General features: G+C 40.1%; 2 protein-coding genes across 3 annotated transcripts; one reads left to right on the top strand and one right to left on the bottom strand.

Moving 5' to 3' along the window:
- The first annotated feature begins 6,899 nt into the window (after positions 1 to 6,899).
- WASF3 (WASP family member 3) lies at positions 6,900 to 21,849 on the top strand. 2 transcript variants are annotated; one of them, XM_070943891.1, is made up of 8 exons: positions 6,900 to 7,032; positions 7,661 to 7,795; positions 9,006 to 9,159; positions 10,010 to 10,127; positions 15,285 to 15,451; positions 16,083 to 16,349; positions 18,179 to 18,546; positions 21,658 to 21,849. In XM_070943891.1, the coding sequence occupies exons 1-8, from the start codon at positions 6,900 to 6,902 to the stop codon at positions 21,813 to 21,815; spliced, it is 1,500 nt and encodes a 499-aa protein (XP_070799992.1). In that variant the 3' UTR covers positions 21,816 to 21,849. The 2 variants fall into 2 exon arrangements, with proteins under 2 accessions (XP_070799992.1, XP_070799991.1); XM_070943890.1 differs by lacking the exon at positions 15,285 to 15,451 and adding an exon at positions 13,630 to 13,805.
- Positions 21,850 to 45,164: 23,315 nt separating this feature from the next.
- On the bottom strand, positions 45,165 to 46,172 carry GPR12 (G protein-coupled receptor 12). The gene has a single exon (XM_070943889.1). It carries the CDS (start codon positions 46,170 to 46,172, stop codon positions 45,165 to 45,167), a length of 1,008 nt encoding a protein of 335 aa, XP_070799990.1.
- Positions 46,173 to 67,148: the final 20,976 nt, after the last annotated feature.

Here is a 67,148-nt window from a genome sequence, read left to right as displayed (position 1 = left end):
TACTGGAAGAGATTTTTTTTTATTATTGTTATTATTACAATTTATTTTTTGCCCATCTCATTTCAAAGCGACTCTGGATGGCTTACAACATAAAAACATTAAAATCATCAAATATAAATAAATACACACCCAATAAAGGAGAATATTCGTAGCTCGGGGTTGAAATGAGGGGTCCTTGCAGATGTTTTATCAACATCTAGCACTGATGATATTACCTAATTTGGTAAATGAAGTGTCTGCTAGGAAACAACCAAGCTCAGAGAGCACCAAGGACCCCTCACACCCAATAAAACCACAATATAAACAGAACAAAATCATTGACCCAAGATGGAGAAAGAGCAGGAATCCAGATACTATTCTATCCAATCCCATTTGGAGAGCTTTAGCTTGGCTTGATATCATGCCCCCATTCAGGTTCTGAAAAATTCCCCACCTCAAATAATGCCATCCCTATAGGGATGCAGTTGAGGTCATTGACATGATCTCTTGTATTGCCCCTTTCTATGGAGAAATCTGGATTATTCCCATGGCTTCAATTCAAACAAAGATCTAGAGAACATGAAAAAGCTGCTTGTACTTTTTTTTTGGTCTCGTATAAATGACAGACTTGCTACTTCTGTTATCCTTCAAAAGTGCATGTTTTCGATGCCCGCTCTTATGTACCATGTGAATGGGTGATAGGTAGTTTGTTGCTTGCTTTGTTTTTAATTGTAGTCTTTCTCTTCCATCTCCGTAATGTTTTAATGTGCTGGGTTGTTTTTTTCTCCCCCATTAACTACAATAAAAGTAGAGAGTCAGATCTCATCAAATTTCTCTATTCTGATATGAAATATCATGCAACTTGAGTCCCCACCCCCTTTTTAAATAAACATGGTGCAATGTTTATGGAGATCAGGGGTGAAATGTAAAATTTGTTACCACCGGTTCTGTGGGCGTGGCTTGGGAGGGGTAATGTGACTGGGTGGGCGTGGCCAATTTTTTTTTTTAAAATTTTAACTTTTCAAAGCATTTTTTCTGCAAATGCAAAAAAATGCTTTGAAAAGCCTCTGCCCATCAGGAACACAGCTGGGATCGTCAGAGCCTTTTCAAAGCATTTTTAAAACCATCTCTTCCACTGAAGAGGTTGCAGAAAAAAATGCTTTAAAAGTCTCTCTGATGATCCCAGCTGAGTTGCCTGATCGTTTTAAAAAATGCTTTGAAAAAGTCTCTCTGACGATCAGGCAACTCAGCTGGGATCGTCAGAGAGACTTTTAAAGCATTTTTTTCTCCGGGGAAGAGGTGGTTAAAAAAATGCTTTGAAAAGGCTCTGACGATCCCAGCTGTGTTGTCTGATGGTCAGAACCTTTTCAAAGCATTTTTTAAACCACCTCTTCCCCGAAAGAGGGGAAAAAAATGCTTTGAAAAGCCTCTGAGATCCCAGCTGAGCCGTGCGATCATCAGAGGTTTTTTTTACTTTTAAAAGCATTTTTCGGTGGAAGAAGTAGAAAAAATGCTTTTAAAAGTAAAAAAAGAGAGAAGCCTCTGATGATCGTGCGGCTCAGCTGGGCATGGTGGGGGGGGCAGGGATTTTTGCTACTGGTTCTCGGAACCACCCGCGACCATCGCTACGGGATCGGGTGAACCTGTCCGAGCCGGGAGCATTTCACCCATGACCTGGATGATTAAGAATCTCCATCAGGCATTTCACCCCTGATGGAGATTCTTAATCATCCAGGTCATGGGTGTCCCAAAGGTACTTTTTCCAAAACGCAATTTGGGATTTTTTCTTTTGATAACATTTTGCTTCTCATCCAGGAAGCTTGTTCAGTTCAAACTGAATTACAAAACAATTGTGTAATAGTGCTTGCTACCTAATATGCTTACCTGCAAGGCAGGGGCGGGTTTCAAAAACCCGTCGCTACTAGTTTGCTCGTGGGTGTGCGCGCGATGCTTCTGCACATGTGCAGAAGTGTCTGGGTGGGTGGGTGGAGCCTCCCGCCGCCACTACCGGTTCGCCCAATCTGGGGCCACCACTGCTGCAAGGCTGTGACAGATTTACATAGAATATCAGCTAGGTTATGAGAAGGAAAGCTAAAATCTTCTTAACCATTGTTGTGAAAGGACAATATACTTTTCTAGTCTCTCACCTAATGGCTAACTCCTATCTATAGGAGCAATAAAATTATAACAATTGAAAGACAATCATACAAAGGAAAGCATTAACAGATTAACAGAGTTGGAAGGGACCTTACAGCTCATCTAGTCCAACCCCCTGCCCAAGCAGGAGATCCTACATCTGCATCTACCTAGGATCGAACTCATGACCTTCTGATTGTGAGGCAAGAACTCTACCTCTAGGCCACCGCAGATCATGGGAGACCTGCATCAGCATGCTTCATTTTTGCTCACTTTGTGACCTGGCTGTTCCAACAGAATGACCACACTGGCATCCAGAGCTTGAATTATACCCGGTTTTGTGTGGGGGTGCAAGGACCAAGTCCTTGATCACAGTCCTAACTATCTTCCCATATACCCAAATTTCTGGCCTTAGGAGAATTGAATTCAGAATATCAGTTGTGATGACTGCACTTTTTGTTTTTTTTACAGAACTCTTGGAATTATGAATTGGAGCAATGTTTCCCACTCATTTCCAAATGTTTTTAGAATGCTTTTAGAATTATTAGCAGGGGAAATGCCTGTTTTCAAAGGAGCTGATTACTTTGATTTTGGAGCATTATGTCATCAGGCACTACTTCTGATAGGAAGGAGACATACTGATAGCAGTCATTCATACAAGAAGCAGCAGGGAGCATCCTCTCAAGAGTTTGTAATTGCGCTACATCTTTCATTACTCATTATGGTACAAACTATTACAGTTATGCTAATGACTAAGAAGTAGCAGAATTACTTGCCATATTATCAGTCCCTGGTGCGTAAGAAGTAATTTTGCTGCAAGGTCAATGCTGTGATTTATTTTTTCCCCATCAGGTGAATAGTATTTTGAGGTATCACTCATAAGGATCTCAACATTAAAAGCCAACACTTGAAATCTTAAAAAGCAGAGGGGAATGATAGAGCCTTGATAGTACAGTGGTTTAGTGCACCCTGTCATTAACACAGCTGCCTGCAATTTCTGCTGGTTCGAATCTCTCCAAGGCTCAAGGTTGACTCAGCCTTCCATCCTTTCTAAGGTAGGTGAAATGAGGACCCAGTTTCTGGGGGCAATAAGCTGACTTTGTATAAATATACAAAAGAATGAAGGCTATTGCTTAACGCATTGTAAGCCGCCCTGAGTCTCTGGAGAAGGGCGGCATATAAATCAAATTAAAAAAAAAAATACACAAAGAACGAATATAATCAGCAAAACCTTGCTACATTTGGCAATTAAGATAATGCATAAAATCCCTAAGGGAAAAAATCTTGTTAGTTAAGGAATTAAGAGAAATATAGAAATTTGCTTTGCATATAGCTGAGTTGAGTATCTGGGTACTTTAAATAAGTGTATGAAGATAAGCCAGTATTTGGGCTAATAAATTCTAACTTTACATTTATGGTTTTATTTATTTATTTATTTATTTATTTATTTATTTATTTATTTATTTATTTGATTTATTTGATTTATTTGATTTATATACCGCCCTACTCCCGAAGGACTCAGGACGGTGAACAGCCAATAATAAAATACATATATACAAAATTTAAAAAGCAGAGATAAAATCGAATTAATGGTTAATAAGTATTCACTATAGATGCCTCTTACTTTTGTTTCTGGTGCTCAGTGTTGTGCTGAAAGGAGAGGTTTTGTGAGAACAGCAGCTAGAAATCCTTAGCTGGACAGTATACAGGTAATCCTTGACTTACTACAACCATTCATTTGAAGTTAGAATGGCACTGAAAAAAGTGACTTATGGCAGTTTTTCACACTTACAACCTTTGCAGTATGCCCATGGTCATATGATCAAAATTTGGATGCTTGGAAACTGGTTCATATTTATTTGAGCAGTTGCAGAGTCCTGGGGTCATGTGATGACCTTTTGCAACCTCTGATAAGCCAAGTCAGTGGGGAAACCAAATTCATTTTAACTGTGTTACTAACAAGAAGTAATGTTGTAAAATGTGGCAAAACTCATTTACTTAGCAACTGAAATTTTGGACTCAATTGTAGTCATAAGCCGTGGACTAACTATATTCTCCATGGTGCTTGAAAGCAGGAAATTAAGTCATAAATTAAGGATTACCTGTAATATGTCAGGAGACAACTTATTTATTTATTTATTTATTTATTTAGTTTGTCAAACATGTAAAAGATAACAGGTATAAGTATAAGCATAGATATGAACATAATAAATGGGTATGAATAAATGGAGACAGTAGGACAGGGACGGTAGGCACGCTGGTGCGCTTATGTACGCCCCTTACAGACCTCTAAGGAATGGGGTGAGGTCAACAGTAGACAGTTAAAGTTATGGGGGTTTGGGGATGTAACAACAGGGTCAGGTAGTGCATTCCAGACACTGAAGTCATATTTTCTGCAATCGAGTTTACCTTGAGTGATTTACCTTGAGTTTGTGTCTATTATTTGCTTGTGTATTATTGTGGTTGAAGCTGAATTAGTCATTGACAGGTAGGACGTTGTAGCAGATAATTTTGTGTACTACGCTTAGGTCAGACTGTAGGCGGCGTAGTTCTAGGTTGTCCAAGCCCAAAATTTCAAGCCTGGTGGCATAAGGTATTCTGTTGTGAGTAGAGGAGTGGAGAACTCTTCTCGTGAAATACCTCTGGACCCGCTCAATTGTATTAATCTCTGATATGCAGTGTGAATTCCAGGCAGACTCTAGCAAAGACTGGAGAACTTATCAGAATTATTTTTTTATTGTGGAAACGTTCTGGAATAGTCATTTACTACTACATTCCAAAGATTGTGGTCACTACTGAACTGAAATTAGAGTAGAATAATATAAAAGTATAGTATAGTTTGTATACATGTATGTATGTTATTTCTGGTACCGATTTCTGTAGCTAAGAATCAAAACATGACAATTATTACTACATATGCTTCCTTTTTGCTTCATCACCTCCCTTCCTCCAGGCTCATTTTGAAACAAAGGTATTTGTATGTAAAAATCCTGTGAGACGTAAAAATCCCACATAGGAATTTTCTGTTGGTGAGGTATGGGGATGATAAAATACCTTGGAGACATTAACTTAGGAACAGAGGTATTACAACCCCTTTCCCTCTTACCCTTCTTTGTTCAAAATTTCCAAGTGATTGCGCTCATGGGAGCTGTTTCTTGAAGAATTTCAAGGTTAACATCTGACTTGTAGCATCCAAATCAAAACCAATGATAACATGAAGATGTTTTATCTTAGAGGGGATTATGTATGTTGAGCCTATAATTATGCAACCATTTATATTAGCATTATATTTATATCAGAAAATCCAAAGTTAAGAATCTTGTGATAAACATGCTGAGATTAAGTTTTGCTTGCTACAAAACAAAAAGTTTCTAAATGATGCAGAAATTTGTGGAAACACAATAAGAGCTAAATGTTTCTGAGAACATAAACTTATACTGTAGGACTAGAAGGAACTTTAGAGAACTTCTAGGCCAAAATTCTGCCCAGGACAGGAATAGTCAGAGCAACCCAAACAAATGATTGTCCGGCCTTTATTTGAAACCTCCAGTAATGGTAATTCATGTTTCCAAGAAAGAGGTTGGCTGTTCCATTGCTTAGGAGCTCACAGTGTCAGAAATTCCTCCTTGCTTCAAATTTAGAGCTCTCTCTAAAGCTTCCACCATTGGTTCTTGTTCTGCTTTCAGGTACCATGGAGAATAAATCTACAGGTAGTCCTTGGTTAATGATCACTTGTTCAGAGGCTGAAGTTACAGGGGCTGAATGAGTGATGGTTATGATCAGTTCTCAAAGTTCTGACCATCCCAGAACTTCTGGTGATCATGATTTGGGTGTTTGGTAACTGTGACCTCAGGATGACAGTTGCATCATCCTGAGGTCACATGATCATCATTTGAACCTTTCCTGCTGGCTTCCCATAAGGAAAATTAATGGGGTAGCAGGCAGGGAAGTTTGCAAGTAGCTCCTGTTAAGTCATTCCCACTCCCTTTGCTTTTTTTCATGAGGAGCCCCGCTGCCAAGTACAAGTTCCTAAGGAGTCATTTCCTGTTCAGCACCAAATGTCATCTGCTTCTTGTCTTCTTGCTATTTACACTTTTTTCTTAATACAGATGTTGGAAAATTAGGAGCAGGTTCGGCCCTAGTTTTCTAAACCCCTTAAGTTATTTGCTTACAATGTGGCCTGATCTAAAATGTAGAGCCAGAGATACATTAGGAAGTTTTAATGTTTTTGATGAACACATTTATTCAGCTCTCTTTTGAAAGGCTTCCTATAAAATGTTTTGTTCCAGGATATAATATTGACTTGCAAATTCACAAATGATCAAAGAAAGAATATAGTTACCTCCTCTTCAATAATATATAGAAAGCTACATAGCAAATTCGATAAGATTTGTTTAATTAAATATACCTATAGGTTTTCCTGCCATGCAGTGCACAGTATTAAAAGTACACTTGAATACAATAAATCATAACAGTGGTGATGAATCTGCCAGCAATATTTGGGATCTCAAGTGGTAAAGAAGAATAGGAATATTTTTAGGAGATGTCTGAACTAGAGCAAGGTCACTATGATTATTTGGAGAGAGAAGACTTTGCAATAAATGGGTGCCACAACAACAACAACAAAAAATGATTTTCCTGGATGATCTTCCTGAGGTAATTAACCAAAACATTCTCTGTAAGACATGGGCCCATTTCTCCCTTTACACTATACTAACTTTTGCTTTTATGTTGAAGGAGGATGAAAATAATGTTTTGTTCTTTATTTTTACAGACATTGAAACATGCCATTAATCAAAAGAAACATTGAACCTCGGCACCTATGCCAAGGAGCTTTACCTGAAGGAATTACTAGCGAATTGGAATGTGTAACCAATAGTACTCTTGCTGCTATCATACGTCAGCTAAGCAGCTTAAGTAAGTTCCCCGAGTTGTTTTTAATGCTATTCTTTATTTTTTCTTCCTATTTTATATGGAAAATTGAAGAACATGAGGCATCTTTCAGGTTTATCTTGAATTTTGGGAGGGGAGCACATCAAGCACATGTGCTGTGAAAAGGGACAAAGGAAGTGAGGTGGATTCTAATCTGCCTAAACTTCATGTATTGGGGTACTGTACCCTATAATTCCATATTTTAAATTTCTAGTTTTTATAGATGAAGTTAGGAACACCAGGAAAAATATAAGGATTTTTGCTTGGGTATATCTATTCTGGCTTTATAGCTGTTTGCTTCTTCATGTCATTCTGTGGACTTTTAGCTGTCTTGGCCATTCAGAGAGGTTATAAATTACTATGTTATTTTGGAAGTTCAACTGTATTTTTAAGCAGTAGTCATTAGTCGAAGGATAATTGATTATTAGCATTGCTTATAAAAAGCCATCAGGATTACAGTAAAAACATCTTGAAGAATTCTGATAATATTCTTAAAAAATGTCAGAATGCCACAGGGTTGTGTAAATTAGCATTATAAAATATTTGTCAGTAAATAATAAATAAAAACATTTATTTCTAAGCTGGGGAATATGATCCTGTCTTTTCTCTATAGGCAAACATGCTGAAGACATATTTGGTGAGTTGTTTAACGAAGCCAACAACTTTTACATCAGGGCAAATTCTCTTCAAGATAGGATTGACCGTCTATCTGTCAAGGTTACTCAACTGGATTCAACTGTAGAAGAAGGTAGGCAGTTTCATGCAAGTATTATGTCAAAAGTGATATTGGCAAAAAGACATAGTTACCTATACAGTGGGGACACAGTGGCTCAGTGGCTAAGATGCTGAGCTTGTCAATCAGAAAGGTCGGCAGTTCAGCTGTTCGAATCCCTAGGACCGTGTAATGGAGTGAGCTCCCATTACTTGCCCCAGCTTCTGCCAACCTAGCAGTTCGAAAGCATGTAAAAATGCAAGTAGAAAAATAGGGATCACCTTGGTGGGAAGGTAACAGCGTTCTGTGTGCCTTCGGCATTTGGTCATGTCAAAATCAGTGGAGCCAATAAAATTATTATATTGCCTTTTTTTTTCTTTTCTTTTGCTTTTACAAGAATTGTCAAAGAGAAAGAAAAAGATAATAATGATAGGAATATATCAGGGGTGAATTGCTCCCGGTTCGGACTGGATCGCCCAATCTGGTAGCCCGATCCGGTAGCGGAGCGGGTGGTTCGGAGAACCAGTAGCAAAAATCCCTGCCCCCCCCCCCCATTGCCCAGCTGTGCAATCATCAGAGGCTTTTTTTTTATTTTTAAAAGCATTTTTTCTACAACCTCTTTGGCTGAAAAAATGCTTTTAAAAGTAAAAAAAAAAGCCTCTGATGATCGTGCGGCTCAGCTGGGATCATCAGAGGCTTTTAAAAGTATTTTTCCTACAACCTCTTTGGCCGAAGAGGTTATAGAAAAAATGTTTTTAAAAGGAAAAAAAGCCTCTGCTGACCAGGCAAGTCAGCTGGGATCGTCAGAGGCTTTAAAAACATTTTTTTTACAATCTCTTCAGCCGAAGAGGTTGTAGAAAAAATGGTTTTAAAAGTTTAAAAAAAAAAAGTTGGCCACGTCCACTCAGTCATATTACCACCACCCCAAGCCACGGCCATAGAACTGGTAGTACAAATTTTACATTTCACCACTGGAATATACATAAAAGAATATGGAATGTAAACAGTGTAAGCAATAAATAAAGAATGATAAACCACAGATCTGAATAACTTTGTATTTTAGTCTTAATTAGAACAGATTGTATTTGTTCACAATCTTGTCTCAGATGTGCAACACACAATTCATGTTGTACATACAAAATGAGATGTAGTCATTCCTTTATTTGCTTTTGTTCAGTCATTTCATTTGCATATTGTAAGCTACTCTCAGTCTCTTATGTGACTATTTCTCCTTTCTTTTCAACAGTTTCATTGCAAGATATTAATATGAAGAAAGCATTCAAAAGTTCTACAGTACAGGATCAACAGGTTGTTTCAAAGAGCAGCATTCCCAATCCTATAGCTGATATTTACAATCAGAGTGACAAACCACCTCCACTGAATATTCTTACATCATACAGGTATTGTAATTTGAAATGGATAAATCTGATACAATTGGATATGAAGTTTTCCTTCTTATTTTCATGTATTGTATTTTTGCAGGAGAAAAAAATGTTCTCATATACCGTGCAAATACATGTAGTACATCAATATTTGTACTGAATAATAAACATCAACATAATGGAACTTCATATACTCAGATAAAGAAATACTCGAAATCTGCTTAAGTTTCCCTGATGAGTAACAGAAAACCTTTCGGCTCTTATTAACCACATACAGCAGGGGTCTCAAACTCAAGGCCCGTGGGGTGCTTAGATCCGACCTGTGGAGCCACTCTGGAAACACTGAAGGATCAGCCCGCGGTGCCTCTGCCAGTGAAAATGGAGCTCAGGGTGTGTGTGCGCGTGCGACCCTCTCAAGCTCCATTTTCACTGGCAGAGTGCTGCAGGAGGCTGTCGCAGCCGAAAATGGATGTCGAGCTGACCCTGCCCACACTGGCCATGCCTCCCCGTCCCCCTGAGATCAAACAACCTGATGCAACCCTCAATGAAATCGAGATTTGACACCCCTGACCTAAAGGGACTTTCTCTAGAATCATCTGTCCACACCCTGGTCCTTCAGACCTCCCAAGGGTGTGCCTTTTGCCATAGTTATGGAGTCTCTTCAACTTTCTAGAGTTGTCATCTTCTCTTTCCTTCCATTTTTCCCAGCATTATGGACTTCTAAAAGGAGCTGGGTCTTCCACCTAGTACTCATTTGTACTTCAGGTGAAAAGCTGATCGATTTGTTCTATGACTGATTTATTTTATTGACTATTAGAGCATGAGCAGTGGCCATTTTAAAACAATGTTTTGTTCCACTTTTTTACAGAGATGATAAAAAAGATGGCTTAAAATTTTATACTGATCCTTCTTACTTCTTTGACCTCTGGAAAGAAAAAATGTTACAAGATACAGAGCATAAGAGAAAAGAGAAGAGACGACAGAAGGTAAATCGAAAGAGTTTTAAAAAATAATAATAATTTACCAATCATGTTTTAGGATAAATAGCTTATACTGTATTTTAACAATGTTCCTGACATAGGAATGGTTGTAAAAACAAAAGCTGTCCTGTATTTCAAACTATTCCTTTACCTTTCATCTTAAAAGTGTGCTTTCTTCAGTGGTGGGATTCAAATTTTTTTACTACCGGTTCTGTGGGTGTGGCTTGGTAGGCGTGGCATAGCATGGCATGGCATGGCTTGGTGGGTGTGGCAGGGGAAGGATACTATAAAATCTCCATTCCCTCCCCACTCCAGGGGAAGGTTACTGCAAAACCCCCATTTCTTCCTGATCAGCTGGGATTCGGGAGGCAGAGAATAGATGGGGGCGGGGCCAGTCAGAGGTGGTATTTGCCGGTTCTCCGAACTACTCAAAATTTCTGTTACCAGTTCTCTAGAACTGGTCAGAACCTGCTGAAACCTACCTCTGGCTTTCTTACCTGTATTTTGAAAATATACAGGTAAGAAAGCCAAAAGTCTTCTGGAGATTTGTTAATGGAGTGTTTAAAGAAACTCCCAGTTAGTTTTATAATATAACTACATTTTGGAAGATATTTTGAATTATTACAGACATTTCATAAAATCTTTCAGTTCAGAAGTTTCTGTATCATGGAAATTGAAATTCCATTATTTTAAGCTCCAAGTTTGAAAGATTAGTATAGTTTGTTTGTTTGTTTGTTTGTTTGTTTATTTATTTATTTATTTATTTATTTATTTATTTATTTATTTATTTATTTGTTCAATTTATTTATTTATTTATTTATTTATTTATTTATTTAATTCGATTTCTATACCGCCCTACTCCCGAAGGACTCAGGGCGATGCACAGCCTAACAATAAAACACATCCATACAAAATTTAAAAGTAGAATAAAATCAAATTAAATAATTTTGGCTCCGACAAATTTAAAACCCTGAACTATTTAAAACCAATTTTAAAATTGAATGTATAAAATACTAAAAGATATTTAAAAATTAAAAATCTTTTATGAAAGAGGGAGAAAATTAGGCCAGGCCTGTTCTGTTATAGCTGTGCAGAAATAATGGACTAGATTGCGGAATGAAGTTTACTGCTTTGAAATGTGAATGCATATAAATGAGATCATGAAGGAATGTTGCCTGAATTCTCCATTTTCAGATCATAGCTGTAATAAAATTCAGGAATTTGATAGACATTTTTGAAATGAGTGTGTATATGTGCTATGTGAGCAATCCCTGGAGCTCTGAAACTAATTAAGTGGCTGAAGCTCCTAGGTAATACATAGAAAGAACAGAATTAAAAGAGTAAGCTGCCTTTTCTGTGTGTGTATGTGTGTGTTTCATAACTATGCCACAAAAGACAGGTTAATGGACCTAGAGGCTCTGCAGAAAAAGGAATATCACATTAGAGTGATTGGGTGACCTGCTACTGTTTTTCCTCTATGAGGGACTTACATGTTGTCAGTGTGGTGACACAAACAATAAGCACATAGTAAAGGAGATGTAATAAACTGTGGGAAACAGGGAGTTGGTAGGACATTATGGAGAAATGAGGGTTGAAAAACAAATATAACAGGTCTGCTAATAGCATTTCTATGGTATTCATTTTGCGAACTATGAACTACTGAACTGAGATTTTCCCCCTCTTAACTACATTTACTAAAAATCCTTGATTTGCAACTGGTTGCTTAATACCCATCCAGAATTACAGTGGACCCAGAATCAGTGCTTTTTGGCCCATAAGGCATTTTTGGCCACCATAAAATTTGTCACACTCACCCCTACAGTCATGTGACAGAATTTTAGGTGCTTGGCAACTGACTCACCTTTACGACTAGTTGCAGAATCCTGTGGTCCCATGACTGCAATTTGCAATGTTACCATGTTGCCAATTTCTGGCAAAAAAAAAAGCCTATTTGAAAAAATGGTTTTGTATTTACAGCTGTGAATTTGCTAAACAACTGTGGTGATTCCCTGAAAATCCGCCGCAGAAAATCTCATAAAATGGAGTCTGGTTATGTAGGGCCCTCAATTTACAACCATAACAATTTAGGATAAAAAATCCAGTCCCAATTCGGATTGTAAGATAAGGACCCCCTTTATTAAGAACTAACAAATTTCTCTTGGAGCCAATTGTTTTATCACGGTGATCCATATGATTAAGAACCTGTCCTCAGCCCCTCATGCAGCCCCTCATGGATTCACCTGATTCCGTGTCTGTCTACCTACTATGACAGTAATAAGCAGGAAGTAAGCACTTATCGGCAGTTCAGCGGTTCGAATCCCTAGTGCCGCATAACGGGGTGAGTTCCCGTTACTTGTCCCAGCTTTTGCCAACCTAGCAGTTCGAAAGCACGTAAAAAATGCAAGTAGAAAAATAGGGACCACATTTGGTGGGAAGGTAACAGCGTTTCGTGCGCCTTTGGCGTTTAGTCATGCCGGCCACATGACCACGGAGACGTCTTTGGACAGCGCTGACTCTTTGGCTTTGAAACGGAGATGAGCACCGCCCCCTAGAGTCAGGAACGACTAGCACATATGTGCGAGGGGAACCTTTACCTTTACCTTTACCTTTAAGTACTTATTGAAAAGAATCCATACCCTGTAAATCTGAAAAAGTAGGTCTCATTTGGTGACCATTCAGAGTTACCACAGTAGTGAAAAAGTAACTTTATAAGTTCCCACATTTATGACCTTCTCAGGTCTGTAAAGCAAATGAAAGCTGCAGTAAGATTGTAAAGCACAGTCTTGGTATTACTTAGTGACTGCTTTGATTAATAATTAAGTTACCAGTTCTAAACATGGTCTCTAAACATAGACAGCTTATATTGTAAGAAGCTATTGGAAAGTTATATGTATCCAAACTTTGAAAACACTCATTTGATTTGGCTTACACCACCCAAATCCCTAAACTATTGAACAAATATCTAATCAGTTAACATGAGAAAAACAAGACCAAACTGCCTGGCTCAGTCTTAGGAAAAGTGGAAATCAGCTTGCTTCAGAATAAATACATGCTTCATTTGAGGAACAAAATTAAAAGTTGAATAAGCTTAATTTGCAGCTGGAAAACGACCAAACAAAAGGCTATTTGTAGGTACATTTGTACTGACTCACAGCATGTAATGAGAAAATATTTTCAAGCTACTTAATGTGATGTATTGAAAAACTATTGATTTGTTAGTTAGTTAGATTGCTTTGACTAGATCATATAAAGGAAGTTTTGCAAACTATAACATTAAAATCTTTTCATTGGAGGGGAAAAAAATGAATATGGGACCATGAGATGTCCATATCCTATAAATATTGAAACGTAGCTGAAAGTTTATATAAATAACCAATGGAATCTAATATATGCTTTGATTATGCTTGGCTCACCTGCACATCTTATTTCCATATTCTTAACAGCATTAAACTTGCTCTTTCCTTGTTTCTCTCTTTTGCATGCTTCATCACTTTTTATATTATATCAGGATCAAAAACGTATAGATGGCACAACTCGTGAGGTGAAAAAGGTTAGAAAAGCAAGGAACAGGCGCCAAGAGTGGAATATGATGGCCTATGACAAAGAACTTAGACCAGACAACAGGTTGTCTCAGAATATTTACCCTGGAGCATCTTCTGAAGGGTCTCTGTCCCCTGAAACTAGGTCTGTTGTTAATAAGATTTATATATTCAGAGGTGCTTAGTATCCTTCATCTGCTGCAGATTTATAACTTCCACTTGTACAGGTAGACCTCGACTTACAACTCTTCGTTTGCTGATCGTTCAAACTTACAATGGCAGCGAAAAAAGTGACTGATGACCATTTTTCACACTTATGATGGTTGTAGCATCCCTATGGTCACGTGATTTACATTCGAATGCTTGACAACTGGTTCATATTTATGACGGTTGTAGTGTCCCGGGGTTAGATGACTATCTTTCGCGACCTTCTGACGAGCAAAGTCAATGGGGAAGCTAGATTCACTAACAACCGTGTTACTAATTGAACAACTGCTGTGATTCACTTAACAAATGTGGCAAGTAAAGTCATAAAGTGGGACAAAACTCATTTAACAATTTTTTTTCACTTAGTAACATAAATTCTGGGCTCAATTGTTGTCGTAAGTCGAGGACTACCTGTATAAGAGAGGTATATCTTTCTTTTTCAGTTTGGATGATTTCGGCGTCTGCGTTTTCCTGAATTAGATTAACCGTGAAGACATATTTTTAAAAGATTTTTTGCAGCCTATTGCAACAAAAAGAAACATGGAAAACTGGGGACAGGAAATGGCCCTTTTTGTGTCGGGCACTGTGTGCTTAAAGCCAAGGTGTTAAAAAACTCATGATATATCAAATCTCTGTATCTGTTGCCTTTGAGCTAAACCAGAGGCCTTGAACATGTTCAAGTACAGTGTTTAAATTAGATTGATCAGGCATTATTTCATTTTTGTTCTGCTACTTAGTTTGAAGAAAGGAACAAATATAACAAATAGTGCAGCCCACAAATTTCATTGTTCCATTAACATCTGTTGTGGCTTGCTTATGTCATGTTGTAGTCATTTTAAAACTTGGGCATATAAAGGCAGAGATTTTTGTAACTATTGCATAATCAACTTTTAAAACAAATGGTGTTTTTTTTTAATATTTCCAGAATTTCTAGCCAGTATGTTGTTTTGTCTGCATTAAGAAGACATTTTTCAGTTGATAATATTTTGTGAGATATTCTGATAACAAGTTCTGAATACGCTTCTAAAAGCGACTCTTTCTCCGTCTGAAAGAGTCCCCTTTTTCTACCTTTCTTTTATAATCCTACTGATTCTCTTATCTTAGCCAATTCATATCTTTTCAAGCCTTTTTGGTCCAATGTCTTTTTCTGGCCTGTCTTTATTTGTTGCTTGACAAAATGAAAACTTTGCCTTGCTTTGTTGTAAACAGATTGTTGTAAGCAACAGTTCCATTAAAAGAAGCACACCTAGGTTCAAACAGCTTTAAAAAAAAAAAAACTTGCATGGAAAACAAATGTAACATTGTTCTATGTAACATATGCCCGTCTAATGTAACTCTCGGCATATGAAATTCTCATGTTTCCATCCTGTATGTAATCCTTTTTGTTATGATTTATATTGTGCCCATTATGATTCAGAGAGAGAGGCACAAGCTGAATCCAAGCCGGCATCATCACGTTAATGTGAGAAAAGTAAGGGCCAGGAAAGAAGAGTGGGAGAGAAAGAAAATGGGCATTGAGTTCATAAGTGACATACAGAAACAAGAGCAGGCAGGAGGCACAAAAGAGACCCAGATGCCCAAAGGGTTTGTCTTTTTTTGTTTTATTGAAAGCGCTTTGTTAACTCCCTGGCTTTCCATCTGAATAAAATGATGAACATCTGTTTCCCTTTTTTTTTTAACAACATGGCATAATTTGTTTTACTAATTTATCTTCTCTGCAGCCTAGGGATGCAAGGACAATGTTGCTTGGTCTTAACTGCTATGTACTAAAAGGTTTGCTGTTTTCCAAGCTTTGTGACCAGCTAACAGTTCTCTCTCGCTCTCTCTTTCATCAGATAAAGTTACTTTTATGCAAAAAAAAAAAAAATCCCAGGAAAAAAATCCATATTAAAAAAAATGTTAAAACTTTGGATTGGATTGGATTTTGATAAAATGCAATAATCTGCCTTGATTTATTTTCATCTTTTGATTTTTCTTGGTAATGTCGCTTGTCTGTCTTTTTTGATATGTGTTGGAATATATATCCTATACTTTGAAAATTAGAGAAAAGTTGTTTTTGTGAATGTGGCTTACATTTAATATTGCATTAACATTTAATGTTGCATTAATCTCATCTACTAACAATCTGTAAAATGTTAAATAGACAATCTTTTAAATTGAGTGAGCTTAACTGTATTTTGTTCATGGCTCCCCTTATTCTTCTTTCTAATTTCAGATCCCATGCTTCGGATATTACCAGTTATTCATATCCTGCTACTCCAAATCATTCACTCCATCATCAACTTTGCTATGTGCCTTCATGTGGAACAGGAGATGGATCTCAGTTTATGCTTGCAAAACAGGGCCTTGAACATGAATATAGGTTATCTTCTACCACAGTGCAACATGCTACTTTGAATAGGCCTCAAGAACCACCTCCACCCCCACCCCAAATCTTAGATGGTCCTCTGGGTACTGTTGCATTGATACCAGCAGATTATGGGTAAATAGCTGGTTTTGTCCTCATATTAGACCAGGGCCCCAATCTTTCTGGCTTTGCAAACTGGTGGAGGAGAGGGAGAGAGAGGGATGGTTCTGCATGAGCAGTGGCCAAGTACACGTGCCGTGCATGCGCAGCTCCATTTGTGCAAGTGGCAGGCACATGTGCCTGCTACTCACACAAATGGAGTGCATGTGCTCACCCACTGCTTGCAGAAGTGGGATGCTCACAGCCCAATAGTAGGCCACTACCGGGAGTTGGGGACCCCTGTGTTATACAATGATCAGCAAACATATATATATGCTAAACATATGATTGCAACTAGATGATTGACTAGAAAATTTTCTCTGTTAAGTTTGGAAGGAATAGAACAGGAAGACAATCAGATGGTTAAATGGGATCAAATCAGTGATGGGATTCAGCCAGTTCGCACATATTTGGGAGAACCGGTTGTTGGAAGAAATCTTATTTTGTTTTTTTCCCCACTTTACAGGGCTAATCCTGTAAGGAAGGCAGGAAGAAAACATTCTGGTGTTGTTTCCAGCCTAATCTTTATTGCCCTGCTTACAGAAACTGTCTCTCTGCTTAACCCTTATTACATTGTAACAGCTAAGGCAAAACACCCATTGACGTGAGTGATGTTGAGTTGGACCCACCCACACGGTCACATGACCATTGAGCCACGCCTACCCAGCTGGTCATTAGGGCAGAGAATTGGTTGTTAAATTATTTTGAATCCCACCACTGGATCAAATATATTACTGCAATAGTTTTGGAATGGCTGTGTTTAATACCTAGAGGGCAGGCTGAGATGGCAAGCATCTGTCCAATCATAAGTTGCTGACTTGATGGAACCTAACTATTTAAAACATTTTTCTCCTGCTCTTCAAGAGTTCCATAGAAACAGCTTCCGGATGATGAAGAGCAAACAAGATAGTCTCAGAGAGGGACAAGGTTTGCTCATGATGAATAGCAATAGCACTTAGACTTATATATCACTTTACAGTGCTTTGCAGCCCTCTCTAAGCGGTTTGCAGAGTCAGCACATTGTCCTCAACAATCTGGGTCCTCATTTTACTGCCTCGGAAGGATGGAAGGCTGAGTCAACTTTGAGCCTGTGAGAATTGAACTGCTGAACTTCTGGCAGCCAGCAGTCAGCAGAAGTAGCCTGCAGTACTGCATTCTAACCACTGCGCCGCCACCACAGTGCTATGCTCAAAATATCAGTGTTGTGTGGATTGTATGCTGAACTGCATGTTGTTAAGCATACTCAAAGGTTCTTATTCTTAAATAAACTAAGCAAAATAGGAAAGTTACTACTTCCTGGTGATACTGTTAAGCTGTAGAAATAAAGATTAATATGGGGAAAATTATGTTGAAACTGGAAAATAGTGTGTAATTTGTTCTAAATCATTTGTGCCTTAGAAATTGTAGAGAATATTCGTAGCTCGGGTTGCAGATTCAGGCAGAGATTTGTCCTCCAAGCCTCATACTTGTCTCCCCGACGTTTCATTACCAAACTTGGTAACAATTTCAACAGCGTCTGGGGTGAAGTGCCTTGTTCATTTATAGTTTGGTAACCAAACATTTGGGAGTCAAGTAGCAAGCTTGGAGGATAAACCTCTGTCTGAATCATTTATGCCTTCCTGATTAAATAAGAGCCAACTTGGAAAATATTGGTGCTGTAAATAAATGTTCTAGTATAAAAAAAGGTAATGAGAAAGTAAAGCACTAATATTTTTAAAGTTCAAATCAAGTAGAACATTGATTGTTACATTGCATACTTAATTGATACTTCAACTAACAAGTATTTTGTTCTGTTTTATGTATAGGATGATTGCAGCTCAGATGGTGGATTATTACAATTCTTCAGGAGGCCCAGCCCCTGCATCACCGCTTATGATTCCTTCTGCGCAGACTGCTTTTGTTAGTCCTCTCCAAATCCCTGTGCTACCTACCCATTCTGGACTAATGGCTGGTACACTGTATTCTGGTACTCTTCATCTTCCTCCTTCTGGGCATATTGTTACAGCTCCTGCTCCTCCTGGCCCGCCTCCTCTTCCTCCAGGCCCTCCTGCAGGATCTTCTCTCTCATCGTCTCCATTGCACACTCCTGCAGTAGCTGAGCTTAAAATGCAGGAGTCTATCCAGTCACCCATCAGTGGTGCTCGAAGTGATCTTCTTGCTGCTATTCGGATGGGTAAGTCTTCTAAAACCTGACCTGTGATTTTAAATATCACAGGCTTTGGGTCTTCAGTGCTTGCATGATGTAAGACCTCCGTTCCAGGGGTGGGTTCTACTTACCTTTACTACCGGTTTGCAACGGGGCCGCGTGCGCGCTCTTCTGCACATGCGCAGAAGCATTTTGATGATGTCGGGATTGATGGGCAGAGCCCCCCCGCCGGTTTTATTACCGGTTCTATACAACCGGTGCAAACTGGGAGCAACCCACCACTGCTCTGTTCCACATGTGTTCTAGGCTGAAAGCTGTATCTCAGCTTTCTTGTTTTCGGTTGCATTTATAGTTTTCTTTTGATGAACAATCATCATCCACAGAGGTACGCTGCAGTTGTTCTTGAACTGCTTTTAAATGCTTGACCAATCTTTCTCAACATGGTATCTTCCAGATGTATTGAATTTGTCCCTTGTGGACCGTACCATTTGGACAGCCTGACTGGTAAATGATGAATGTTTAGGTCAACATATTATGTAGGAACAGCTTAGGAGGCTCATGGGGTGGGGGAGTGGCAGCAATCATTAGAGAAAGTCTTTGCCCGAGGGAGGCCACTGTTCCTCAGATAGCCGGATGTGAGTCCCTCCTTGTGAAGTGGGGTCGGGGGATTCAGATGGGCCTACTGATTGCGTACCTGGCTCCCTGCCACGTAACAGCGGTCCTGCCTGAGCTGCTTGACATTATAGCCGGGGTGGCGGTGGAAACCCCCAGACTTATTGTTATGGGGGATTTTAACCTGCCATCTGCTGGTGAGATGTAGGAGACAGCTCGGGAGTTCATGGCTTCCATGACGGCCATGGACCTGACCCAGGTAGTTCAAGGCCCCACCCACTTGGGGAATCACACTCTGGACTTGATTTTTGTCTCTGATCAGTGGCTGAATGATCTAAGAATAGGGGATATAGACATCAAGCCCTTGTCATGGTCTGATCATTCTCTCCTTCACATGGACTTTCAAGTCACTTCCACCCACCGCAGGGAGACGGAACCAACCAAATGGTTCCGTCCCAGGCGCCTGATGGACCCCGAAAGGTTCCTGATGGAGCTTGGGCCATTTCCTGAGACTCTGGCTCACGACTCGACTGAGGACCTGGTGGTCGCCTGGGACAGGGCGGCTACTGGGGCCTTGGACCGCGTCGTGCCTTTGCGGCCTCTGACCCGATGCCGATCTCATCTAGCTCCTTGGTTTTCTGAGGAGCTTAGGGAGATGAAGCGTCGGAAAAGACGCCTGGAGAGCGATTGGAGGACAAGCCGATCTGAATCTGACCGAACACAGGTGAGATCTTATATTAAGACCTACCTAGTGGCGATAAGAGCGGCGAAGTCTAGCTACTTCTCCGCTCTTATTGCATCTGCAGAGAACCGCCCAGCTGCGCTGTTTAGGGTGACCCGCTCCCTACTTCAGGTGGGGGTACGGGAAGATCCCTTAAAGGGTCGAGCTGAGGATTTTGTACAATTCCTGCATGATAAAGTCACTCAGATTCGGGAAGGCCTGGACTGGATTGGGTAGATCCAGGGGAGGAGACGGGGGCAGGTCTTGAGAGCGTTATCTGGGAAGAGTTTGACTCTGTGGCTCCTGAGGACGTGGACAGGATTCTGGGCAAGCTTAACGCTGCCACATGTTTATTGGACCCGTGTCCCTCCTGGTTGGTACTGGCCTCCTGGGAGGTTACACGAGGCTGGCTCCAGGGGATTATAAATACTTCTCTGAGTGAGGGTGTCTTTCCCGCCACCTTGAAAGAGGTGAAGCCCCTCCTCAAGAAGCCTTCCCTGGACCCGGCTATATTATCAAATTATCGTCCAGTCTCCAATCTTCGCTTTGTTGCGAAGGTTGTTGAGAGTGTGGTGGCGCGACAACTACCCCGATACCTGGATGAAGTTGTCTATCTGGATCCGTTCCAGTCGGGCTTCAGGTCACGATACAGCACAGAAACGGCATTGGTCGCATTGGTGGATGATCTCTGGAGGGCTCGGGACAGAGGTTGCTCCTCTATCCTGGTCCTATTAGAGGAGTTGTCCCCACAGCCTATACATAAATAAGGTCCCTGAGATTTAGGAGAGCCGAGGGAGGCACATAATACATGGTGGGTATAAGTGAAGGGGACACGGTGGCTCAGTGGCTAAGACGCTGAGCTTGTCGATCGAAAGGTTAAATAAATAATAAAATAAATAATTTTATTTCTATACTGCCCTTCTCCCGAAGGACTCAGGGCAGTGTACAGTTGGCAGTTGGCAGTTCAGCGGTTCGAATCCCTAGTGCTGCGTAATGGGGTGAGCTCCTGTTACTTGTCCCAGCTTCTGCCAACCTAGCAGTTTGAAAGCACGTAAAAAATGCAAGTAGAAAAATAGGGACCACCTTTCGTGGGAAGGTAACAGCGTTCCGTGCGCCTTTGGCATTTAGTCATGCCAGCCACATGACCACGGAGACATCTTCGGACAGCGCTGGCTCTTCGGCTTTGAAACGGAGATGAGCACACCGCCACCTAGAGTCGGGAATGACTAGCACATATGTGTGAGGGGTACCTTTACCTTTACCTATAAGTGAAGGAAGTTGTTGGCTGTATGCACATCCATGGGGACTATAACCTTTCTTGGATAGATCATCTTCTGAGCGTGTAATTATGCATTTAACTACATCTGAAAGTATCAAAAAGCATATAAACAATATAGATTTTTATGTAAATAGATATAAGTATTTTAAGTCCTAAGTTATTACTATTGTTAACTTGAATAGATAATTACCCTATCCACATGGAATAATATTCCGATGAATGATGAGTTGTTTATACCACACATGCTTATACAGTAGGAAAAATTCTCTCTAAAATATAGACGTTGCCCTTGTTGAAGCTTTTATTATACTAAATAAGTCATTGGCTATAAATAAGCAAGTCATCAATAGGGACATTTGATTGTGGTTTTTTAAAAATAATTTTCATGCTTGGAAACACTATGTGTAAATGTTTACTAATTATGTTAATTCTGGTACATTTTCATGAACGCTTCAGTCCTGTGTATTTGTAAGCTTTTTAAAAAGAAAAATGAGCACAAAAAGTCACATTTCTTTGCTTGTCTCAGGAATCCAGCTGAAAAAAGTACAAGAGCAGCGTGAACAGGAGGCCAAGCATGAGCCGGTTGGAAATGATGTGGCCACAATTCTTTCTCGACGGATTGCAGTGGAATACAGCGATTCGGATGATGAGTCAGAATGTGATGAAAATGACTGGTCAGACTGAAAATGGGTGTGCGGCACCAAAGTTTTCCAGTAAACTGACCTAGAAAATCATTTATATAGCCTACCCTGGCAGTACTGGTATATAATGGACCAAGTAGGCTTACTTGGTGATGTTCAGATTGATCTAATTTAGTTACTTTAGATCAGTGTTTCTCAACTTTGTGAATTTAAGATGTCTGGACTTCAATGCCCAGAATTCCCCAGACAGTGTGCTAGCTGGGATATTCTGGGAATTGAAGTCCTGACATTTTAAAAGTTGCCAAGGTTAAGAAACACTGTTTTAGATCACAGTGTTTCTGCAGATGAAAAAATGAACTTTTATTTTCAGTTTTTGCTGCATTAATTGCAGCAAAGCAGTTTTCCTTTACCATAAATATATATAATTATTTTTACTATTTGAATATTATAAGCAGTTCCTTTACTATGGCAAAGCAATATCTTTCAGCAATGAAATGTCATTGATTCTTCCACTTTGACTCACCTTCATTAACATGCAAAAATTGCTAGCAGCTAGTTCTTCTTTATTAAAAAATAACCTCAACAACTATGTTACTACCAGAATCTATTGAATGAGTTTCTGTTCACCATAATTATGTTTCCAAATACTCTGGATTTGGATCTATTCAAATAGCATATATGGAGAAGTATAGGTTGACATCAGCATAAAAACTACGGTCATGCAAAACCAACTGGAAGAGTGATACAGAATGAATCTGAATGATTTTGCACAATACTGTGGAATGCCAAATGCCTTCCCTCCTTGCTAATTTTATTCAGCTTTCATAATCTGTTTTTTAAATTCACCCAGTTCACACTGAGCACATTGACCTTATGGTTCAATGAATAATGTAATTGAATTTATAGATATATTTATGAATAGTTGGGCTCCAAAAATAAAATCGATTAACTACCCAGGCTCCTCTTGCCCCCTTATTATATGTTAATGGCCTCATTTATGATTGGTTTCCTCATCCAAATACATCCTTAATTATTGAAATGTATGTTCCAAATTGATTAATATAATTTTCTTACTTCTCATGTATTATTTAAAGGGCTGCATATATTACATATAAGGTAGACTCATAATGCCTTTGGCAGCCTATAAAAGTGAACTGGAGTCAGCATTTTAAAAATGGCAGTTTCTATTTACATTTTATGTCTACCTTAATTTACTTTATACTTTTCAATTACTTTGAAATTATTCAGGGTTGAAAACAGATTGGAATTTACCTTTTATGTCTATGGCAGGATAAAATTCACAATTTTATTGTTGCTTTCAAATTTCTAATTCTATGAAACAGTGTTATTATTTTTTGAGGGAATGGGAGTTAGCAGTGCCCAGAAAATGCCCTTTCCTCATTGAGTGCCACTTTCCCTATAGTTTTATTATAGTGGGCAGAACAAAGGAACGTCCGCCCCCTAAAACTTGCAAGATAGAACAAGCTGCGAAACTTCTTTTGTAATAGGTAAACTGCCACCAATTTTCAGTTACTAAATCTCAGGCTTGAACATGTAACAATCCAGAGTAAAGGGACTGAACATCAAAAGAACGACTGGTCTATCTTGGTTTATTTTTTTAGAGTTGTTAATTCCCTTGCTTCTATCATTACTTACTTGCCTATAGAAAACAAGACACAGTATATATGGAAAGCATTATATGCCAGATCAGTTAATAATGAGGCTCCCTTTATTTATGGCCTCATTGGAGAAGAGCAGGCTGACTTGGTATTCATTATCAAAACCTGGCTGACTCCCGAAAGGGGAGTTTCCCTCTTGGAGATATGTTCAGCTGGATTTAGGGTTTTTCATAAGTCAAGACCCCAGGGTAGATGAGGTGGAGTGGCAATAGTCCTCTGAGAATATCTTTTGGCCTTTAGGGGCCCTGTTCCACAAGTTTCTAGATGTAAGACCCTGTCTTGAAACTGGGATCATGGGTTGGGTTCATGGAATTGTTGCTCCTGTACCAATCTTCCTGCTGCATAATGACCTCCCTGCGTCTGCTGTTGGAGGCCATCTCAATGGCACGGTATTGTGTTAGTTTAACTCCCCTTCTCCAAGGTCAACCTCAATCAATATTGCTAGGGAGTGAGAAGTCCAGCTCACTTCTCTTCCTTTGTGGAGTTGCTCAGGGCTTGGCACTCTGTTGTATACCAGTTGTGTCCTTTCCTGGATTATGAAGCCCTGTGCTGTGCCTTGCATTACTGCAATGTGCTCTATATGGGGCTACCCATATATTTGGAAGCTTCAGCTGGCACAAAATGCAGCAGCACAAACAGTTTTAGGGGCCCTACAGGAGCTCATGTAACAACTCTGTTGCACAAGCTGCACTGGTTGCTGGTTTGCTTCCAGATTTATTTATTTATTTAAGAAATTTTTATTTAAGAAATGTACTTGGCATCTCTGTTTCCGTTTGCCCTCTTGTCTTTATCCCCCCCTTCCCCCCCAAAAAAATATGTCTTTAAATAGGAGATGTTATGACATTAATGCTTTCAACATTGTGTGTTTGGTAGATCTCATTAGTGAGATGCAATTCACTTTTCATTTTACCCATTGTTTTGTCAGTAAGTGCAGAAACAACTTGACCAAATACAGATAGTTCTTCACTTACCAATTGCTCATTCAGTGGCTGTTCAGAATTACAGTTGTGCTGAAAAAGGAGAATTACAACTGGTCCTCAAAATTCTGGCTCTCACAACATCGTTGCGATTATGTGATTGCGATTTGGGTTCATGTCAACTTTATCATAGTTGCAGTCAGGTGATTGCTATTTGTGGTCTTTACAGCTGTTTTCTGACAAGCAAAGTCAGTGTGGAAGCTGGCAAGAAGTTGCAAGTTGTAGTCATGTGACATTGCATTTAACAACTATGGGCGATTTGCTAATGATTTCAGCTGGAACTGTCATTGTGCAATGGGCACAATCACGTTATTTTCATTTTTATCTATTTATTAATTACAGTTATGTGGCTGCCTACCTCACAAGAAGCAACTCGATTTTTCACTTTGTAATTGTATGAGCAAAGATACAGTCACTTTAAAAAAAGATCTTGAATTTGCTCATAACTTAGATCTTTAATGAAGATTTAGGTTTGAAATATGGAAATAATCAGCTCTTATCCTTGCATGTGGAAATAAACTATACAAAAAGGATGTGAACATCGTTGATCTTGAAGATAGTCTTATCTGGTAGTGAATTCTTTGGTCTCCCAGAAATCCAAACTCCTGAATTCTGGAAAGCAGAGGTGTGTGTTTTCATCTATGAATATAATTAACATGTTCTCTGCTTCTACATAATATGCTGACTCCTGAGACATAATTTTGGTTTGCTAGTGGTGACTATTGTTTCCTATAATTTGGCACTCTGATATTTAGAATAATGATGGATTTATTGCCTATGCATTTATTAGATCCTGATGTATCTGATACAATACATCATATATATTCTGTATCACACAATGTTAGTAATGGACAGGAGAAAACATGTTCCTTTAGTTGAAGAAATGTAGGGATGCAGGATAAGCCTGGAACTGTTTTTCCTTTGTTATTGTCAAGTAATGAAATTGTTAAAGAAAATGATTCTGGTACTAAAGTTTCTTCTATTATAGATTTATTACAGTATATTTTAGAAGCAAAATAGTTGTATTTTGAATTATTTCTAAACTGTTGAGTAATTCTTTCTAAATTATTTCTAAACTACTAAGTAAGTTATTTGTAGTTAAAAATACTACATATTTAGGTGATTCACTTGTTTGCTTTCTAAACTGAAAATCTTTTTTAATCTCTTTTTAATATTTGATCAATAAAATGTAAATTAACATGAGTGATCTAAGTTTACAATTTAGATATTGTGTCTTCTTTGTATATCTGTCTTGGGTTATATAAAAGTATTAACTTAATAAAGCTTACATTTAATATTTTCTTTTTAAATTCTAGAAGGTACTTAAAATTCCATTTGATTTCACCTAATAGAATTATGGTGTAGGAGCTGTTACGTAGTAATTAATTTCTTGTTAATATTAGTTAATGTTGCTCTTCATTTTTTAAAGATAGAAATCCTAAATTGTAATATTCATTAAACTATTTTAACCACCTAATTATGCACTTCAAGATGTGTAAATCCAAAGCCCAAAATACAATCATACTAAAACATTCTTTCTATTACAATATTTCAGTGGGAGTTAGACATATGCCTCATTCTCCTGAAGAAATGAATGAATCATGCCTATTTAATTAAATTGAACTTTAATCCTATCTAGGCAAGAATGTTCCAATTGGGGAATTGCAATACATGCAATACAAAAAAATGATCATAAATTAATGTATTGTAAGATCTAAATCATCCCCCCAAAAAATGCATACTTATTAATTAATGTAATAGCATTTAGACTTCTATACCACTTCACAGTGTTTTACAGCCCTCTCTAAGTGGTTTACAGAGTCAACATGTTGTTGCCCCCAACAATCTGGGTCCTCGTTTTACTGATCTTGGAAAGATGGAAGGCTAAGTCAACGTTGAGCCGGTAAGGATTGAACTCCTGGCAGTGGGCAGAGTTATCTTGAAATACTGCATTCTAACCACTGTGCCACCATGGCTCATAATGTAAGCTAAGCATTCTTTGCTAATCTTAGTTTTGTGATCAAGTAGTGCTCATTTTGCTTGGTCATATTTTGACTTTGGTTAGTACTACTACAGAGACTGTTTGGTGTAGTGGTTAAAGGCATGGAATTTTAATTCAATCTTCAACCAAAGGCATAAAGCCTACTGGGTGAGCCAGTTGCTCCCTCCTAGCCCTGGGAAGAAGGAGTAGGAGCAGCAAAATACTCCTGAAAATAATGCCAAGAAACTGCAAGGATCTGTCTATAATATGGTTGCTAGGTGTCAAAACTGACTCAAAGGCATAAAGAAAACATTAAACATGATTCAACTATCCAAAATACTGGCTTGAGGACTCCAGTATTTTAAAAGGGCTAAATAATTTACATTGTTACCCACTTTTCTATGGAAAGATATTGACCTCTGGTGGCCAGATGTTACAATTATCACTTAGAAGTGTTTAAAGTGGGGCAGGCAAATTTCTCAGGCACTGGAGTCCATTCATAACACTGGGTGAGCATTCAAAGACTACACAGAACAGAAAGATGATGCAGAATGACATGAAGACATGATGGAGATTGGTGCTTGCAACAGTTAAAGGTTTTTTAAATCTTTTGAACAACTATTTGTGTCCAGCTTATTCAAGTAATTGGTCACAGGTTATTTATTATAGGAGCCTCAACTATTGAACCATTCAGTCTCTCACTTATGATGCATGTAAAGAAAAGGCTTAAGCAGTGTTTATGTCACAGTGGAAGTGTGTGTGTGTGTGTGTGTGTGTGTCTGACTGTCTGTCTCCTTCCCTGCCTCCCTTCTCACCTTTATAGGTGATATGCAGTGGTGAAATCCAAAATTTTAAATTACTGGTTCTGTGGACATGGCTTGGTGGGCATGGTGTGGCTTGGTGGGCGAGGCTTGGTGGGCATGGCAGGGGAAGGATACTGCAAAATCTCCATTCCCACCCCACTCTGGGGCCAGCCTGAGGTGGCATTTGCTGGTTCTCTGAACTACTCAACATTTCCGCTACTGGTTCTCCGAACTACTCAAAATTTCCACTACCGGTTCTCCAGAACCTGTCAGAACCTGCTGGATTTCATCCCTGGTGATATGTGTCTTCCTCAAGCTCAGGTCCTCTACCAGAAGCATGGGAGTTTGAAGGTTTGGTGCAGTATCTTAGCTGTTCCTAGCACTGCATTCTTCTGAACAAAGAGCTCTGGTGTTATTCCTTGGATCTGTTGAAGCCACTCTACCAGGTTAGGAGTCATAGCCTTGAGTGCTCCCACCACTACTAAGACTATTTTGGCCTCTACTTTCCACATCTTTTCTAGTTCCTCCTTCAGGCCCTGGTACTTCTCCAGCTTACTCCTCTCTGGTGTCACTTGGCATTACTACATCTATCATCACTGCTGTCTTCTGGTCCTTGTCTACTACTACTACAATGCCTGGTTGATTGACCAATACCTGCCTATCCATCTGGGTCTGGAAATCCACAGATTCTCCATGACCTTCTCTGGAATCTCCCATCTGGACTTGAGAGGGTCTAGCTCATATTCTGTGTATATGTTCCTGTACACAATGCCAATTACCTCGTTATGCCATTCAGTGTATGTGTGTGTATGTACACAGAAGCACATAGCTTTAATATTTTAACAAATTTGGATTGCCCCATGACTTTCCTCTCTTCCTGAAATGGGGGATAGCATTGCCATTGCCTGAGGCAAGAGAATATTATGCTGTTTTCATCTCTTGTGTTCTGCTGTGAAACAGAGTCTTTTTTTTCTGCTTGCCCACCTGCTGACACTTAAAAAGAAAGTGCTTTTAGCTGAGAATGAAAGAAGTTGTTCTCTCATTTCAGCCAGCTGGTGTGGAAAAGGATGTATCGGCTTTGCAGATTCATTTAAAAATGTGCTTTGAGGTTTCCTTTTTTGCTTTTTATTCTAATTAGATCTTCTAATTAGATGTGATCTTGGTTTTTCCTGATTTTACCTTACGGTTCCTAACTCCTAAACATTGGTTGTGCTGGATGGAGCTAATACAGTCACACAAAACATCTGAAGATGATCAGGTTGAGGAAGGTTTGAATCATCAAGAGGCTGGACTAGAAGACCTCTAAGGTCTTCTAACTCTACGATCCTGTGAAGTAGAGAGAGGTCCAGTGCCTAGCTCAAAAATGTGCTTTCAAGGCACAAATTATACCATGTTTTCCCAAAAATAAGACCCCATCTTATATTTTTTTGAACCCCAAAATAAGCATTTGGCCTTATTTTCGGGGAGGTATTATTATTTTGGGGCACATGGAGCAAGACGGGGCTCCTCTTGCCATCTTACCTGATTTCCAGCTCTATCTCCCTAATCCTAACCAGAGGAAATGGCGGGGACTGGCTGCGCGTGCGGTTAAATATTTTTGGGGAGGATTTATTTTCGGGGAGGGATTATTTTCAGGGTGGTTTATTTTAGCACATACACTCAAAAGCCCGATTGGGCTTATTATCGGGGGATGTCTTATTTTCAAGGAAACAGGGTAGCTATTTCATTTCTGTGCAGTGCTTGAAAAAATTATGTATTCCCTCTATTAATATGCTTTCTGAATATTTCAGTTGCTCATCTAAAATGGAAAAAAAAAAAAGGATTTCTCCCCAAAAGGGACATTGCTAGACAAGAGGAAGAACTTTCCTACATAAATCTGTTCTTGTTCAGACTTATTCATGGTCATCTGAGAAGCAAAAGGGCAACATAATGGCTCTGGATTTTGGGTTCTTTGGTCCATGGACAATTGCCATACCTGGTTTTTGATGGGAAGGCACTGTCCCAGATAGACCCAGTGCATCATCTGGGAATTCTCCTGGACTCATAATTGCTGCTCGAGGGGTAGGAAGCAGCATGGTCAGGACAGCCTTTGCAACAACTGTGGTTTGTGTGCCACTTACTCTCTTTCCTGGAGCAACAATTCCTGGTCCCAAGTCACCCATTTTCCAGTCACTTCCTGTCTTGACTATTACAGCACACTGTACATGAGGCTGCCCTTGAAAACTATGTCAAAACGTCAATTGATTCAAAATGTGGCCTGCATGGTTTGTGACTGTTGCCTTATTTCAAAGTTTTAACTTTGAAATCAGGTCATAAGTAGCCCATTTGCCAACTTCCGGTGGGACCGGAAGGCCCATTGCTGTGCCCAGCCTCCAGAGCCTCTCTAGGAGTCTGGGGAGGGCAAAAACAGCCTTCCTCATTTCTGGCCTCTGGAGGACCTCCGGGGGGGGGGTTGGTGGGGAAGGCCGTTTTTGCCCTCCCCAGACTCCTAGAAAGGCTCTGGAGCCAGGCGAGAGAGAAAAACGGGCTTTCCCCCCCCCCCAGGCCCTCCGGAGGCAGGAAACAATCTGTTTCCCTACTCCTGGTCTTATTATTTTGGGGCGCATGGAGCAAGATGGGGCTCCTCTTGGCGTCTTATCTGATTTCCAGCTCTGTCTCCCTAACCCTAACCAAAGGAAATGGCGGGGACTGGCTGTGCATATGTTTAAATATTTTCAGGGAAGGCTTATTTCGGTGAGGGCTTATTTTAGCGCATGCGCTCAAAAGCATGATTGGGCTTATTATCCAGGGAGGTCTTATTTTCGGGGAAACCTTGTAGTTAATTGATAAAATTTCCATCTGCTATTTTCATTAGGTCACATTGCTTCGATTAAACATATACTATCCAGATACATTACCACAGAAACCTGATATGTATGAAGTCAACAGCAGCTTCAGAACTGGTAGCTGTGATTTCCCATTTTTGTCTATATACAGTAATAATAATGGTCTATATTTTGGGGGTGGCGAATGGAAAGATATATGTGACAGTTCTTTGGAGAAAAAGGAATTTCTTTGATACTGCAACATAACAGCTTTATTCCCAGAAGACAGGAAAATAGGTTACATGCAACCGTGAACACATTTGCTAAACTATAGGAGCATTATGTTCAATATACAGTAGCAGTTTTGCATGTGAATAGTTTCTCACTCCCTGCTGGAGTGTCCCCATTTAGAGTCATAGTTATGTGTGGAGGTTTTTTTCTGATTCATTAATAAGTGTGCAACTGAAGGCTTATATGCCATCAATGGGGTTCATTGCATCTATTCTTGCTGAAAATTTCAGTACGAACTCTCTACTTTCTTTTCCAGATGTCTTTTTATAGCAGTTTGCTTTGGTACAGGGGTGGAGGTATAGAGATGGTTCTTGCTGAAATAAAACACTTCCATCATGTAAGCATAGCCTTCCAAAAACCTGTCACAACACAAAACACAGTTAAAACGGAACATCCACCCACAGAATTCATTTGAACTTCACCATGATTCACGACTAAAAGAATAGATATTATTCTTTTAGGAGGCTGCGTTGGATTATTGAACGCAGTTGTATTTGCTAACATTAAAGATGAAGGGCCATAGTGGAAGAACGTAGGTATGAAAGAATTTTTAAGGCTATAAGGCCGTGATGGCAAACCTATGGCACGCTTGCCACAGGTGGCACGCGGAGTCATATCTGGGCACACGAGTGTTGCCTTAGCTCAGCTCCAGCGTGCATGCGTGTGCTGGCCAGCTGGTTTTCTGGCCTTCTGGGCCCACTGGAAGTCGGGAAACAGGCTGTTTCTGGCCTCCAGAGGGCCTCCAGGGGGGATAAGGAAGGCCGTTTTCACCCTCCCGTGGCTCCAAGAAAGCTTGTTTGTTTTAAAACTTTTTCAATAAAAAAAAAAGAAGAGATTGGAAGAAAAATATAGACACACAAACATCATAAAATTGCTAATTAAAATTATTACTTAGTTTGGTCAATTAAATAAAACCCAGAATTAGATAACATTTTTTTAAAAAAATCATTCACATGTTCGTATGTTTAGCACTGCCTGTTGGAACATCAGGGTCTTGAGGGCACGGCGGAAAGCACGGAGATCAGGGATATTCCGTATCTCCGGGGGCAGTTCATTCCAAAGGGTCGGAGCCCTCACAGAGAAGGCCCTCCCCCTGGGAGTCGCCAGTCGGCATAATTTGACTGACGGTACTCTGAGTAGTCCCTCCCTGTGAGAACGAACTGGTCGGTGGGAGGCTATTGGTGGCAAAAGACGGTCTCGTAGGTATGGGTGTGGGCACGCACGCACTTGACCCCCCCCCCACATGCTCCCCCTGCTTTTGGCACGTGATGGCAAAAAGGTTAGCCATCACTGCTATAAGGAAATTACAAAAAATAGATGTGGGTAGCAGTTCTGAAACTATGGGAGGAAACTACTGTTTCTACCCCTTTAACTTTAAAAAAAACCAAGCCTCTGTCCACTCTGCAATTCAAATAGATGTGGGAAGGCCGTTCTTTGTATTCCTGTTGATGTCATGAGCACCATGTAATGCTGTTCAATCTGCTTTTTTTCCAATGTGGAAGCACTAATGTGTTTAACCAGGCATGGGATGGTTTCCTTGGGGGTGGTGATGATGGGGGAGACAGATTGTAATTTCTCAAGAAACAAGATACTGTATTTTTCGGAGTATAAGACGCACTGGAGTATAAGATTCAGCTTAGTTTATGGGGAGGAAAAGAGGGGAAAAAATCTGCCTACCAGGTATTCATCTGGCTAGCATCCTTAGTCTGGTCAGCTTCAGCACATTCATTTGCTGGTTTTTATCCCTTGCTTAGGGATAAAAAACAGCTTCTAAAGCACAACTGATCTTTGGAGAGAGAAGCAATGAGAAAAACAGGCAAACCACGGAGATCGCTTCACTCTCTAGCACCTTGTTAGGGCTGGAAAAAAGCTGCGAAAAAGCTACATTCGGAGTATAAGACGCACCCAAATTTTCAGCCTCTTTTAGGAGGGAAAAAAGTGTGTTTTATACTCCAAAAAATATAGTAATTAGATTTGAATGCATAATTCCTCCTCCCCTGATAAATGCTGTATCAAGGAAAGGATTTTCCTCCCCAACTGCTAGTTTAAATGAACATTTTTATTTTTCATGCTGTAACCAGGTATATGTTTATCAATTACTATGCAAATGAAATTATATAGGTCTTTCCTTTGTCTGTTAATTTAAAAAACATCTCATTATTGAACCCAATGCTCTAACATTACTATATTTGGGTTTGTTGCCATGATGAAAATAGGAAACAACTCAACATATTTGTTCAGCAAGTTCTTCTAACGTACTACTATATCTCGAGAGTGATCCTACTGTAGTTGACAGAAAAGAGGCTTGAATGAATTCATACTGGAATCCTATCAAGACTGATCTTAAAGGTAAAGGTTCCCCTTGCACATATGTGCTAGTCGTTCCTGACTCTAGGGGGTGGTGCTCATCTCCATTTCAAAGCCGAGGAGCCAGTGCTGTCCAAAGACGTCTCCATGGTCATGTGACCAGCATAACTAAATGCCAAAGGCGCACGGAACGCTGTTACTTTCCCATCAAAGGTGGTCCTTAGTTTTCTACTTGCATTTTTTTACATGCTTTCAAACTGCTTGGTTGGCAGAAGCTGGGACAAGTAACCGGAACTCACCCTGTTATGTGGCACTAGGGATTTGAACCACTGAACTGCTGACCTTTCGATCGACAAGCTCAGCGTCTTAGGCACTGAGCCACCGTATCCCTTTTATACTAATAAATGCATAGGATAATAAAGGAAGCCTTTATTATCCCATGCATGGCTCTTTTTTGCAGATTTTTTAAAAATAATCAATTGCTTCTTTCAAATAGCAAAAATCAGTAAAAGTGTTTGCTAAATTTAAACATTATAGGGTGGCCTCAGGGGTATCCATAGGGTCTGCTCAAAGAAGTCAAGACAGAGCCCATGGTAGTACGAATGAATTCCACCTATTTTTATATGCATCTATTGCATCACTGTGATTGCCATTATGATTTTTTTTTAACCACACTCTGAAGACACTTTTGAATGGGATCCTTCCTTTTTTTTGGTTCTCTGCATAATAACGAAAGCAGAACTGGAAAAGTTAAGAATTAGGCAATGGTATCCAGTCCTCTGTTGAGTGCAGGAATTTAAACTGAAGCACATAGTAATTACCAAACCATCTATCTCAGAAGTCTTCAAACTTGGCAGCTTTAAGACTTGTGGACTTCAACTCCCAGAATTCTCCAGCCAGCTATGCTCAAAACAACCTCTTTGGCTGAAAAAATGCTTTTAAAAGTAAAAAACAAAAGCCTCTGATGATCACGCGGCTCAGAGGTTGTAGAAAAAAATGCTTTTAAAAGCCTCTGATGATCCCAGCTGAGTTGCTTGATCGGCAGAGGCTTTTTTTAAAAAATGCCTCTGCCGATCAGGCAACTCAGCTGGGATCATCAGAGCTTTTTGAAAGCATTTTTTACAACTTCTTCGCCGAAGAGGTTGTAGAAAAAATGGTTTTAAAAGTAAAAAACAAAAAAACAAAAATTGGCCACACCTACCCAGTCACATTATCCACCACCACCAAGCCATGCCCACTGAACCGGTAGTAACAAATTTTAGATTTCAGCACTGGTGAGGACCAATTGTAAGTCAGTTTTTTTTCAATGATATAACTTTTGATAAATGAAGGGTTGTAAGTTGAGGGCTACCTGTACTTAACTGACCTGGCCTAACTCTCCTCTTTTAAATTTTTAATTCGTTTGATTTTATAAATTGGGTGTTTTAATCTGTGTTTCGGCCAAAATATTTAATAATTTTAAGGGACTTTTAATATTTGTATTATCTGTATTTTATCTTGGCTGTTCACCGCCCTGAGTCCTTTGGGAGTAGGGCGGTATAGAAATTTGATTAATAAATAAATAAATAAATAAATTGTCCATGCTACCTTTCTTTGCAGCTGTTCCACTTGATTTAAGCCCTATTTTTAAGGGTGTCACCAAAACCTGGACAAATAATTCAAGCTGTGGTCTGACTGTTGTAGAAGAGGGCAGCTATTATTTCTCTCAGTTTGGAAACTATCCTAGGAAGAAGTTTAGATATTTTTCCGATGTGGATGAGACTATCTGAGTTGGATTGTCCTCTGTAATAGTGGGCCACTCTCTTCTGGGCAGGGGAGGGAGATGAAAAATTCTATGGTTGGTGGGACTCCATGCTGAGGTCCATACAGTTACTGAGCCCGTATCCTTTTTAAACTGCCTAGGATAGCCTCCTCCACTGGTGGGCTGCTGCCTGTTCGGACCGGTTCAGACGAACCGGTAGTTCCAACGATCAGCTGAATTTCTGGCTCAGCTGATTCACGTGGCACAGCTGATTTCCACACCTCTGCAGTTCTACTTACAGGGGCTGCCTTAGAAGGTAAGCAGCTGAGCTTCAAATTGCTGTATTTTGAACGCTGCATGCGAGCACGTTAGGCGCATGCGCACCAGTGGTGGGCTTCAAAAATTTTTACTACCGGTTCTGTAGGTGTGGCTTGGTGAGCGTGGCATTGCTTGGTGGGCATGGCTTGGTGGGCATAGCAGGGGAAGGTTACTGCAAAATCCCCATTTCCTCCCGATCAGCTGGGACTTGGGAGGCAGAGAATAGGTGGGGGCAGGGCCAGTCAGACTTTTTACTACCGGTTCTCCGAACTACTCAAAATTTCTGCTACTGGTTCTCCAGAACTGGTTAGAACCTGCTGAAACCCACCTCTGATGCGCACGCAAAGTGCGCTCTCACAGAATCAGTTGTTAAACCAGTTTCAGCCCACCACGGGCCTCCTCTAGCTTACTACAAATTATTGAATATTGGCAGTGCCGTTTTACATCATGCTGAAGCAGGAAACGTGAAATTTTTTTGTTTCAGACCTAAAATTAGTACAGGTTTTAAAAATAAAGAAAACCTCTCAATTTTTTCTCCTTTCACACACAAAAAAAGGACTTCGTGACTTTGACTATTTCTGTGACAAGCTCCCCGTTTTGCAATGCTGCTCTGTTTACTGGAGCCTTTAACTCCACAATTTGTTATGCCCCCCCCAGTCACCAAAAGCAATCCACTCCCCAATCTATTTTATTATAATAGTGTGAATTGCTGTATGTTCCGAATGTTTGCTCTATGTATTTTTAATGGCTAAGACAAATAAAACTAATGGTTTTCTTGACAGGAAAGAAACTATACAACATCACGATCATTTAAGTTGAGTGGGAAGCAATGAAGCATTTCCAGTAATGTGTGTGACAAAAACAGCAGTGGCAATTACACACGAAGGCTTAGCAAACTGAGCTTTGGTAGATTATGTTTATATCTCCAGCACAGCTCGCAGGAGAGTGATCTGGCAGCAAAACATGAAGATTGTAGAAATAAGCAAAGGGCCTTTATGACTTCTAGTAAAATTGTATGGACAAGTAGATTTCTAAATTGCTTGATGTTCTGAACGATCTCCAGCTTCTGCATTCTTTATTACTGTGTTGCTGATCATCTATTTATTCAATAAACCTGACCTGCCCTTTGCTCAGTCCTGGAGCAATGCTTGGACACTAATATTCCCAAGTCAAACCAGTTTCAAGAGTACCGAGCTAGGAGAACAGAACACGGATATTTTCTGTTTTGATCTGCTTCCTGTCCATGCATTAGAGAAAAGCATAGCCAAATCCTGTTAGCTTACCTCTGCTTTACCAAGTGAAATCATTACAGAAGTCTTTCTGCTGGATATGGCATATGTGTGTCAACAATGTTCTTTTTTTTTTTTAAAGAGTTCTCTTTGCGGCAAAAAGAAACATTTTATGTAAAACCATGTTGATATTTGAAGAATCTCAGCATTGCACCTAATGCTCTGTTTTGCCATCGGAGGCTTCTGCTGACACATCACCTCGAAATCTAGCTCACTGAATGTCAACTAGTGTGACTCACAAAAAGTGGGATTCAGCAGAACACCACAATCTGTATTTTACATATCAAGGAAGTAGTATTTTCACTCTTTATTCAGACCGCCAGGTGAAGTTACTCTCATTCTTAGTGTTGTGTCCTTACACCAAGAGCCTGTTCTGATCTTATCTAAGTCTTCTCTAGCCTGATGTTTCCAGATGTCTTGCATTATCACCTTATCACTAATTGGCATTTCCAATTGGTACCCTCTATTGTACATCAATGCAGTTGCAGAAAACGAAGTAAAGAAAGCAGAGTTCGTGCATGGGAACCACTAGATTTGCATTTGTAACATTCATCTAGGTGTAGTTCCTAATAGCAATTGTTCTCGGTCTTAACAGCAACCCAGATCCTCCTCGAAGGGAATGACATTGATTGGAATTGGTTTTGGATTTTCAATGTTCAAAGCAGGAAGAGACACAAGAATATCACTCTCAGGAAGTTTTAAAATTATATATTTGATATCCAACATACTTATATGGTTCTTTTAATGATAGAGATCAGCTAAAGATGAGTATTTCTGTTGCTAAGCAAGGCAGCTGTTAAGTGTGTCCATCCCAATTTTATTACTTCTTTTGCCACAGTTGCTAAGCAAAGCACTGCAGTTGTTAAATGAATCATGTGATTATTAAGCAAATCCAGCTTCCCCCAAAATCAGTTTGCTTGTTGGAAGCCATGGCAATCGCATGACCAAAGGATGCTTCAACAGTTGTAAATATATGCTGGTTGCCAAATACCCAAATTTTCATCACATGACCCTGGGAATGTTATATTTGTAAGGGCAGGACCAGTCATAAGCAGGGGTGCTATTCAGCAGGTTCTGACAGGTTCTGGAGAACTAGTAGGGGAAATTTTGAGTAGTTCAGAGAACTGGCAAATATCACCTCTGGCTGGCCCCAGAGTGGTGTGGGAATGGAGATTTTGCAATATTCTTCCCCCAGGAGTGGGGAGGGAATGGGGATTTTGCAGTATCCTTCTGCTGCCACATCCACCAAGCCACACCACGGCCACCAAACCACGCCCACAGAACCGGTAGTAAAAAAATTTGAATCCCACCACTGGTCAAAAGCCATTTTTTTCAGTAGCACTGTTACCTTGAACAGTCACAAAATAAGTGGTTGCAACTTGAGGACTACCTGCACCTAAGCTTGATTAAAAACCTCCTGTAAAATAGGCATCCAAGATTTTCTATTTCCTCCGGTGTGCATGATCCCTTTAGTAATCTTCCTTAACATTTATCTTAAATTGGTTTTTCCCACCATTTTAATCCCTTGTGTTGAATCCTATGCCTGGAAGCAGCAGAACTTAAATCTGTTCCATCATCCTTGTGACAGCCTTTCGAATAATTAAAGATAGCGTCAGCAGCTCTAACTGGAAAATACAATGTTTTTAGAATAGAATAGAATAGAATGGAATGGAATGGAATGGAACGGAACGGAACGGAACGGAACGGAACAGAACAGAACAGAACAAACAGAGTTGGAAGGAACCTTGGAGGTCTTCTAGTCCAACCTCCTGCTTAGGCAGGAAACCCTTTAACATTTCAGACAAATGGTTATCCAATCTCTTCTTAAAAACTTCATGTTGGAGCATTCACAACTTCTGGAGGCATGTTGTTCCACTGATTAATTGTTCTGTCAGGAAATTTCTTCTTAGTTCTAGGTTGTCTCTCTCCTTGATTAGTTTCCATTCATTGCAAACATAAAAGTTATAGCCCATTTATTTTAGGATAAAATACACCATGAGAACCTACAATAAATACATATGTCTGATTCAACAAGTATTTGCAATGTGCTTCTATGCAGATTCTTACCCCCTGGGCTGGTATAACTTTCTTCAAACAATTTCACCTGAATTCTGGAAGACAATGGTGCAAGATGTTCTCTGTTTACAATGCCTAGCTTCTTACTTATTGGGTTTTGGATGCCAGCCAAAGCATCTTTTTTCAGAATCCTTTGGATTACCTAGTTAGGTCCCACTCATTCCAGGTGGCTCTGTTGCTTAGATATTCTTATATTTTATGATGTAATATTGATCTGACTGCAGCTCCCCTCTCTGATTCTCTGGGGGGGTGGGGTGACCCACTGAACCCCTTTCCATATGGAATACTCCATCTGGCAATCTTGTCAACTGCTCCCTCCTCGTCTTTCAGATCCATATCTTATCCCTTTTTTCACAGGATCCCACAGATCCTTTTGGAAAGACGTGAAATTGAGAAATTTTGCAAAACAAAAACTCTCCTCTTTCCATAGATGGAGACTCTTCTGATGGTTAAAAAGTATCCCATTTTTTAAATTATCAGTTTGGCATCTTGCTATTTCACTTGAAAACCAATCAGAAGCTAGCTATATGATACAAATTTCAAGAATTGGTTAAAATTAAAAATATGTCATCGGACTATGTTTGTACAGCTACTTTGCTTTTAACATTTTAAAGGCACACAATCTAGTCAATCAATCCATTTTAGGCTTGCCATATTCCTTCCATATTCCAAACAGTGTGTGTGTGTGTTGGGGGGGAAGAGAGAGATCTTGATACTTTAAAATTAAGATATGAGTCATGGCTTTGAACATCTGGGAATGCATAGTGCTCAAAAGCTTAGTCACTCACAGCAGGATGAAAGATTCAATTGGTAAGAAAGGGGAGTTGCCAATGCCAAGCATGCAAGGGCTCTGTCTTAGAAATGAGTACATATAAAACATATAAAATTCATTTAGAACCAGTTCACACAGCTGGGCAAGAGTACATATGTGATGGCATATGTGAAATATTCCTATGTAGCATATTCAATGTAATTTAATGTAAAGTGAAAATACAACTATTCTTTTTGCCAGTTTCCATTTTGACTTCCATTTGGGGTGATTGGGGAGAATACACATAATTCCCATTAAAATTCCATTGCCTTGCTTAGGTGTAAAACTGATGTTCTGAAAAGACATATGTACCCATTAAAACTGGTCCACATATAACGGATAAGAATAAAGATATTCAAAATACCTTGTGCAATAATGGTAATTATGTTTTTAGTTTACTCAATAACTTAGACCAACCATTATTTGTGCAGGTTTTCTGTAAACATTCTTTTCTAAATTTCAGTATGGCAGCATTTGCATCAGTAAAATAAAACTTACGAACTGCCAGTTTTGCTCTCATGGGAGGAATGGCCTAGCCATGCTATTGCTGTGCAATTACATTAGCAGGAGAGACAGAAGGATTGGATACATGAGAATGAACTACAGGTCATGATAGCTGATAACTGGTGAGTACACTGCCCAAGCCCAGTCAAAAATGCTACCGCAGTGCCTGAACAGGTTTCCTTTCAAATTATGTGCGGAAGTGGATTATTAGGAGGGATGAAACCATAGGCAAGCAGAGTTAATTTCCCCTCTTCCAGTTTGCAACTCTAAATTTGGAACACCAAAGCTCCATTGGCAAATGGAGTACCTTTCCAATGTGGGTCAATCTTTTTCCAATTGAGTGATTTAAGTCAAGCTAAGAATGAAATGTGTGACTCCAATCCAACAGTTTGGGAGGCTAAGGAAATGATACATTCCCTACTTATACATTATAGAAGCTGAAATCAAGTTCTCTCCATTTGAAATGTGTCTATATACTATACTTTCTTCTTGTTGGCAAGAATTTATTTCATGCAATTTTAAATCCACTCCACCCAGTAATTAGGTTTGCAATAAATCATAATGTGTTGTTTTGGTTTTAGCTCAATCGAGTTAACCCATCCAATTATAGTTTAATAAACCAGGGCTAACAAACCATGTTTCAGTCTGATAGCACTTAGACTTATTATAGTGCTTCATAGTGCTTTACAGCCCTTTCTTAGCTCTAAGGTTTACAGAGTCAGCATATTGCCCACAGCAATATGGGTCCTCATTTTACTGACCTCGGAAGGATGGAAGGCTGAATCAACCTTGAGCTAGTTAGAAGTATGAACTGGCTGATGTATGAATTTAGCCAAAGAGTTCTTGAGAAACTGAGTTTTCTTTTAAAGTGTGCTCATCCATATTAGAATTTACAGTTAATTAAGTCAGTCTTGCAATTCAATTACAAGAAACCATTACGAATAAGTAAATAAAAACCAGAAAAAATATTGATAAATCTCTCTCTCTCTCTCTCACACACACACACACACACAGTATCATGATGGTGGTATATGAATGAGCATCAAACTTATATACTCTATTTTTCTCCCTAGCTTCTACTAAATTTTTGCCATTATGGGATGAAACTGTGATTATAGTAAAGTGTGTAAATCAGGCTCATTCATTTGGTAACCAATAGATTTTACCCCACAAGTAGGAAACTATGACACTTTCAGGTTTTGCAGCACTACAACTCTTCATGTTTGGTTCTAGAACTGCAGAGAATTAAATATCCTGTTCTGTACTATCTATGGGTTGTAAAGTACAAATAAGGCTAATGATACCTATAAGGCTATAGGTCCCTCATCTGTCCTTGATTACTACTTTATCTGGACCAAACTACAGTTTGAAGAAAAGGAATGTGGGAAAGAGTAACATATTTCCTCATTTACTATAGCTTTTTGTCCTGATTTAGCATTATGTAATAGTTATTCATGTCTAATAGTTTTTGCTATTCATTTCCTTGGCAAGGCATAGATAATACAATACATCCAATTCTTGGACACATAAGGAAGAGAGAGACAAAAGTTTTTTCTACAACATTTTAACAGAGTGTTTCCTTCTCTTTATCAGGGTAATACAAACTCAAATCAATTGACTTTTTAATTTAGTAAACAAGCTAACATATAGTTGTCATACATCATAAATTTGGTACACTTTGTATAAAAATCAAGAGCATTCCTTCTAGATTGCATTATGCCAAATGTCTTTGTTCCTAGAGTAAAACCAGAAATGATCAGAACTTCCATATAGTACAAATGTACACCCAGAAACACATTACAATTTTGAGATGTGGATTCTTGGTCTAGTTATCTGTGAGTCTGGAGTAAATGACAAGCTCAGTACATTCACTTGGATAAGTCCTTACAATGTTCAAGTTGAAAAAAAGCAAACAAACCAGAGTTTAATTTGGCATAAAATCTAGGTTATTGCAGTACAAATCATTATGGGCGCTTCTTCCCCAGCCTGTTGCCCTCCAGATATGTTACTGGCCATACTGCTTGGGCTTTATGAAAATGGAAATCCCAACATATCTAGCGGGCACCACATTGGGAAAAATTGCCCTATGGTCTCAAAACGAGGCCTTTTCACACCTATGAGAATTGGTTTTGTGTAGACCTTGTAAACTGTTTAACACCATAGAAACGTGCCACAAAAGACATGTTCATCATCATAACCACATCAAAAGACAAAGATTAAGAACCAATTCCAACATGTTTCTTTGAGAAGGTGCACTCCTGGTCCTCCTCAACCTTCAGTTGAAGGTAGGAGGGAATTCGCCCTGTGAAAAGCAGTGCTATACACAAGAGAGTGCGCTCCAGGCAGGACACAAATTAGGTACAAGGTTTTTCACCTAAAAAATGGAAAAATAGTTCCTGCTGCACTAGAAGAATGTTCTATCACAATTTCACTTGACTGAATCAGCCCTTGAGTTAATAAAATTCAGTGTCAGCAATATAGCATCTTCTTCCATCTATAATATTATACCAGTATTTTTTTTAAATATAACTTTCAATATTTCTTCTATTACAATTAAAATTTAAACAATTTATACAGAAAGATACCACTGCAACAATATAGCATATCTTTAACATTCAGAAGATGTGTAAACTCATATAAATGCATAGCAATCATATTCTTGGACAGACATCATTCTTGGATTGACATTTGGGGGTCTAGGGACATTTCTAGTGCCCTCCCTCACTTCACAGACTTTTGCTCCAATTAATTCCTGAATCTTAAATCAGCCCTTTTCTTTTGCTGCATGAAAGCAGTGCCACCTTTTCCCTGACAGAGCTTATATGTTTTTAGCAGCTTCCCCACAGGCCAAAATTCAACAGATGGTGTTTTGTATAGCATGGAGACATAGAGATGTAGGAAGCTGCCCCCTTGCTGATGTGGCAGGAAGCAAAGATTGAGTTCAAAGGCATAATCCTTCCAGGAGCACAACAGGCATTACTGGTGGATCATACTTCTCCTTCTCCTCCCTGTTCCCCAAAATTTGTGGCAGACTTGGGATATGTGCAAAAAGGCTGCAGGTAAAAGATATACAATTGGATTTGGTCCATGGAGAATCTCAATTAGGAAAAAAAAGTCAATTAATTCAAACTGGAAAGATGCTCAGATCTTTTTCACACACTGTTCCAGATTGGTTTCTCTGTTCTGCTTAGTGAAATATATAAGCAAAGAGCCTATAGCTGGGAAGTCTCGCTGATGCAGACATCAGAAATTGGCCATCCCTGGCTCAGACAGCAAATACATGTGTTTATCTTCCATCAAACTAAGTCACATTTACTTTAGCGAGTGTGCATGACAATGGCTTTGAAATGCTGTATTTTATAGAATGCAATTTTTAAATCATTTTTTTCCTGCTCTGAGCCCCAAAAGGTTCTCATCTACAGAAATCAACTATGTTGCCTTGCATCACTGAACCCTCTGTCATGACAATATGCTCCATCCATCACAAAAAAAGCTAATATCCTGGAAGGAAATGGAATAATATGCATTCAGTATTGTGCTTTGATATGAAGGATATGTAGCTATTAAACTAGACAACATGTTTTATGCACATTTCATTATGTGGGATGGGGGGTTGGTGGTCACATGTGCTCCCACTTGAAAATGTCAAGCTTTGAGGTTGGAGCCAGAACAAAGAAAATGTCATGAAACATACACACACAATTCAGCGCATATTTTACAGAGCAATTACATATTGATGATGGAGATAAAATGCTGAAATTAAGTAGCTTATGTCATTAAATTGTTCTTGGAGCTTTAAAAATGAATGTTTAGAAAAATAACCAGCTGCCCCTATATAAAAAATGTTCAACAATCTGTTTGCATGCCCTTGTTTATTTAACAGTGAATAAGATAGTTTAAGTAGTAGGTTTGTCAAGTTAAACATTCCGAAGTAATGGTTTGTCACCATATATGTGGGCAACACCACCTGAAAAATTGAATCTGTCTGGAATTCTGAATATTTGGACCTCAAGCTCTGCATAACAGTCATATTTATTGCAAAATGAGTTGTTCAGGATTTATAATCATCAGCATCAACGTATTCCCGGGTTATTAGATTTTCACTGAATTTACAGCCTAGTTTTATATTAATAAAGTTATGACTTTTGCATTTAAAAAAATAATAAAGAGGGAAAAGAATGTTTCTTTTAGCAAAAAAAAAAAAAGAAACAACATAATTTATTCTTAGTTGTGTAAACAATTTGGAAAAAGGCTGTTCTTTTGTTTTGTTTTATTTTTTGCTTGTTAGATAAATTATCGGAATCGTTCTCTAGCATAATGTATGTTATTGTTGTTGGATTTTATTTCCATAAACCCCAGGCAACATAAGCATCCTGATGGGGATGATGGAAATTGTTACCCAGAACTATCTGAAGGACCAGTTTCCCTATTGTAAATATAAAGGGACTACTGGTTTTTTTTGTTTTGTTTTAAATCAGCTCCTTTTGAGTGGCAGGATTAGGAAGTATTGATAGAAATCAAATACAGGTTCATCCCTATAGCTATCCCAAACCATATAGGCCCGTCTGCGATAAACTATACAGATGAGGGTATCTGGTGCCATTCATCTGCAATTCAGATGGGAATATAGATCCCAGGATGAAGTCTTGGGTTATTAGTGAAATATTCAGTAGCTGTCTCTTGCTCAAAATTACAGATTTTGTCTGCTCTTCTAATAAAGCCATATTAAATGTCAGAACTCCCAAGAAACCCAGGCTCCAACCAAACTCATAACAGGATGAATGTCAAGAAGGATGTTGTTCTTGCCTTTTCTTTTCTCAACATTTTTTTGTCTCCTCTGCAGGCATTTGGGATGGAAATTATTTAGGCTAGCTGGTTTAATTATTCCTCCCAGGTTGTAATACAATGGAGGGCTGGAAAAGGTTTTGGAAGTTACAGATCCCAAACCTGTCTTGTTTCACCCTTGCTTGTGCCTTGCTTCCTATATTTTGAAGTTATGATGTTAAAAAGGGAAAGACTAACATATATTTCTGGACTGCATTGGTTGGAGAGGAAACTCTTAACCAAATCAATAGCGATGCTTTAAGAACTACAGCACTGCAGATTGGAACATCACTTGTGTGCTAGAATATGGATCTTAACATGTCTCTACAGTGCATCAGACACACATTTACTCAATGTAACGACTGTGCTGTTGAAATCCATGGAAGTCTTTTAAGCAAGATACATAATCTGAAGTGTGTGTGGAATCATGCATGCTGCTGGATCTCACCACTGTTCACCTAGCTCAGCTCTAACACGGCTCTTACAGTGGTCAACCAGATGCCACCTGAAAATCCAAGAGCAGGACAAAGTCTCTTGCCATCGGCTATTGTGTTCCATTGAATCTGATATAATAGGCCTTCTGCCTCTATTACCCTTCATCTGATACACACAGATCTTATGCCAGTGGGCTTCCATTCATTCATTCAAACAAACAAACAAACAAACAAACAAACAAACAAACAAACAAAGCAAATCTACCAATCCTTTTCTTACGATCCACAGAGCTCACTCCTCTTTGGATCCTGGAAGAAACTAAAGGACAGAATCTAAGCAACACTTAAGCTTTGCCAGAAAAAAAAATATTGCAACTTCCAGGATTGTTCCTGGACTTACACAACATGGTTTATTTTGGTCAACAGGCTTTTTTTTTTTTAAATGTAAATACTCCCCACAGACTGACTGTGACTCTGTTATGTACAATGTACTGAGAGCAGCAGGGCTCACACATCACAATGCTAAATAGACAATGGTCCTCTGCTCCCTTAATCAAACATCACTGGGTGATCTGGCCCTTGCAGAAATGTTTGAAGGTATGCAGCCGCAGCAGATAAGCCAAAGTGCCTTCTGTATTTCTTGATTTCGGAAAGCATATATAACGGGGTTAATGATAGAATTGTATGTGGCTGGAAGCAAGGTGGCGTAGGTGTAGATAGAGGGATATGTGTAGTCAGCTATTAAGGAATAGAGTGTGAAAGGCATCCAGCAAGCAGCAAAGGTTCCCAGGATAATGGCTAAAGTCGATACTCCTTTTCTGGTGGTCACATAGTGGGAAGTTGCTAGGAAGTGATGCTGCAAGGCAATCTGGTGAGCATGGCGCATCACAATTTTGCAAATCTGAATGTACAGCTGTAGCATGAGAGCGAACATAAGTAAGAATGAGACCGAGAGGATGGCCGCATTATTTTTAGTGAGGGGCCTGATAACGCTGCAGGTGGACTCATCTTTGAGGCAGTTCCATCCCATGACTGGCAGCACTCCCACACAGATTGAAGCACCCCAGAGCAGAATAAGCATAATGTAGGTAAAAGTCACCGTCCTCTCAGAATTGTAAGTCAAAGCATAATAAAGGGAGAGGTACCGGTCCACAGTGATGGCCAGCAGACTGCAGATAGAAGCAGAAAAAGAGGCGACGATCAAACCAACTGTGACCAGCTTGGTAGAGTCCGACTGAAGAAGATAAGCAAAAAGAAAATTGACGATCAATCCAATTCCTGCTAAAAGATCTGCCAAGGCCAAGCTGCCTATCAGGAGGAACATTGGGGCACGAAGACTGGGATTATGGAAGATGATAAGGACCACAACCGCATTTTCACAGGAGATCAGTGTTCCTGAAGTACATAAGACAATATCCCAAGGGTTTACTATAAATCCCGGTTCTGGGTCACTGGAAGGAATGAGAGAGGTGACTGCAGCTGAGATGTTCTCTGGTGGTGGGCTGGTTTCTAAGGGATCCTGAGGCAGCCACGATAAATTAACCGTCGGGTCTTCGTTCATATTTAAACCCGTCCTCTTCAAGGAAAAGACATTTTTTTTTAGAAAAAACACATAGAGAAATTCAGCACCTCATTAGCAGCAATATTAAGAAGCATGCAATAGACTTCAGATTTCTAAATAAACCAGCAGATGCTTCTTCCATCAATATGACTGCAAAAAAGGAGGATGAGAACAGACAGCAGGTTTAAAGCTGCTGCCCATGGAGGGGGGTGGGGGAAAAAAAAAACAAAGGAAAGAAATAACACAGTATGCCTTCATATGAAACATGAAGGGAAATGCAGAGACAGAATATACGGTCCTTTTTTCCTCAAGAATAAAATGCCATAAATCAGCTGGAACTGTTGGAAAGAAGATCCTAAAAGAACAACCTTAGGCACAGAAGCACCCAAAATTAAAGGCTCCTCATCCACCATTTCTGAGCCAAGATGATGAATGAAATGACAAACCAGACACAGGCAATAAAGGTTTAGGAACATTTTCTTTTTCCCTTGATCAACCGAGAGGAAAAAAAAAAACACACCAAAAAACACTGAGGCTCTCACAATACCGTGGCAGCAGCTCCTCTGCCCCCACAACTCCATCCGAGCCCTTTCTTAAAGAGGGAGGTGGGGTGCAGAAAACCCTCCGTGCAACTCATTTAACGTCCGTATGGACGAAGTGGGAGGTGGGTGGGGGGGGAGCGGAGAAGTTAACGAGGGAAATGTCATGCAGGGTGATGAGGGGTGGGGGGCGGTTATCTGCATAACCTCCCCCTCCCCACCGTTCAGAACATGAGGGAATGGATGGACGGACACAGAGAGAACGACCACAACAGCTAACACAACGGGACGAGCCCCCGGAACGTTGGTCACCTTGGCTTCTCCTCTAGAGGAGGAGAGGAGGAGGAGGAGTCCCCGCTTCCTTTTTTTATGCAGCAAGCTTTGCTGCGGCGGCGGCGGCTGCTGCTTCTGCGGCGGTCGCCTCTCGCAAGCCCATTGTTCGCCCAGCGCAAGCCCCGGAGCAGGGCAGCCGTCGCGGTGCCACCTCCAGGCTGGCGCGAGAGGAGCGCAGGTGGAAAAAGCCCCTCCGTCCGTGCACGCGGCGCCTCGTGCAGCCGAGGGTGTCGCCAGCGCGCGCGCAACGAAGGAGCGCAGGGAAGGCTGAGGAAGGAAAGAAGGCGCGCCTCGCGCCTCGCCTCGCCCCGCCTCGCGGGCTGCCGCTTGCACTTTGCCACCACGTAAGCCGCTCCGGCTGGCTGAAAAAGGTAGGCTATAGCGCTCGCAGGGCGGCCGCGCAAAGAGAGCGTGGGGAAGGAGGGGAGGGGGGTGGAAACCCCGCAGAAGAAGTCACGAACGGCGTGAAACCGCATGGCATTGGAGGAGAGTGGAAGCGGGTGGGTGAGTGGGTGGAGAAGACGGGAGGGCGAGGGAGACACCTGCTGCTTCGCAATGCGCAAGCGTTGCCGCGGCTGGTGAGTTTTCAACAGTTAGCCCCGTCGAAGCCCCTCCAGCCGGGCTCCTCGCGGCCTCCAGAAGCAGAAAGTCGGCGCTTCCTCTGCTCTTCACTTTACTTGGGGGTTAGGCTGGCAACGGCCTCCGGAGTTTGGCTGGACTTCAACGTTATGGGCTTTGGGTGAAATTATGTGATGCCAATCGGCTTCATGAAAAAGGATGCTGGGTAGATTAACGTTCGGCAATTAAGGTGCACAGATGACGTTCTAAATTAGTCCCTTGTTTGCTGCTCCTTGAGCAGGTGTTTCCTCAGGCTCACCTATAGCCGTCCTGCATACTGTGTAAATAGGATATACATCCCTCCTGCAAGCTGCTTAATGGTTTACTGTTTTGTGCCTCTTTGCTGGATATCTGGGCCAACATAATAAAGCATATTATCCACCCAGCGTAGAGGTTTACCTCATTTCATTTATTAAATTTTTATACCGCCCCTCTCCCGAAGGACTCGGGGCGGTTACCTGAGTTAAGAGTTGTTTTCTCAGTGCAGGTTGCGTGTAGACAGTATGCAACAAATAATCCCTAGCTCCAAAGCTATCATACAACCCGGACTTCTTTTGGGGTTAATCTTGATCAGAGAGATGCTCCTTCCAAAACACAGGGGAAGGCAGATGCCTTAAGGAACTGATGCTGAAGGGTGGGAAGAGACAGAGCTAAAGGTCTCGTGCTGATGGTCCTAAGCTTTCAAGCCAGGGGAGAAGAATGTTATGATCACAAGAGGCTGAAGATCAGTTAATCTGTTCAGCTTTTGTACATAGAGAAAGGAACGTCTTGTTCTTTGCTACAGACATCAACACCTTTGCTTCAGTGATGATAGCTGTCTAAGTGGGTATTAGACAGTGGTGGGGTTCAACCAGTTCGCACCACTTCGGGAGAACCAGTTGTTAACTTTCTGAGCAGTTTGGCAAACTGGTTGTTGGAAGAAATCATTAGGGCAGAGAAACGGTTGTTAAATTACTTAAATCCCACCTACTGGTACTAGGTCTCTGGCTCTTACAGTTTCAGATAGGAATCCCCTCAAAGAGCCAGTGGCTCCTGATTTTATCTTACAGTTTTGGTCAGGTCACTGCTTGCCAATTAATGCAGTCAATTGATCAGTGGAAATTCTGAGAGAAAAAGTTGGGAAAGCTGGAAGGGTTTGAATTAGAAAAGTGGCAGTCAATAGATGGTGGAGCCACCCTCAGATACATTACACTGATTACTTTTTTTTTCTTTGTTCAGTCATGTCTGATTCTCACAGACTGCTCGGACAAGTCCCTGAAACTTTCTTGGCAAGGATTTACAGAAGTGGTTTGCCATTGCCTCCTTCCTAGGGCTGAGTGACAGTGGCTGTCCGAGGTCACCCGGCTGGCTTTTTTGCTGAAGATGCGACTAGAATCCCACTTTCCCAATTTCTAGACTGATGCCTTAATCACTAAACTAAAATGGTTCTATACTGATCGTAGGGGGGAATGTATTATCAATGGCTGCAGATATCAGGCTCAAAGCCAATGGCTTCCAGTTACAAGAAACTGGTTAGTTCAGAAATCACACAGAACCTTCTGATGTCCAAGCTATCGGCAAATTCTCTTTCATGGAGTTGTACTTTTCTGCATTGATGAAAGGTTGGTTTTGATGATCTTTGAGGACCCTTTCAACTCTGATCCTTCAGGAGCTGCAAACTCTGTATATAACACAATCCTGCTTTATTGTGTCCAGTGTCGTGTTTGTTTTCCAGAATGAAAAGAAGGCAATTATGAAAAGTTATTGGATGGTGTGGGCTACAGCTGGGGTGACCACAGTTCAAATTGACTCTCGGGGAAGTTTGTTGGCTAACTTAGAGTCAGTCATGCTTTCTCAGCCCTATCTACTACACAGGTCTGTGGGGAACAATTTAAGGAGGGAATATTGTTCATGGTGACTTGAGCAATTAAAAGAAAGGTGGACTATAAATGTAACGAACGAACAGATGAATGTGTATACTGGTGACACATGCACAGCATAGTTTTGGAAGTGAGGCAGAGTAGGTAACAAGGATTATTATTTGGGACACAGTGGCTCAGTAACTAAGACACTGAGCTTGTCGATCAAAAGGTCGGCAGTTCAGCGGTTCGAATCCCTAGTTTCGCGTAATGGGGTGAGCTCCCGTTATTTGTCCCAGCTTCTGCCAACGTAGCAGTTCGAAAGCACGTAAAAAATGCAAGTAGAAGAATAGGGACCACCTTTGGTGGGAAGGTAACAGTGTTCTGTGCGCCTTTGGCATTTAGTCATGCTAGCCACATGACCACGGAGACATCTTCGGACAGTGCTGGCTCTTCGGCTTTGAAACGGAGATGAGCATCGCCCCCTAGAGTCGGGAACGACTAGCACATATGTGCGAGGAGAACCTTTACCTTTACCTTTTAATTATTTGGGAATTATTGAAATCTGGTCTCTCTATCTCTGTTTCAGCTATATCCACTACTTACTACCAGAGAAACCAATAAAAATTCCCTTTCTTTAAAAGCCGTAAATGCATTTGTTTAACCTAAGAGTCCCGATAACATTTTCCTGAGATGTAGTTGTCGCTGTAACATCTCTGTGAAATCCTTCAAAATTTCTAAAATGGCTTATTTATTGCTTGAGGTGGCTGGTGCAGGGGCTGGTGGGAGGGGGGGCAATGGCGGCAGTTCAATAATTTATCAGATCACACAGCAGCAGTGAGATCTATGGCTGGAATGCTGGTAGATGCCTCGTCTGTTCCATGTGCTGCTCATATCGACTTATTTGGCTGATAGAAAAGTGCTCATCAGGGAAATCAGAACAACTATAAAATGTACCTGGGAATTTAGGAAAGGACTAAAAAAACTCATTAGTATGGCAAGGACTGAGTCAAAAAAAAAAAAAAAACCCACATACACACACACATAAATGGAACAAAGAAATAGAAAATGGCAGTCATAGGAAATCTTTGGTGGAATGACCAGTTTGCTTTCATTTAAAATCTGCACACCCTCCCCACAAGCTGCATATGGATTTTGTGCCTTGCCGCACAGTGTAGCTAGGGGCATCTGCTCTTGGAAACCCCATTAGTCTGCTTTTTATGTTTTCCTCGTCATATTAACTGGTGCTGGGCAGAGAATCATTTTTGCTTTTTACCCCTTTATTCAGTTTGATGAAAGTGTAGGTGGATTTTTCCAAAACTGGAATGTTGTGTTCTTGCATCCACTGAGTCGCGCAGTGATCAAGGGGTTCGTCTTGTATTTCACCATTCCATTGTCCCTCCATCGGCTTGCAATCATGACACTTCAGTGTGCCCCAGAGGACATTTATCAGGTGAGGACTTTTCTCCCTGGACTTCCTCCAACTAAGTCCAATCTTTGAGAAATTGGTGGAGATTTTTTTTCCTCCCTGCAGAAATTTGACAAAATTGTCTACTCAATTTCCCTGCAGAGAATTTTGAGCCGCGGATTTTTGCCCAGCCCTACTTTCTACCTTACAGCCTTACGGTGTTTATTATTTTTTATTCTTAATTTGCGATAAGAATGTCTATTATGTTTGCAGCATTCCAAGTATAATAAATAATATAATCTTATGCACACTGTGTAGTAAATCTGACTGTGTGTTACCCTAGTAAATAAATTTGGGATTACAGCAATTCTATGGTGAAAGTAATTATTATGGTAATTGGTAGGATTTAAATTGTTATTAGTATATACAGCAACTTTTATTAACCCAATAGGATTTACTTCTGAGTTTATAAGTTTATGTATAAGGTTTCATTGCTCATTTTTATCTATGTACAGTATATCCTCAATTCATCCTTGAGTTGGCAGAGAGCTATATTGGCATGAAATTTGCCATGCCTGTTGCCGAGCCCTCCCTTGCTTCCTCTATTGCTTCTGCTCAGGTAGTGCTGACCTCTCTTCAAGGTAATGAGTGTCAAAGCCTATTTGACAAAAACATTGAGAGGCATTCAGGCTTTCGTTCTTCTCCTGGAATGCTTGCTGATTCTCTTTCTTAACCTTGCTACCAGGGTTGCTATCAGTGTTGATTGTTTTGATACAAAGCACAATTCTGTATACCAGCTTTCTTGAACATCTGGTTGGATTAGGAAAACATAGCTAAGAATTCTAGAAATTGTAGTCCCAACAAATCTTCCTGATGCTAGGTTAGGAAAGGCAGGTATACCAATGTACTCAACCTAAACTTGCATTCCTATAGTTTTTACCTGATCAACAGAGTCGGCATTGGCTGCCTTTGTGTATGATTTGTGGAGGGCTCAGAATGAGTCATAATTATATCATAATTTCTTCCTGGACTCCTTTCTATTTACCTGGTTTCAGTTGATGTTGGTGGGACAATTCCCTCTCCCCCACTCTCTAATCCAGAGTTATCAAACTCAAGGCCCGCAGACCACATCCGACCCGTGGGGTGCTTAAATCTGACCCTTGGGGCCACCCTGGAAATAATGAGGAACCGGCCTACGGTGCCTCTGTCAGCGAAAACGGGCTCATGAGCTCTGTTTCTGGCTGTGATGGCCTCCTGCAACCCTCTGCCAGCGAAAACAGAGCGGCCCTCCCGAGCTCTGTTTTCACTGGCAGAGAGTTGCAGGAGGCCTTCACAGCCGAAAACTGAGCTTGGGAGCCTGTTTTCTCTGACAGAGTGCTCAGGGTGCCACAGCTTCCCCCCCAGTGAATGACATCGAGCAGGCCACACCCACTCTGGCCACCACCACCACCCCGAGGTCAAACACAACCCTGATGCGGCCCTCAATGAAATCAAATTTGACACTCCTGCTCTAATCTACAGTATATCTATTTGTCTGTCTTTCTGTTTAACATATGCTACGCATCTCGCCAAAGGCAACTCCGGGTAGCTTACAGTAAGTCAATAAAACAGCAATACTGTAGTAAAGCATTGAAATAATAAATAGTAACATTAATTTGATTTAGAATTGACAAATATGAGGAGAAAGTGAGCAAGATGGACATGGGGAGGAGCTGGGATCTTAGTCTATTAACCATCCTACCCATTGGAGCCCCGGGCCAGCTGGCAGAGCCAAGTCTTGAAGCCTTTTTGAAGGCCAAAAAGAAGAGTGTGGATCTCATCTTGGGGGGGAGGGCATGATGTTCCAGAAAAGTCCTTAACTGATGTGGTCCACAGCATAACCCTTCTGCCAGTGCGGTTGGAGCGAGCTAATCCCATGGGGTTTGGTTCCTCAGATAACCTGGACCAATGCCATGAAGGGCTTCAAAGGTAAGAACTAACACCTTGAAATGGACCTGGAAGCAAACTAGTAACTAGTGCAGCTCATGGAACAGTGGTGTAACATAGGCTACCCTGGGGGCCCAAGAACTGTCTGCATTTTGCACCAGCTGTAGCTTCCGAATATTCTTCAATATTCTTCATGTACAGGACATTATAAAAGTCCAAGTGTGAGATGAACAGGGCTTGTGTGACTGTACACAGAGACTCCCAATCCAGAAAAGGGCACAAATGGTGTACAACATGAAGTTGTGCAAAGGTTCTAGCCATGACTGCCATCTTCTTTTTGAGCAGGAGTCATAAGTCCAGGAGAACCCCCACATTTCACACTGGGTCTGTCTGGGGCAGGGCAGCCCCATCCAAAACTCAAGATATTAAGGACCCGGATCCTGAAGCTCCATTCATCTCAAGCCACTGGGTCTTATTGGGGTTCTGCTGAAGCCTGTTGTCCCCTCTCCAGACTTCCATAGTCTCTAGGCACTGTGAGAGGGCAGCAGCAACATAACATTACGTCACTGGGATGGAGACATAAAGTTGAACATCAATAGGATATTTATGTTGAAGCCATCATCTTATCATATCCATAGAACAACTCGGGAGCGAAGAGTTTTAATTAAAGAATCAATGGGAAGAAGAATGAACCAAAGAACTTCCAATGTATCATATTAGTTTTAATGAAATTGTCCTAAAGTTTGAATGCCAGACTATTTACTGCAAATAAGAAGAGGAAATTTAGTGTCCCAAAGTTAAATGCTATGCCAGCATAAGAATGCTTCTGATAGCCAAAATGGATGTGAAAACACAGTAAAAAAAAAAAAAAAGCATCCCTCTTTCTATTTTTAAAAGTTTTTCATTCAGCAACAATGATTTTAATTTAGGGAAATCTAAATCTGAAATCCAGCTTGGATGATGAGGAATTTAAAATGCCAGGCTTTAGGTAGAAATATTTCCATAATGAATATGAGGAAGTAGATTGTATATGTGGTTATTATTTTTAAAATACTATATCTGGCATAGCTCTCAACTGAACTCAATGAGACTTTGAGCAAATTTAGAATTCTGAAAAAGTGTGGTGAGTTCTTTCACAAAATGGTTGCTCCGAGGATAATGTTTCCATTCACAAAATACTCACTGTATTGTGGTGCAGCAGCCAAAAGTATCACAGGCTAAGGGGGGCTAATAAAGAAGCTAACTTGCCCAAGAAAGAAATACCAAGCAGAGCTGGCATCTGAGCCCTAGATACAAAACCCAATACTTGTGGTTTCCCCCCACTGCTCTAAATAGCAAACAATTTTGAGAGGGATTGGTGGAAATAGATGAAATAGTGGGCCAAATTTATTGGTATGATGATATGTATAGTTTCTATTTTGGAGATTCCAGATTAAAGTTCTCTGGTACTGGAATTTAAAAAAGGAAAGTAGCTACATAAGAAGTGCTTTAGTCATCTCTTTTCCTCATTCCTTAGTAAATATCTCCTCTGAGAAATGCAGTTATTCTCTCTAAGTTGTACAAGGTTGTCGGTATGATACTCTGGAGATTACAGAGAACTGCTTTTATGAGTTCACAATTTACTGGGGCAAAGAGTCCTCTCTGCATTGTTTTCTTCATCACATTCAATTTCTGATAGTATTTAAGAAGTGAGAATTTCATTACATAATTTACAGTATTATTATGAATAATGATTATATAGTTCTATATAATTCTATATAAATAATTCTATATAATTCTATATAAATAATTATATAAATAATATAAATAATTATATAACTTTAATTATAATTAAATAATTTATTTCATTACATAATTCATTACATAATTTATAATTTAGTGTATCTGAGATGGAGATGGTGGAGATAGGTGACTGGTTAATAAAGAATTCCTATCCTATCCTATCCTATCCTATCCTATCCTATCCTATCCTATCCTATCCTATTGACTGGTTGCTCTGGTTGTCCCTCCAAAGGAAGCTTGATAAATGGGCAGTACTGATTAATCTTGGTTTATAATATAAATATATAGGATATATATATATCAGATATATAGGAGAGGATGTCCAGTTGTTTAGAGATGCCTGTCTGGAAAGCTGCTGGGCTCTCTACTTCCCCACCACTACCACCATTTTTAACATTAAAAAGGTAAAATTAGGAAATTAAATTATTATAAAGTGAAATGCCAGCATCCAGATCATCTTTGCTTGTAAGAATGCCTTTGGACTTCATAAAACCACGATAGGCTGCAAAGACGACTTGTTCAAAAATCCTTCTTCTCTTGCCCTCATAAAAAAAGCCAGACAAAATGTAATAAAGGAAGTATCTTCTATAGGAAGTTTTGATAGATGGGGCTTTGTAACTGGTTATGTTCCTTCTCCTCCTCCTCCTCCTCCTCCTCCCCCTCCCTCTCCCCCCTCCCCCTCCTCCTCCTCTTTTTGTAAGTGGGTCAATCCACCGAGCCCATTTATAGAAGTAGCCATAACATGTTTTGTTTTCCCAAATTCCTTATGTGCCTCCCAGTCTGAAAAGGTTAGGGTGCCCTGATGTAATTCTAATCTCCAAAAGTTTTCTTGACCCATTCCCATGATTGATTTGGCTGCTGAGAACCGGAATCTGTGGCTTCTTTAACTGGAATAAGCTACAATTGACAGTTCTAATTTCATTATTCTGCAGCTTTTCCTAAAGCGGAAGAGAGCAGACTAGCCAAATCAAAAACATGTACAAGGACCAGTTTCACTTTGGGAGGTTCTTATCAAAGTCTTATCCTCATTTAGCGATTGCCTCATTTAGCGACCATTCATAGTTATGATAATGCTGGAAAATTATCTTTATGACTAGTCCTCTCATTTATGACCTTTGCAGGTCTGTAAAACAAAGCAAAACTGAAATAAGAGCATAAGCACAGTTGCAGTTTCACTTAGTGACCCCTTTGCTTAAGGACAGAATTGCTGGTCCCCATTGTGATTGCTAAACAAGGACGGGAGGTGGAGGTGGAGGGAATCATTAAGAAATCAGAGGATTTGAAGGGACAAACTTTACCTCTCTTCCAATGTCTTCTGGTTTGCCAAGGATTGGTTGCTTGACTGATGGGGCTTTCCAATGTAAAATCCATTCATTTCCCAGTCAAGATTCAAGTTCCTCACTCCAGGAGTATTACATGCAGAATATTAAAGATCTTATAATTTGATTGCATTGTATCACTTTATTATGGCATTTAATGAAATCCTTCCCCTGCTGCAGGGGTCCTCACCCCTGAGCCACAGCCCACTACCAGCTGTGGCCTGTTCAGAACTGGGCCACATGAGCGGTGTGCCAGGCGCATGTGCACGTAGCTTAACTTGTGTGAATGGTGGGCTGCCGCGGATACATACATGTGCACAGTTCAACTTGTGCAAGTCAATCTGCGGGTGCCTGTGCATGCACTCTGGCCCAAGGCTTGTGCAAACTGAGCTGGATGCAGTCATGCAATGGCCTGCTGTTCACGTGGCACAGTTCCCCTCCCCCACACCGAGCCACCAAGGTTGGGGCCTGCTGCTCTACTGCATTATAAACATTGGGAAAAAATACTTTTGAGAGTCAATTTGTGTACATACACACACGCACTCACAAGCACACAAACTCACACCCCCCCCTGCAGATTAATCACCTTATAAAATTATGCTCCGTGTTCCGCTTAGCATCAATCATGCTCAAACTGCACAGAGCATATTTAGATAAATTCATTTGCTTCTTTGTCAAACCATCAGCCAGGTTTCTGCATTTGACCCACAGTTATGAATATGGATGGGACCATTAATTAATGTCCACCTTTTGCACTAAGAAGTCGTGAGCTGTCGAATAATTATAGTCAAGTGAAAGATGACATATGGAAGATACACTCTTCTCTTCTCTTCATGGCATATTGCCTGTTGACTCAGAGAGCATTTACAAATGCTTTACTCTGACCACAGGCCCAGTGCAAAGCTCTGCAGACCAGCTGAGACAAAGACCATGTATCCACCCCAGGTAGCCTTTGCTCACAGAAATCCACAGGGTTTGCTTTCTGAGTTTTCAGGTCACGAATTATGATAAAGATACCCAATGGAGTGGCTATCGTTTCCCAAATGTCATTATTGGGGCTCCCCTTGAGGAGCACTCGGAGGCTCCAACTGGTGCAGAATGCGGCCGCGCGGGTACTTATGGGGGCGGCATGGCGCTCCCACGTGACACCTCTCCTGCGCGAGCTGCATTGGCTTCCGGTGGTCTTCCGAGTGCGCTTCAAGGTGTTGGTTCTCATCTTCAAAGCGCTCCATGGCTTAGGACCCAGTTATTTACGAGACCACCTTCTGCCTCCGATAACCTCCCACCGGCCAACACGCTCCCACAGAGAGGGTCTCCTCAGGGTGCCGTCTGTCAGGCAATGTCGGCTGGCGACCCCCCGGGGAAGAGCCTTCTCTGTGGGGGCACCCGCCCTCTGGAATGAGCTGCCCCCAGGGATACGACTAATCCCGGATCTCCGGACCTTCCGCCGGGCCCTGAAGACGTTTTTATTTCAGCAAGCCGGGCTGGGTTAAAAAATTTTTAATTGGTGAATTTTATGGGTAATGGGGTTTTAAATTGGAGAAGCCTAAGATAATTTAATTCTGTTTTAATGTATTTTAATATTTGTATTGTGTGTTTTTAATTTTGGCTGTTCACCGCCCCGAGTCCTTCGGGAGAGGGGGCGGTATAAAAATTTAATAAATAAATAAATAAATAAATAAATAAATTATGGACAGAAGATAATAGAGGTTTTGAAATAATTACTAGAGCTGGAAAAAAAAATAAACTCCTGTCTAGAAAGATTCCAAATACCATTCATTTATTCATTCAGGATTATTTTGATTATGTAGCATCAAGTTGTTCTCAACTTTTAATAACCACATAGATTGTTTTCCTTGATCATTCATGAATTAAAGTGCTCTTAATTTAGAAAAGTTGTTATTAATTTAGATGCTGGGCATGTCATTTGTTCATTGGCATTGAGCCATATTATAATGAAAAATACTGACATGGAGGGCACCCTTTCAGTCCCTTCAAGATGTATTACTTGCTCACAATTACTTGCCCACAAGTAATATATTACTATTAATATAATATTCTATATACTATACTATTTAATATATTAAGTATTATATTACTTGTGGTTTTCATACATTTTAAATTTTATGTTCTTATGTTCGCAGTTATGCATAAACATTTAATAAGGATGCTTCTGGCACAAATAAAAAAATAATACTTGCCCACAAGGCTTTCTGTCCCCCTGCACTTGACAAGCATGTTCCATGATTAGATCTCACTGGACTGTTTTTGGATAGCCTTCCCACACCTTGTTTTCCACATTTGAATTGATATGAAACAGTGTGGACAAGTGGAACTTGAAGCAAAATGTTGCAATATGAAATGCTCCTATCAATTAGCATGTGTCTTCCAGGATCCATCACTCAGTTTCCCGTTCCTTCCCTCCCCTCCCCTCCCCTGCCCTCCCCTTCCCTTCCCTTCCCATCCCTTCCCATCCCATCCCATCCCATCCCAACCCAACCTGTCCCATCCCATCCCATCCCATCCCATCCCATCCCATCCCATCCCATCTCAATCATTATTTGTTGATTTTCCAATTATCCTGCAAGCTCAACATTCATTACTAAGACTCAGATCTAATACACAGAACTTAATGTGTTCCTCCTTTGCTGCTTCTTTTTTCTCTCAATATGTTGTTACTTTTCCAGATGTCAGCTTCCAATTGCCCGCTAGTACCTCTTCCAATTTCGGCTCCATTACAAGTGGTATAAAACAGCTGAGATAACTTTTAACGTGTATGATTGTGAAACAGCAGCAGTTCAGCTCATGCTATATATTTAGCCAGCCCAGGCTTGACACAAGAATATTAGGGAGGTAGCAAAGTTGGGGAGGCGAGGAAGCAGGAAGCCTTCTTGCATGGTGGCTTCCAGCTTTTGGCTATATTGACTAGGGCATAGTAGTCACCAGATGCAGGCAAAGTTGCAATATTAGTTTGAAGCAGTGGTGGGTTGCCCCCGGTTTGAACCAGTTTGCAAGAACCGGTAGTAAAACCAGCGGGAGGCTCAGCCCACCGACCCGGACGTCATCAGGATACGCAGAAGAGCCTGTGCACGCGCAGTAGTAAAGGTAAGTAGAACCCACCCCTGGTTTGAAGGGAATAATTTTCTCATGGTAACAAAGCACCTCAGATTGGGAATAAAGGCGACAGAAGGAAGAGGTGAAAGGTTTAGTAGAAAATAAAGAAAAAATTGGCTGCTGGGGGATTCTGGGAGTTGAAGTCCACCCATCTTCAAGCTACCAAGGTTGAGAAATACTGCTTTAAATAAAAACATTTTAAAACGTTTTTGTGATCCCATTTTAATTTGCATGGAAAGCCCTCCACCACAAAAGCCGTGACTTCCAGTTTGAGAAACCCTACCCTAGGGTATCCTTGTCAAACACTTTCATGAAGTACAGTATGCACTTGACTGTCATTCTTATTCATTACATTTTGCCCTTGCAAATTTAAATTATAGCTCCACATTAAACAAGATATTTCTAATTGTTTAATATATCAGTTTTATTAGTGTGTTTATATATTTATGCTGACAGAGAGAACGGGGGGGAGAAAGTTAAACTTTCTTGGTCTGTCTCTTCCACGGCTTCACTTTTGAAGGGCAGCATCTTCCTGACTTCCCCGCAAAACAGCTGCCACAGCGAGCTTGGACAAGTCCTAAAACACTCATGTACAAGAAAACATTCCCTTTTACCAACGACCTGCCTTTTTTCTCTCTTCTAGACAGAAAAGCACAAATCCCCAAAATGTACAAGAGTGCAATTATACACTATCTGCTACCTCCCACTTATCAAGAACAGAGATATTCACAGAAGTGTGAAAAGAACCAGGATGGTAGTGATTACTGCGCGATTGAAGCCTGCCCTGGTTTAACAAGCAGACTACATGTGACAATCTAAAAGAGATGGGAACTTTGAGTGTATGATTGTGGCTACCAATTTTTTTTTGATGCCCACTCCCTCCTCCTGACAGATTCCACTGGCAGGGGGAGGGGAGAGTAGCCCTCTTGTAAATAAAGTTGATAGGCTATACTTTTGATTTGTAACATACAAATAGAGGTGGAATTCAGCAGGTTCTGACCAGTTCTGGAGAACTGGTAGTGGAAATTTTGAGTAGTTCAGAGAACTGGTAAATGCCACCTCTAACTAGCCCCACCCTAGGGGTGGGTTCTACTTACCTTTACTACCGGTTCGCAACGGGAGCTTCTGCGCATGCGCAGATTGTACCTTATGACATCTGGGTGGGTGGGCGGAGCCTCCCGCCATTTTTACTACCGGTTCTCAAGAACCGGACAAAACCGGGAGCAACCCACCACTGCCCCACCCCCATCTATTCTCTGCCTCCCGAGTCCCAGCTGATTGGGAGGAAATGGGGATTTTGCAGTAACCTTCCCCTGCCACGCCCACCAAGCCATGCCCACCAAGCCACGCCCACAGAACCCATAGTCAAAAATTTTGAATCCCACCACTGCATAACAAACCTCCTATTTCTTTCTAATTAAGAAAATCTCCAAATAATAATAAAAGGACAAGAGACTGGACTATATAATATTTATATACAGTACTGAAGAATCCGACTAGAAATGAATCAATATCAGCTATAGAAGTGTAACTCTTTTTACCTGGCAGTTTTGCTTTCTGTAGCTTTTATCAAGAAGCTGCATTCCTCAAGAGGCAGTGTTGCAACAGCATGCCATAAATTTTCAGAGATTCCTACAATGTTGTAATAAGAACCAAATCACTTTTTTCAGAGCTACAAGGCAATTTAGATTGATCCGAATCTCAGCAGTAGGCTTCCAAAGTACATTCTTTTTTTTTTTTAACAATAACCCTTCCCCAGCTATGATTATGAGTTAGCACTTAATATTCTTGCCTTATTATGGTTTCAAATTTAGATTTAAAGAGCCAATGGTGGTCTTCTGCCCTGTGAATGACAATTAATTATATGGCTCGGCCATACCTAATTTGCTAGGATATCCAAAACGCCTTGCTTCATCAACATAACTCACCAAATGTCAATATCCCAAGAGCTATTGTGATGATAAACAGTCTGCATTTAACATAAACTTAGCCACTGAAATCTATTGCAGGCTGAATTATTTTCCCAGAAAGGGCTTTGGCTAGGATTATTTTTGCACGCTCAAGTGCTTTGAGTCCTTTCTTGTACAATCACCTTGACTCATTTGTGGCATTTGATGGAGTCTTCTATAAATTCTTCAATCTAGACTAATTGGTTAGTTTCCTGCTTTTACCCCTCTTCTTTGTCTTTATTAGAAGAAAAAAAACACCTGTTAAGGGAAGAATGAAAATTTTGTTGACCAAATACTATATTTTAATGCATTGTGCCAACCTGCAGGTTTTAATTTATCCAAATCCCAGGCCAAATGGCTGGAAAAGAGAGTCAGGAAAAGAAAGATGGGGGTGGGGGGAGATGGAGAAATGTAGTCTCTACTGTATAGGATTATGTACCCCACCCATCCAACATATTTATTATAAATTGATGGCACTAGTTGGAGTCCATCAGGAAGCATTCTGTGTGGGAACACCCTTGCATTTCAAGAGTAAACATCAGGGATTTTGCATATAAGAAGAAAGAAATACAGAACAGGAAATGTAATATTAAAAAGAGATGAATAGCAATAGCACTTAGACTTATATACCGCTTCACAGCCCTCTCTAAGTGGTTTACAGAGTTTACAGAGTCAGCATATTGCTCCCAACAATCTGAGTCCTCATTTTACTGACCTTGGAAGGATGTAAGGCTGAGCCGGTGAGCGTTGAACTGCCAAACTGCTGGCAGTCAGCAGAAATAGCCTGCAGTACTGCATTCTAACCACTGTGCCACCACAGCTCTTATGAATCAGGAGGAAATCCTTGTGACTATATAGACACATTCATGTATTTTTCCAGACAAAGTACAGAAATGGTTTATCATTGTCTTCTGGATATTTTTCACAGTCTGGTCTTTCTAGTCTAACCTCCACATTGGGATGATCTTGTAGTCTCCACATATTAAAGAGATTTAATCATCTTCCTTTTGAGATCAGCCAAAGTTGACTAGTAGGTACTGTCCAGTTACATATCTATATCCTCTACTTCAGGACAATGTCAAATCAAAGGATCTTTGGACCTTGAAGATGCCCATCTTCTGTTGCCCATTTGGACAATATACAGGTAGTCCTCGATTTACAACAATTCACTTAGTGACAACGGCACTAAAAAAAGTGACTTATGACCATTTTTCACAGTTACGACCTTTATCATCCCCATGGTCATGTGATCAAAATTCAGATGCTTGACAACTGTTTCATCATTATGACGGCTGCTGTGTCCCAAGGTAATGGGATCACCTTTTGCGACCTTCTGACAAGCAAAGTCAATGGGGAACCCAGATTCATTTAACAACCGGATTACTAATTTATCAGCTGCAGTGTGGCAAGGAAGATCGTAAAATGGGGCAAAACTCAATTAACAAATGTCTCATTTAACAAACAGAAATTTTGGGCTCAATTGTGGTCGTAAATCGAGGATTACCTGTACAAAGAATGCACAAGTCACTTGATCATAATCTTCTACTCAGTGATGAGATGTCCTGTTGCTGTTTAAGCAGTAATAGTTCTTCTTACATTTGCCACTCTAGATAAAATTTTGCATTCATATTGGTGTCCTTTTTATCCATGATGCAGGGTAAAATGCTCCCGGTTTGGACTGGATTGCCTGATCCGGTAGCGATGGCGGCGGGTGATTCGGAGAACTGGTAGCAAAAATCCCTGCCCCCCCCCCCCCGCATGCCCAGCTGAGCCGGGAGATCATCAGACGCTTTTTTTTTTACTTTTAAAAGCAATTTTTCTTCGGCCGAAAAAATGCTTTTAAAAGTAAAAAGAAAAGCCTCTGATGATCGTTTGGCTCAGCTGGGATCATCAGAGCCTTTTAAAAGCATTTTTTCTACAATCTCTTCTTTTAAAAATGCTTTTAAAAGTTAAAAAAAAAAGTTGGCCACGCTCACCCAGTCACATTACCCTCCCCCCACCAAGCCACGCCCACAGAACCGGTAGTAACAAATTTTACATTTCACCACTGCCATGATGCATTAAAAGATTTATGGTTCATAAACCTGAATGACTCCCAGCCCACAGCAGTGGCTTCCTTCAAGGAACCCTGACCATTTGTTTGCCATGGAGCATAAACATTCTAGTAAGAATTTGTGTATTATGTCTTATATCTTGTCTTTCCTACCAGTAGCTTATGGCAGTCTCTATGGATACACTCTCATTTACCCTTACAACCATTTTGTAAGGGAGATTAATCAATTATTTATTATATTTATTAATTATTTATTATCATTATATTGTGCCTTTCTCCAAGAATTCAAGATGTTGTTTACACTACTCCTCCAATTTGTTTCCTTTTTTTTTTGAAAAGTTTTTTCAGTTTTATTTCTTATACACATAATATAAAATGTACATTTTCTTATACATAATTAATCATACATATATATGTTTTTCTAAAAGGAAGCATTAAAATGAAGCATTTTAATTACATTTGGAGTTGCTGTTTAACCCTCTTCCCTCATTTTACAACAAACCTTCTACTTCTCCTTTCTTTCCGTTCCCTCCCTCCTCTCCTCTCCTTTCTCCTTCCTCCTCTCCTACCTCTTACTTCCCCTTCCTTTCCCCCACTCCTCTCTTCTTTTCCCTTTCTCACCTTCTCTCCTATTCCTGTCCCCTACCCTTCTTTCCTCTCCTTTCCCCTTTGTTCCATTCCTCTCACTTCCTCTCCTCTTCCTACCCTCTCCTCCTCTCTCCTTTATATCTTCTTTGCTGTGGAATAATCCTTATTTGGTATCCAAGCAACTCCTGTATTCTAATCATATATATTTTCTTTCAGTTTCTTTTCAGATTTATTCTATCTATTAGTATTGTCATAATTGTACATTTATTCTTATAATCTTCTTTCTTTTCCCCCCTCCCATCCCCCCTTTTCATTTATTCTGGTGTCATCTGGGTTTCTATTTCTTTTTTATCCTCTACCTCGTTTAACTTTCTATTATCTAAATCATTTATCTATCCTCTTATCTTCATATTTCTTTTCTAACCATATATAAAATCTTCCCTATGTCTTGAAATACACTGATTCCTCTTTATCTCTTATTCTTAAAGTTAATCTATTCATTTCCGCACAGTCTAAAATCTTTTTAATTACTTCACCTTCTGACAAAATTTTTTCTCTCTTCCAATTTTGTGCAAATACAATTCTTGCTGCTGTTACTATATGTATAATTAGATACACATCTTCTTTACTATATATCTCTGTGAGAATACCCAATAAAAAAAAACCCTCTGGTTTTAATTCTATAGATTTCTATAATATTTCTTCCAACTATTTCTGTATTCTAGACCAATAATTTTTTGCTTCTAAACATGACCACCACATATGATATATGATCCCGGCAAATGCAAACATTTCCAACATTTGGCTGATTTATCCTTAAACATCTTTGCTAATCTTTTTGGTGGCATATGCTACCTGTAAAACATTTTATATAGATTTTCTTTATATGCAGTTGCCATTGTCAATGTATAATTCCTTTCCCATAGTTGTTGCCATTTCTCTAATTCTATTGCATATCCAAAATTTTTCGCCCATGTTATCATTGTCTCTTTTACCACTTCATCTTCCAATCTAATTTGCAACAAATAATTATACAGTCTTTTAATCATTTTTTCATCCTTTCCAGTCATTATCTGATCCAACTCTGATTTCCCCAAATTAAAACCATATTGTTCCATTTGTTTCCTGAGCACTAATCTAGTGTGGTAGGTTGGACTGAGGGATAACAATTGACCCAAAATTACTGAAGGAATTTTGAGTGGCTGGGGTGAATTTGAACCTGGATTTCCTTGTGTCTAGTCCAGCATATCAATCATGACAGTCAAATTGGCTCTCTGAGGTAGAAACTGACCTTGGAGCTCTACCAACTCCCCTGAATTTAGTGGCCAAGGAGGAATTGAAACGTATTTACTCATTGACTGCTCAGTAAACCTGAAACTTTTCATACTCTACTGACTTTGCTTGAATTTCAATTCTAAGCAGTCCTTTGGGGGTAAGCTGGGAAATATTAAATCCATTTTACAATCATCACTTTTATTAAATATACTTTATTTAAAAACAACAACAACACAGGGATCTTTGGCCATGTTGGTAAAGGTAAAGGCTCATTAAGGTTGGTCTAATTTCACATCCTATTTCTCCTAGTGCAATTGACTTTTGAGATTAAATATACATAAAATTGTAAAGACCTTGGTGCTCTCTTAGCTTGGTTGTTTGCTTGCAGATGTTTTGTTACCTGGCTAAGTAGCATCATCAGTGCTTAGTGAGTTGCAAACTCACTAGCACTGATGATTTCATTACCTAGTCAGGTAATGAAACATTTTCAAGCAAACACCCAAGCTCAGAGAACGCCAAGGACTCCACACTTCAACCCTAATCTAGATATATTCTGTTTTACTGGATAACAGAAACTGCTTCCCTTTTTTAGTTTCAAGATTAGATTTTCATAGGCAAAAGGTAAAGGTAAAGGTTCCCCTCGCACATATGTGCTACTCATTCCCGACTCTAGGGGGCGGTGCTCATCTCTGTTTCAAAGTCGAAGAGCCAACGCTGTCTGAAGTGGTCATGTAGCCAAAGGCGCATGGAACGCTGTTACCTTCCCACCAAAGATAGTCCCTATTTTTCTACTTGCACTTTTTACGTGCTTTCGAACTGCTAGGTTGGCAGAAGCTGGGACAAGTAATGAGAGCTCACCCCATTATGCGGCACTAGGGATTCGAACTGCTGAACTGCCAACCTTTTGATCGACAAGCTCAGCATCTTAGCCACTGAGCCATCATGTCCCCTCTTTCATAGGCATATACAATAATTATTATGATGAGTAGCCATTTTCTTCCTTGAATTGGTCTAATCCCATTTTGAAGCCATTTAATCTAGTGGCTATCCCTATATTTCATGACAGTGGTTGAAAATTGCATTTTCATTGTGGGCTTGGGCATTTTGTGCACATACAATTGTAATGCCCTATTTGTTTACAAAGTTGTCTTTGTTCCAAGTCACAATGTAAAAATCTAGAGTACAGTAATTTGCCAACTTACCATGTGTTACTAACTCATTAGATTTTGTTTCTTCTTTCCTACCTCATTCTTGCTGAGATGCTGCCTAGGACACCATCTGGAACTGAATTATTTGAGCATACATAATTAGGAGGAAATGGACACACATTTACATACATACAGCATTGATAATCACTAGAATCACTAAACAGAAAGTATGTCAATAAATTTATCTTGAATACAAAAAAGGGTAGATAGATAGACAGACAGACAGACAGACAGAATTCTAATATGTGTGACTGTATGATCGGTTGGATCATAAACATTGACTATTCTAATAAAATGTAAAATAGACTTGAATATCAGTTTTGCCAGTCTTGATGCCTTCCAAATTTATACATCCCTTCCAGAATTCTCAGCAATGGCCACGCAGGCAGGGAATTCTGGGAACTGAAGTCCAGTCCCCTGCAATCCATTGAGTCAACCTGTCTACCTATCTTCCTTCTTGTTGGAGTTTTACACTCTACGTGACTAAAGTCTGTCTGGTACTACATAAAAATGACAAAAACTGAATATTTAAAACACGTAAGATAAATGAAGTGTATAAAATACATAAATATAAATTTTATTTAATTAAAATAATTTAATCTAATTTTAAATAATAGATAAAATATGGACAGTTATGGAGGGGAACCAGAAGAGTCGTGGTGAGACTGGCTGGAAAAATAGTGGGCTCTTCCGAGCTCCACAAAAATCCAGCCGGACAAACCGCTGTTGGGGGGTTTTCGGACCAGAACTGTCCTGTAGGGATGGTGAAGAAGGAGAGGTGCCTCGGATGACCAAGAGGAACAGGCAAGTTCCTTGAAAGGTCAGAGGCTGCTCTTCAAACCAGCGGTGGGGCGGCGGAAAAATTACCGCTCTGAAGCTGGGGCAACTGGACTAAGTTTTTTGTGCAGGAGCGGTGTCTGAACGGAGTGCTGGTACCGGATGAGTGATTGGCCAACTCACAGGTAAAAAGAAATTTTTTAAATAACTTTAAAAGGTGTCCTGGAGCAGAAATGAGTGGCTAATTGG

Source organism: Pituophis catenifer, unplaced genomic scaffold (genome assembly GCF_029215685.1).
Source record: "Pituophis catenifer annectens isolate HBS135680 unplaced genomic scaffold, rPitCat1.0.hap2 SCAF_4, whole genome shotgun sequence".
Taxonomy (NCBI): Eukaryota; Metazoa; Chordata; class Lepidosauria; order Squamata; family Colubridae; genus Pituophis; species Pituophis catenifer.
Note: the sequence above shows the minus strand (reverse complement) of the source record. Positions and strands in the feature narration are given on the sequence as shown.

What these genes read in the sequence shown, in the direction of transcription:
- WASF3 (XM_070943890.1), top strand. Translation starts at nt 6,900, where the DNA reads ATGCCATTAATCAAAAGAAACATTGAACCTCGGCACCTATGCCAAGGA. An exon ending in AAGAGAAGAGACGACAGAAG is followed by an intron (nt 10,128 to 13,629) that starts GTAAATCGAAAG and finishes ATATTATATCAG; the next exon opens with GATCAAAAACGTATAGATGG. An exon ending in TCTCTGTCCCCTGAAACTAG is followed by an intron (nt 13,806 to 16,082) that starts GTCTGTTGTTAA and finishes TTCTAATTTCAG; the next exon opens with ATCCCATGCTTCGGATATTA.
- GPR12 (XM_070943889.1), bottom strand. Translation starts at nt 46,172, where the DNA reads ATGAACGAAGACCCGACGGTTAATTTATCGTGGCTGCCTCAGGATCCC.